Source organism: Pollicipes pollicipes, unplaced genomic scaffold (assembly GCF_011947565.3).
Source record: "Pollicipes pollicipes isolate AB1234 unplaced genomic scaffold, Ppol_2.1 Scaffold_6686;HRSCAF=7923_pilon_pilon_pilon, whole genome shotgun sequence".
Classification (NCBI taxonomy): Eukaryota; Metazoa; Arthropoda; class Thecostraca; order Pollicipedomorpha; family Pollicipedidae; genus Pollicipes; species Pollicipes pollicipes.
In genome coordinates, this window is record NW_023596921.1 from 13,626,492 (window position 1) to 13,697,813 (window position 71,322).

At 49.7% G+C, this 71,322-nt stretch overlaps 4 protein-coding genes across 4 annotated transcripts in view; all 4 read left to right on the forward strand.

Moving 5' to 3' along the window:
- The window catches only part of LOC119107944 (uncharacterized), a 4,974-nt gene extending 3,587 nt beyond the window's left edge, over positions 1–1,387 (forward strand). Inside the window, exon 3 of the mRNA XM_037231537.1 lies at positions 1,250–1,387. Within this exon, the coding sequence (XP_037087432.1) occupies positions 1,250–1,387 (138 nt within the window). The remainder of the gene's footprint in view (positions 1–1,249) is intronic.
- A 7,721-nt stretch (positions 1,388–9,108) lies between these two features.
- Positions 9,109–25,729, forward strand: LOC119107945 (uncharacterized). Its single transcript, XM_037231538.1, has 5 exons — positions 9,109–9,129; positions 11,953–12,078; positions 21,965–22,091; positions 24,326–24,494; positions 25,531–25,729. Exons 1-5 carry the CDS (start codon positions 9,109–9,111, stop codon positions 25,727–25,729), a joined length of 642 nt encoding a protein of 213 aa, XP_037087433.1.
- Positions 25,730–27,835: 2,106 nt separating this feature from the next.
- Positions 27,836–39,164, forward strand: LOC119108693 (uncharacterized). The gene is made up of 5 exons (XM_037232319.1): positions 27,836–27,954; positions 33,404–33,519; positions 33,921–34,011; positions 37,173–37,350; positions 38,497–39,164. The coding sequence occupies exons 1-5, from the start codon at positions 27,837–27,839 to the stop codon at positions 38,729–38,731; spliced, it is 738 nt and encodes a 245-aa protein (XP_037088214.1). The 5' UTR covers position 27,836; the 3' UTR covers positions 38,732–39,164.
- Positions 39,165–62,311: 23,147 nt separating this feature from the next.
- On the forward strand, positions 62,312–68,660 carry LOC119108505 (amino acid transporter AVT3C). Its single transcript, XM_037232078.1, has 6 exons — positions 62,312–62,333; positions 62,865–63,109; positions 63,627–63,742; positions 64,106–64,196; positions 67,228–67,429; positions 68,436–68,660. The coding sequence occupies exons 2-6, from the start codon at positions 62,875–62,877 to the stop codon at positions 68,581–68,583; spliced, it is 792 nt and encodes a 263-aa protein (XP_037087973.1). The 5' UTR covers positions 62,312–62,333; positions 62,865–62,874; the 3' UTR covers positions 68,584–68,660.
- The last annotated feature ends 2,662 nt before the right edge of the window (positions 68,661–71,322 follow it).

Sequence of the window (71,322 nt, forward strand, 5' to 3'; positions counted from 1 at the left end):
AAGCGTCTGGCAGAAATTGCTTCCAACTTCTGCGTTCCGTTAGAACGGTCTCACCACTGCCAAGTGCGTGATCGTACGTTAGTCATACGGCTGTACGTTACAAAACGAGATCCAGACAGGCGACCAGAGGCTAGTGACATGTGGTGACAAAACATGGCGCATACGTATGCAGTGGGCGCATTCTGCAATAATATTGTCTTTTTGTGTACATTCTTGGACGTTGACGACATGCACGCAATTTTTACAATTGTAGCAGCACCATATACCCAGGCATACAAATGTTACGTTTGTCTCCATATAATATCGACATTATAACGTGGGGCACATTCCGTATGTAAAAATGCATGAGTGTCATGTGCTATGTTCATCATTACATCTAATTTAGGGCATTGTTTATTTGTCAGCACATCTCACCGTTCACTTTGCAGATGGCCAGAAAATTCACGTGATGCATTATCGTAAAGTTATTTGCCGGTAACGGTCGCACACACACTTTTCAATTAGCTATATTATACAATTACTATATACAATTATGATAGCTATACAATTAGTTAAGCTATATTCAGCGCAATTACCTCCTGTGCATAGTCGCCAGGGTACACTTCGGTGGACTGCTCTTGGATATGCTAAGTCCTTGACTGTCGCCGTCTAGTCATTAGCCTGGAGATCCAGCTGAGTACATGTAGCTGGGTTGCCCCATCAACTGCGCCGTGCTTCATTCAGTGCCTGGTACAGCACAGGTGGATCTAGCCTGGGCGCCGACGGTGGAATGCGCTAAGCCCGCTTATTGGTGTCAAGGGCATTTCACCAGATTCCGAAGCCCGAAGCCTTTCCGACGTGTTTTGTCTGAGAAGGACGTATCGCATGCAGTTCAGACCATCTATGAGCTGTTAATCAGGTCTTAATGGGCCGATTTAGGTAGCTTACGACGGCAAATAAGCATAGAGAAGGGGATCCGGGAGGGAGGGGGAGGAGGGGATTTAAGTTTGAATCGCCCTTACGGTGCTGCACAACAGGTCTAAGCAGTGTTTTTGACAAGTCATCCTTCGCATGTTATCATGCAGAAAAGTAAGAAGAGGAAGCGAAGGGAGAGAGGAGTGGGGAGGGCACTGAAGGAGATAAATGCTTGCTTCCTTGGCACGGCTTCACGCACCGTTGGATGTGAAGATAAGTTGCAATTCACTGGTCCACAAGAGGAGTGAGGGCTCGGCGCCGGATGGGGGCTTTAATTCTGCGTGCCCATCTGCAGGGTTTCCTGGACTGTTGCTCCAAGCAGGACTTCCCCGGCATGGAGACGCTGGAGGCCAACAAGCAGGACAGCGAGGAGCTGTCGCAACAGCTGAAGTGCTGCAGCAGAAGATCCAGACCATCTACAAGAACTACCTGATGGGCACGAGCGTGGGCCTCAGCATGCTCGGCTCGTAGACCGGCCCTGTGACCCGGCGTGCCGAGAGCTCGCCAGACCCGGGCTAGGGCCGGTGGAAATCCGGCCAGATCGAGTGGTCGCCGGCCCGCCCCGGAGACGGCCCGTCCGGGGCGTGACGTCACTGGGGCTGCACGCGCGCGGCGCCGGGACACGGAGGCGGAGAGCCTCGCCGCCCGGCCGCCAAGGCTGCTGGCCGTCGCGCCGTTCGCTGAGGGTGTGCGTCCCGAGGAATCGCGCCGACCACGGGGTCGCCCTGACCTTGGAAATGCCCGAGGTGTAAGGAGGGCAAGCTCGCCTCCAGCTAGACAGCGAATGGGCTGGTACTCACACCGCATCGCTGGGCTCTGTGTAGCGTCAGCTAACTATCAGTATTTATAACTTTTTGCAGGTGGCAAATGTGCACTACACAGGCAGTGGAGGTGTGTTCATTGTCCGCGTTGTACATAATGTACATATCTAGACATGCCAGTTAGATCGGCTGGGAGACAAGTGTGCAGATAGAGACGTGACGCTCGTTTCGAACGAGCCGCATTGCGGCACGTGGATGTGCTTATTGCAATGTCTATGCCAACAAAGAAAATATATTAATACATGTTGCTTTGTGTGTTGCGTGCTTCCCATTGCATTCTGGTCCACGGGCACAACAAGGCGTGCCTCATTTGCTACACATGTGCAAGAAGTTTGCGGTTGGGTTTTCTAGGCCCGGACAAACACCGCAGTGTTATGCTGAGCGTCCACCTCATCCTAAGGAAGCCGCAGTAGGCAGCTTCGACTTGGATTATTAATAGATGCCGGCGGTTGTGGTCTCTGACGCGAGCGCTCACGCGGTAGTCACGCCGGGTCTCGAAATTCCTCTAACGACAGACGGATTTGAACCTGCATGCCATTGCCCCCAGATCGTCAGCAGCTGGCAAATGAATCGGTCACCGCTGGTCTGCTGACGGGTCGCGGTTGTTGGTAGTTTAAGTTAGCTGATATGGCAAACCCGACAATGATAGGCGTCAGATTCACATCAATTCACATGACGTCTCGGAGCATCCGCTCGCGTGGCTATTGTCGCTCCAGTGAGCTTTGACTCTCAGCGTCGTGTTAACAACCACTGACAAGCAGTCGGGACACTTCCGGGGACCACCCCACGTGTCGTCACTCGTAGAGCTAGCACCCTAACTGTAAACATATGCCGTACACCTCACCCGTCCAGTGACGTCAGACGCCAAGCACCGCCAACATTTCACACCCGTGCCAAGAGAATGTCGTAAGAGCACGTGACCGACGTCGACACGACTGATGACGTCTGTTTTGTGCGTGCTCCGCCCTTCAAACCATTTTAAAATTCTAGGGTAAGAAGATCGAATCAAGCAACAAGAAATTAGAGAGCAGGCCGTACCTACCTTCGGTTAAATCTTGTACTTCTTGTAGGCGGAAACTTATCGGTCATTTCGGGATGCATCTGCAGTACAAAATTAAATGAAATGAAACTAAATTTTGTGGCGTTGTGTAGGAAGAAATGACTGCTTCAATCTCATTTACGGTCATAGCCAGACTTCTTATCTCTCCATAACGACACATCAACGTCAATACTAAAAGCGTTGAAGAGGAGGCTGAGGAAAAGTTCTGTGGGCCCCTTCCCCTCACGTATGGGTTTCGGCACCAAATAGTTCCAACCCAAACCGAAGCAACTAGGAAACAAAGTTCCGCCTTTATTTAGACCCTAGCATTGCTAGCATTTCATGCAAGGTCCAGCCACTGATGTTAATCCTTAAGTGTTGCAGGAAAATAAGTAATTTAAAAAACACCGTTTGCCCTTTTCCTGCCACCAACCCGATTTTATTGAACCACCGCCACTGCTGAATGAATAATGCTCATTTTCTCCTCAAACCGCATGAAACGCTTTCGTATAGCTCTTTCATTGTCCCCCGAGCTACAGCTACCCACAGAAAAGGACTGATAGAAATAGGACGGCATGATCAGCGCGAACGCGTTTCCTAAATTATTGTCAGTAAACCGCTAAGTTCGCACAGAACAAGTAGTTTTGAGCATTATCAAGATCCTACAAATGATGTTGATCCTTACATCATCCGTTCTCCAAGATGAACAAAAGGATTTGCCACTGTAGTCAGTGCCATCGGCCGCCTCCTGCCATGGGTGTCTCTGTTGGCGGCAACCGTCCTCAGCCAATGGTTACTGGGGAGTTTGTAGGGGCGTGGATAGAGGTAAGTACATCGCCCAGGAGATGGGCCATCCGAAAAGCCTCAGCGTATGTGGCGTGAAGCTCTGATGTGAAAGCTGGAAGGCTGTCTGCCGCCTGTAGCATGTACAGATGGGGCGTGGGTAGACACCAGGGAACTCTGGGATGTTAGACAGCCAAACCGTGTGCAGACGCGGGCCATCCGCATACACGGGGCGTGCTGACGCAGACAGACATGCAGCGGAGTCAAGTCGGTGCGCTCGATTCTCATCTGTGGCTTCACGATTATTCTAGAAATTTAGACGATGCAATCTGCAAAGGTATAAAATGACTTGACTGAATGATTTTCTAAGCAAAATGATAGTCGATCGCATGGCTCATTCTTGTGAAACAGAGAGCCCCTAAGCCTGTTTCACAACGCTGTCTGACTTATTGATGAAACAATCATCTACCAGACAGAGAGAGCCAGACAGTTGACAGAAGCGGTCAGTTAGTTATTGAGTTTTAAGGGCTCGTCAATTGCATTGATTTTTTGCGAGACAGAGAAGGTCCTTCTTCACATACCGGAAAATGTCAGTTTTATGTTGAGTTATCAGCCGTCACGGTGCTGACAAACGACATTATAGTCAAATATGATCCACGCTTTAAACATCCAACGTTTCAAGGTGTGCTTACGGTCACAAGCGGATAAAAAACATGAACAGCGGAAACAACTCAGCAGTCATAATGCAAAAATCAGTGAATAAAAGCCCTGATGCATATAGGAAGCTTTCATATGAGAAAGATTCTATGACCCAGTCAAATATGTTGCTTTCAATGCAACATGCTAGTAATTGTAAATCACGGCTAAAAAATTATTTTTGAAATCCGTTATGCGTTCTTTTAGAGAATGTTCAACTTAACAGCTGTCTCCTTAGTTGACCTTCTTCTGACTTCAGACTTCTTCGGAGGCGATATTCACTCGTGCTTCTGGCGAATGCAGTTGCGAAAGCAAATAATGTTCAAAAATTTGTTTATTTAGTCAGCTGGAGAAGCGAGCTAAAACCTACAAATAGCGGAGTCAATCTTGCAGGAAATCGTTAAGTATTAGATCTGGCTACTTTAGCCAACCAGTGACCTTTTCGGGCCCGCTGACCTTAACACCTGTCAAAATGGAACAGAACACTGTACTTTGTTGCAGTACAAACGGCGCTTCCGTAGTCGAATAAACACTGTCTCGCCTTTGGGGTCCAATTCGATGGGGGACCTACGCCTGGAAACCATGGGCGTACGCAGCGTGAGGGGAAGCATGGGGGCGTGCTTCTCTGGTCAAATGTGGGACCCCGCTCGTGAGCGGTAGCCATGACAAAAATAGCGCCTGCAGGGCGACAGCTTCCATATTTTTTACAGCCCTCCAAAGAGTACCACCAGGGCCCCAGCAAAATAGTGATGAAAAATTTGTCAATGCCCAACGAGTGCTCCTGTCATTCTGTCCTGTTGAGATTGGATCTCCTGTCGCGATAACTCCGCTTTCGCGTACTCCTGCTGGAACAAAGTCATGGAAGTATTTGCATAGGCCATTGCCCCTAATTGGACATTGAAGAGTAATATGTCTATTTGATAACACCGGTGGCTTGATGAGTGCCGCACAGTCTATGCACGACTATATCACGTTTGAAGACCGATGGCTGGAAATGGTAAACTTCGTCTCTTCTACCTCTTCTACCTTCGCAAAATTTTCTCCACAAGTCTGTCAAAATCATAACTGAGCCCACCGACGTGGGATACAGCGGGGCTTCATTTCGCTGGCGCCCTGTTAATATCGAAACTGTCGTATCTTCTATACCTTCCTCCGTCCTTTAACACTACACATGGGCTTGTCAATCCCATGGCGCTGACTCTTGCCCAGCTGTTGTGAAGAAACGCTTTTACGGAATATGAGGAGCATGTCGGTTGAATAAAGGTTCCAGCCGAACACTCGTGGCTCGTTAAATTTATTATTTTATATCCAAACCTCATAAATTGTCTAAATCATCACAGGCACAAGCATACACATGACATATTTTTACCCAGTCCCTTTTCTAACACTTGCGTCCCAGTTCACTACCAATATTCTGTGACATTATGTCTTAAACTTGTGCTCTCCGTCCCGAATTACGAGCGTGACTTGAACATGACCTCTGTGTCATCAGTCAGACTTAAATATATGAACAAGAGCTAGGTCTTTCACCCCGGGTATGCCGTACACTCAGGGGCGTAATTCGCTTCAAACTGATTGGGGGGTTGGGTATAAATTTGAGCGGTGAAAAATGATGAAACCTGCTCCTAAAGTCCGTCAGTAAACGGAGTTTACGCCGGATTTGGTCCATTTTGTTCCCAAATTTGGGGGCTTGTACAGCTGTGTATTTTCGAGGGGAGGGGGAGAGGCTGAAATACCACCCTCTCCACTTAATAGGAGACTGCACCTCTGTTTAAAGTCACTGCGAGTGATCCATAGTTATACTCACGGCACCGCGGGGGTGTTAACCGACCGCAGCCATCTGTCAGCGTTTACAGCTCCCTCGTTACGTGTCCCGACATAGGATTCAGAGACATTCGGGCGGCAAACAATGACGCTGGTGTGTTCAACCACGCACTTTGTTGACATTTCTCTCGTGCTTGATGACATCACGAGGCCTGTAAGATACCAAAAATCCTAAAAATCGGCTAACGGCTATAGGGCTATGCAGCAGTGAACATGACGGTGTTGAAGCTTGCCAGGCAGTGAAAGACTCGGCTCTTCACATTTTTTTCTGCGCTCCAAGAAGGATCTTTTGGCCTACTTGCTCACTCAAAACAAGACAAACGCTTGAAGGAAGCGCATACAGTAACATTATTGCAAACAACGTTGACACATGATGTTTTAGAAACGGCAATGGTGACAGCTACTCCGAACCCTAAGCGTAGCAACACATTAAAAAGTCTCAGGCCTCAGTACCCCCTGGGTTCAGGGTCGGGTCTCTGCCAGGACCAGTCAGCCAAGCAATGCCACACAGGCGCTCAGGGCACGCCAATTCCAAGAAACCTCTCCCCCTGTTAGCCTCTTTACATGTGGCCCAATTCACGCGCCCGCTGAATGCCGGTCGTTTCCGGTGAGCTGGGCGGAGCTGGGTGGGACGAGGACGAGGGGGCTGGGTGGGACCAGGACGAGGGAGTTGGGTGGGATCAGGACGAGGGGGCTGGATGGGACCAGGACGAAGAGCTGGTTGGGACCAGGACGAGGAAGCTGGGTGGGACCAGGACGAGGAGAGCTGGTTGGGACCAGGACGAGGGAGCTGGTGGGACCAGGGCGGAGAGACTGGTTAGGACCAAGACGAGGGAGCTGGGTGGGACCAGGACGAGGACTGGAGCTGGTGGGACCAGACGAGGGAGCTGGGTGGGACCAGACGAGGGAGCGGATGGGACCAGGACGAGAGGAGCTGGGTGGGACCAGGACGAGGGATCTGGGTGGGACCAGGACGAGGACTGGAGCTGGGTGGAGACCAGGACGAGGGAGCTGGTGGGGACCAGGACGAGACTGGAGCTGAGGTGATGCGAGCTAACCGGCTTACTACTCGTTGGTTGACCCGATGTCGTCCTTGGGCCCAACCTTTGTGCATTGCGCAGCACAAAGTGCATTCTGGGTAAATAGCTCCAGGGCATACGGGGGGCGGTAGCACCGTCATCTCAGCCCACTGGTGCAGGCGACACCAGGGCTGCGGTTCATAGCCTGGCTGAGCGCTCAAACTTGCCACTTTTTCTTGCCACTGATACACGTTGTGAGTACTGAGTCCGCGTAACTAGCACCGTCACGGTGCGAGTGGACCAAAATCGCATCGCCTCGCTTCACGGAAGGTGTTTATTTTTCCAGTGGGTAACCCGCCAGAACATTCAGGTGCCGGAAAACCGGAGAAGGTCTTGCATCATCGCGACGATGTACAGCACCCTGCCACTAAATAGCTAGTCAGAAACCGCCCAACCTTCAACACTGCCACTGAGCTGCACCAGAGGTGTTGGGATGTCGCGTAAGCACGAGGCGCGTTTCCTGTTCAGTCTATGGCGCAACCGCGAGTTTTCCCGTCTAACAAGATGGACGAAGGGAATGCTGGGCCCAATGCGGGAGGCCATCACATCGTATTACAGACCGCATGTTTACATTTAGTGGCGGGCAGATGGACTTGGTGGAGGCTGTTGGAGAATAGATGAATCTTCGAAATCACGACATTGGAACGACAGTTACGCGAGGCCACTTGTCGTCTATTGACAGGGTAGTACAGGGCAGTGATTCGTATTGCTCTCCACGACGGACTATAATTTTTGGCATGCTATCTGGGAAAGACCTCAGGAGCTTCAAAAACTGTAAAATGTTTTTTGACCCACTGGCGTGTGTGTCGTTCTGCTTCATGTGAAACCGCGTTGGCATTCAGTGTCGCACCAGATCCTCCATGTCCTGAAGCTCGACTCTTGGATTTTCCATTGACATGTATGTGCACGGCAAACCTGCGCCGAGCGTGAGCTACCAGCAAGGTCTAAGACATGCTATTGCGTGTGTGGAAAATCACTCAGGCACTTAGGGGTTCGTATAAGCTTTGATAGTTGGCAATGGACTGGATGACCAGGCGTATTTCTGTTGATTTATCCAAGGCATAAAAATGGGTTAAATTTCCGACAACAGTGCGAGGCCACAACCGACCTTTCATGATCCACCATATCAGAACACAGGCACAACAGCAACACGATATTAAAACGCATATTTTAGATGTTAAAATTGCCATTTCTGAATGCGACTTAAACCAAACTAAAGGCATCGAAATAGAACGCAGCAGAAATAGCCGCGGTCAGCCACGTGTGGGGATCTAACCTTATTCTGCGTAGTTTCGCGACCCGATTTCGCGGCTCGCTGCGTCGGGCGAAGCCCATATAGGATCGGCTGGTCAGAGCTTGAGGTCAGCAGCTGCAGCTGCCGTCCTCCCGGCGACGTCACCGCTGCGTCGGGCGAAGTCCATGTAGGATCGGGTGGTCAGAGCTGAGGTCAGCAGCTGCAGCCGCCGTCCTCCCGGCGACCGTCACCGCTGCGTCGGGCGAAAGCCCATGTAGGATCGGGTGGTCAGAGCTGAGGTCAGCAGCTGCAGCCGCCGTCCTCCCGGCGACGTCACCGCTGCGTCGGGCGAAGCCCATGTAGGATCGGCTGGTCAGAGCTGAGGTCAGCAGCTGCAGCCGCCGTCCTCCCGGCGACGTCACCGCTGCGTCGGGCGAAGCCCATGTAGGATCGGCTGGTCAGAGCTGAGGTCAGCAGCTGCAGCTGCCGCCATCCCGGCGACGTCACCGCTGGCAGGACTGCACTGATCTAAGGAGGTCAGCTCATGCACTGCTCCTGCAGCCGCCTTCCGGAGCGTTCCCATGAACGACTGCTGCTCATTTGTCACTCCTCGAGCTCCCCGAACAACTGTCGCAGCTTAGGCTCGTTTACACGCATCTGGCGAATGAACCGGTTAACATGCTTCTCGTGCCCCTCCCGGTAAGCTCAACTGATAGAACACGGGATCGCAATCAGAAGACCCTGCTGCGACGTGGCCATGCTCACTAGCAAATAAACGGAACGGACATGGATGAATGACTGCTAACAACTCACACTACTAGCAACTGGCAGCTAACATAACACATAACTGATCTGATATAAACGTCCTGTTCATGGAGGAGAATGAATGAGGCCTTTATAAGCCATTCTTGCTGATTTCATCCTGCAGCAAAGCGCAACGCGCTAAGATTATCCTTATCACAGCCCCCGGCCGCTTGGCAACCCCTTCTTGCCGCTCGACAACAGCACCATCGCCAGTGCATAACGAATAGTGACAAATTTGATTGGCTGGCGCAGGTTGAGCTTTTTGTCGATTTCATGTCATCGGGCACGAAGCTATAACCGGCTCAACCGGTGGGCGCGACACGAATACAGCTCGGGGATTAGCTATATAATCCGGTGGTGCTTAAGTATGGCGACAAAGGTGGGGAAGAATGCAAATGTACAGGAGAGGACTCACGTAGACGGTCAGAAGAGAAGACAGTATCGACGTTTGAAATATCCCTTCTAACCGTTTAGCAAAGACGGAGACTGATACATAACGGTAGACTGAGTTCGCTATAAAAGGCAGCTGGCGACTGCCAATTGGTCATATAGTGTGAAACGCGAGTGGTGTGCAAGACCGTCGTGAAACAGACATCCGACCCTCGTCTTCAGTAACAGGAGCTCTCAACGCGAGGGACAAGCCGAGACCGCTCGACCATCCAGTTTGAGGTTGCGTAGTAGCAGGAGCACATTAAAGAGGGAGGAGAAGGCAGAGGGACATCGGGTGCACGTGCTCCAATATCAGTTTATATATGAATTTGCATACAAGTTATTGTCGATGGTAAACGATCTGGTTAGACTCCTAAAATAAATAAACACAAATTGCGTCCACATCTGTTATGAAAGAGCCTTTGCACGCCTATGGCCTGAAAAATAAATATTCAGTAAACATTTTGCGCTGTACACTAGTCCTATTGGAGAATTATTCATAGTCTCGATGTAGAAAGCTAAGTTGTCCAAAAGCTTATTTTTGTTTTAACACACGCTTGGATGGGATGGGGAGGTCAGTTGATCCCCAAAGGTTTTTACGAAATGGTTTCCGACCGCACCAAATTTGGCATAGCCTTAGGTAAATGAATAGCAGATCGTTTGGTAGCACAAATTTAGATGCACCTTGTAAGGTTGCTGACCTGCGGCAGGCCAAAGTCAGGCCATGGATTCAGCGAAGACAATTTCTAGGGAGCCGTTCTATCTAAGGTAACGGGATATTGTGTGCGTGATGGCCACAGGATGTTGTGTGGGTGATGGCCATGGAGTGCGATACGAATGGTTGTGCACGACAATTGGCTGAGTGAGGTGACCAGTGCATCTAATCCCGTAACACACGTTTGATCTTTTAACACACTTTTGACACGTGACACGTAACACACTTTTGATCTTTATTTCTCAATTTGTCACAAATATTTGCACCACCCTGTCTCTTCTAGGCAAGCTTCTACAGCGGACGTGAGCGGTTTTAAATGTCCCCTCCCCTCTCCCTCCTCGCAGCGGGAGGCTCGCCAGAGCACCTCCACCTAACCAAGAGGGTTCTCTGCACGGTAAGCCTCGGTAGTGGACGTTTTCCACATGGTCGCAGGCTGCAGCGCCTCGCCACCAGTCACCGCTCTCCCTGCAGTTTTACCCCACCACTCAGCCCTCTCCCTGCAGTGTTGTTCCACCACTCAGCCCTCTCCCTGCAGCGCTGCCCCACAACTCAGCCCTCTCCCTGCAGTGTTGCCCCACCACTCAGCCCTCTCCCTGCAGTGTTGCCCCACCACTCAGTCCTCTCTCTGCAGTGTTGCCCCACCACTCGACGCTCTTCCTGCAGTGCTGCCCCACCACTCATCGCTCTCCCTGCGGTGTTGCCCAAGCACTCATCGCTTTCCCTATTTCTCTAAAATAGTCATTTCTTACTGATATATTGTCCCCGGTTGTTATATTGTCCGCATAGTTGTCCCCGGGATACGTGCCCCATTCCTTACCAAATTTGGCGCCTGTATAAATACGTAGATGAATAAATTTGATGTAAAATTCTAGGTAGGCACGTAAAACAAAAGATTAAAAAGGTGCGCTGTTGTTTTACGACACGCAAAATATTGGACGAATCTGTATGCGTCAAACCCGATTTTCAACACGAAAAGGTGTTGTTTGCCCCCCCCCCCTAACCACTGTAAACCCTGTTTACGGCCCTGGCGCTATCTGCAGCTATCGGTACTTCCTATTGGAAAACACGTTGTCGATCATGTCTGGAAAATACCCATCGCTGTTGGTGTGGACTGTTCGAAAATAACGACAATGCTGTGGCAAGACGGGTGAACGCCTTGCCCAACAGGGGCAAGTGAAGAAATGCCAGAGATCAATGAACACCACGTGCAAAAAGTGTTCGGAGGGTGATTTATGAGGCTTGTCAAGCTCAGAAAAATGCGGGTCACTCGCCGATCGGATGCGAATGCTGCTCACTGCGAGCAAGACAGGTTCAATCAACCACTGCACATTGCAAGATGCAAGTGCAGCAATCCAGCAAATTGCACATGCCCGAGGAGTGACTAACTCCGACCAATCCCTATTCTAAAAGATGGACTTCCTTCACCACCGAGGAACACGTCGATGAGGAGGCTTAACGCAGCCGACCGTCTGGAGGCAAGTGGCCGTCGGAACGAACAAGTCATGATCGGTCAGCTAGCAAACGATCGTCGCACCGCTTCTCGATGGCTGCACCGCGTCTGCCGTCGTCTCCAGGAGCCGAGCCCCACGGAGAAATGGCAGCGCACTGTTCCGCTGACGGTGCTAGCAGCCTCGACCAAGGTCTTCCTGTTGACGGCGCTTGGATTCGCCGACAGACGCGGGCCCAGCGGCCAAGGCGTGGTGAGTGCCACGCCAGGCCACTGCCGCTGTTGCTGGCGGATTTCAAGACGAGTGTCGGCGAGCTTACAGCAGGCAATAGCAAGGATATATCTGACCACAAAAAAGTGGCGACAGGCCGACCAGAGATCGGGATGTGATGGCTGGGACAGTGCAGGTGCCTGAAATCTCGTCAGCGACCTGCTTTTCAGCTGTCAAAAAGATGTTTCATCCAGGAAAGTACGGAAACAATCCGATAAAAGGGTCTCAGCCACCTCAAGCAAAACGTAGAGCGGCTCGGTAATGGGCCACTGCTCGCCAGGACATGGATCTGCGCCAAACTGGACACCGACAGGACAGGTCGTCCCGACTTTCTAGTCGAAACAACACTTTTTCGCCTGTGATAAAAGCTGCCCATAGAAGGAGTCCTCGCACGTCACCGGTTTTATGTATCATTCGAGGCAGGTACTTGAGGTTCGACCCGCATTTCACTTGCGTAACATCCACCTGTTTCAGCGTGGTGGTACCTGCATGAATGCGACCTAACGCGCTGGGTGCCCTAACACTCGATCTCACCACGGACAGTAGACAAAAATAACTTCCAACGACATGAGAATTGCACTACAAGTAGGGTAAAATCCTCTCCGGACAATCACCTCCCTAGGGGACCGGATCATTCCAGCTCAAAGACTACGGGCTTCTATGATAGATGTGGTTTGGTTGAAATCAGAGCTCTTTGGTCAGCAAGCAGGAAGCTTTTACATAACACTAAAGGAAATGTTCCACATTTGAAGATGCTGAAGCAGCTGCCAGATATCCTGAAATCAACTCACTTATAACTATTTATGTATCTTCAAGTAGAAAAACTGCTCTAGACACTATTTTTTTAATGTGTATTTGCACTTGAACTTTCTCCATTTAGTGAACATATTCCTCAATACGTCATTGTTTGATCACGTCCTGGAACGTTTGTATGACGCTGAGATACCGCCGAACTAGCCTCGCAAAATTGTCACTTGTAGTGCCTCCAACTCGTAGAGATATGGCAGCACCGGCTGGAAGTGTTCGTTGAGGCAAATGTTATAAGCTCATGCTTTGGCCCTTTCACGTGGTGTTCTCGCACATTTGTTCGTGAGCTTGAAGGAGTTGTTTCACATTTGAAGATATTGAAGGAAGGATCAGATATGATGAAATAAGCTCACTTATAGCTATTGGTATGCCTTTAAGTAGAAAAGATTGCTCCAAAAAACATAATTTGTTTGTTTAGTAAATATGGTCTTCAATGCGGCATTACTTGATAACGTCATTGTGCCTTGCGCAACATTGATTGAGAGGCAATTGACGGCGATTTTATCTGGAGGTCATGCACACGAGCACCATATATGAAGGAATCGACAATTCTTTTTTCTTGGCGTTGCTCCCTGCATGACCGATGGAATGCGTGATTTGGATCGCGTAATTATGGCGTCATTGATAACTGGGTGACCTTGAAATAGTCTCCGCCGAAATAGTCTGCACATCTCTGTGGGCGCGTAGCTCAGAAATTCGACCCGGGTGTCCCACCGGAGCCGACGATCAAGGGCCCGGTTGGAGGGCACAACGGCCGAAGCGCTGGCTATAAGTTACATAAAACATTGCGGCTCGTAGGTTCGTGACCTGAACTATCAGTCAGATGGCCTCTCGCACCGTTCAGGACCCTGAAACAACGCGGGTGTCGAAGATTTGCATTGGCCCGGGCCCCTGAGACATTGTCGTGTGTTCGCTAGTGGCCCCGAGTCTTTCACGATGTTTAAAGAGGTCCCAAGAGAGACGGAAGGGCCGTTCGGGACCAGGGTCGGAAGGCTCCGGGGCCCGAAGGGCTGGTCGTCGGTCGTGTTAAGAACATCCCCCACCCGTAAGGTCGCAACCTCAGATGCCAATCAGAGGGTCTCTGGCTTCAATTGGGGCCACTGGGACATTGTGACCTCTATATCGGCCAGAGACGACCAACACTGAACAGTCGCTGCGTGTCGGTTTGAGCACGGGGGGTTGATTTCCCAAGTACTGACGAGGCCGGGCCCGCGATTTGCATTAGTCGGGGTCACTGAAACTATGAGCGTGTTGGTGAGAGCCCACAGTACCTAACATAGGGTCCTGTGCCGGCAAGTGGCTCGAGTCGCCAGGAGATGTGTTTGAGTCACCGTATTAAACCATTTTTCCGATGGTGGGCCCCGAGAAGAATATTTAAAAGTCACCTTGGCATATATCACGTCGCAATAATGTCATTCAAATCCTGCCATTTCACAGGCCATGCGGCGATCAAGGCCAAGGTTGTCGAAGCGTTAAAAACTTAAAAATCAATTGTTCGAGCCACCTGGCGTTCGTGAGTGCGATTTCCAGATAAAACAGCGTCAGTTGTCTCTCAACCAATGTTGTGCAAGGCACGACGACGTAACCAAACCATAGCACATTAACGGGCATATTTTCTAAACAGAGATATTTGCTGTTTAGAGTCGTCTTTTTCACTTAAAAAGGATACCAGTAGTTTTAAGTGAGCTTGCTCCATAATATATGATGATGGCTTTAACGCGCGCCGGGTAGCCGGTTGGATACCCTTCGCTCGGGTGGGAGGCAATTTGACCCACTGAGATCTTAAAATTAAGAGAGCCAGAGACACTAAACTCACAGGGTGTATTGGCCTGCACGTGAATGAACTTTGGTCAAAGTTTGAGTTTCCTAGGTCATGACCTTCGGGTCAAATAAGGTGAAAAAGCCAAATTCCAGACTGGTGTCCAAAGTGCCTCCAGATCCTAGACACCTGTTCTTAGAAAAAAATGTGCTCATTTAAGTTGCATGACCTTGTTTGACCTTTCGAAGGTCATGGTGACCAAAATCATACAAGAGTGCTGTGAGTTTTGCATCTGAAAAAGTGAAAACAAAGGTCACGCTTTGCAGCATGTCCCTAAAAACTAAACCTTGACTTGTGTCATTTCAGGTCAATGACCTATTATGACTTTTAGGGAATCCATGTAGGATGTATAATGCGGTTCCTATTAAAAATAAATACGAAATGAACACCAGAAACTACTCCATACAGCAAGCCCTAGAGTAACGAAGCAGGCTGGTTTTGTCCTTAGCCCAACCTTCATGCCTGATCTTTGGTCAATGAATTTTGTTTTCTCATTCGGCTGTTATGTTTCCTAAGAAATTATGTCAGAGATCTGTGACTTCATCCAACACTCCTGCATCAGAATGAACGATTCCCTAAAAACTGATGCTGCTGAATCCATCGCCTTACTTTCACCTACCGTTGGTCAGCGACCTTACAAACTGCATCTATATTTTTGATACCATATCACCTGCTATCCAGTTGTCTACAACAATGCAAAATTTGGCTGCGCCGCGCCATCCGGAAACTACTCCGGAAAAGCCGTCTGGAGGAGAAGTCAAATTGACCCCACCCGAGGGTGTGTAAATATCTTCAAATTTTAAGCATTCCATTAAATTGGCGCCTGCACGCTGGAGCTGATGACGGATTACCGCAACGCTCAGCGCCTGTCTAGGCGCAATGCACTGAGGGTAACTGTTTTATAACGAATTCAGTTCATCAAAGTCTAGAATCTGCTTTGCAACTTTTTGACCGGCGCTTCTTGCAACGTTGAAGCAAAAATATCTACTGCCAAGCCCACAGCGACAAAAATTTCCTTCAAATGCCTGACCAGCGCGACCCCACAAAATGCTGTGAACGTCCGATGGAAATTCCTACGAATGTTTAATGAGTGGTAGAAGCGTGGAACTGGGTGATGTAAGCATCAGCTGGAACGAACCGGGTCGGACCGCGTGAACCTATCCCCGCTCGGCCTTTGCACTGTTATTCTGTCCGGAGGAGTAGAAATTGTCCCTCACCGCTCGATATTTCTGAAAAATGTTTGACGTCAAAGCTTGGGCATGTCCTGAGGCAATCTTAGTGACGTCGTATACCCCGTGAGAACTATGCCATCAATACTGGACTGCAGGTGTGGATGGGGAATATAACGAACTAGGGAGGTCATAAGAAACGGGCTAATGGTGATGTGTATTATTGTATCCATTTCAAGTTTGACATATCCAAGATCATACGGCTTACTTGAAAAGTCTTCTGGACAAGGATTACAAGTCATGCACGATCGTGCATTGACGAAGCCGGGAATATCCATATGGTTTGGTGTCCATGTGAAGACATGTTTAATACTGAAGTGAACACTTTACATCAGTTCACACAGTCCATATATAGTCACTATACTCATGGACCGAGTGATAACACTCAACTTAACCAAGCACGTGTCTATGTTTCAGAGGCGTATCAATGCCCTGAACATGGAGGGACAAACCAGGGGTGTTAAAGGTGTATTTTTTGTCGCCGACTGAATTTCTGGATGCAAAATTGCCACCAGCAGCGTAATGCGATACCATATGACACGAAATGGTAATGAATTCCATGCCACCAAATCCATCCCCAGCAGCGTCTCAGGAATCATTCTATCAGCGAGAGCACTTTTCATAACCGCAATTTTCAATAAGATGCACACGACCAAAACACTCAATTATACGACGACCTTCAAATACTGTCAGGATAAGTGAGGCTGCTAGCAAAGAAGACACACCTGCCCTAGGCTATGGGATAGCCCAATCACTACAGCAGCTTTCTCCTACTTACGGGACTGCCGGGGCCTCACGTTTGAACTCCGTCTACCGCCGGATTTGCTTTCTTCGACCGCGAAAAAGCAACAAAGGATCTCAATAGTCGGGACACCAGCACACATGGCAGCATTCGAGCCGCTGGCAAGCAACACTGGGGATGACGTCCAATATGCGGGCCTCCTCGAGACCATGTCCCCTTATCAAAATCATGCGTGCGCTTCGAGCCCCATCTCAGCCGTCATCAAACTGTCCACCATACCCTAGGCATGCTCCAAGCCTGACGCGACAGTGTTGCCTGTAAGGCGCCTTTCGCCGTGCCCCAACGAGTAAGTTACACTGAAATTTGTCAATAACCTCACATCAGGCTGTTAGTTCTTTCTGAGCAACATACTCGCCCTGATCGGAGGGGAGGTGGGGCCATGTGGCGCTCCCTCTCCCCCTTAAGGTTTTCTGGGGATGCCAGTCCGGCATATTGTGGATTCGCGCCCAAATCTTTGTCATCCCCTGGGGCATGTAATGCGCGCATGCTGACGCCAAAAACGTGTCCCTAGTCATCCTGGTCTCGAAGAAGCGATGCATTTTACGAGGACTGCAAGACGATCCAAGACCGGCCGGGGGCGGCACGCGGCAAGCGTCGATTCTGCGGACCGCGCGCGGAGGGCGAGCTGTTGCATTTGCGAAACCCTACATCATGAATACAGGCTCGAAACAGATAAAATTGCATGTCACTGTACTCATATTTGAACAAGAAACACGCTTCTCTAAGTTTTGTGTTTCTACACTGTGTAGGCTTGTGTATACGAGCGTACAAAGCGAAAATACCTTGATTTTCAGAAAATTTGGCCTTAAACTTGGTCTAGTGTGATCGGTTAGCAGAATGAGATTTGTTACCAATCGCGAGGCTTCGTTAAAGACAGTTCACTGTTGTTTTTTGCGAGTCTCTGCCTTACTTAGTTTGCAAACGGCATGGGATCGCCTCCCGCCCCATCAGTCCGCGTTATGAAAACCAGCGAATTAGGGTAGGGGTTAAAATTATTGGCTACCATCCTTTTTTACTTAGCTTAAATAGGTTGGTGAAAATTCCGTATTCTAGATCACAAAAATATTAGCTGTAACAGCAGCATGACACACATTCTTACTTACAACCAGGCATTGCTAGAAATTCACTTAACAAACCAAATTGCCCTTTGCATGCTAAGAAGCATACACATTTAAGGTTGCCTGTGTTGATTGCCATGCATAATGTAGGAATGTCAATTGAAATGAATTTCTGGGGCCCTACCCAACTAGCATGTTTGGTTGGGCCGCCTCAATGTGGGTTCCTTCCCTCCTCCCAGCACTTCTGGCTCAAAGAATACAACAATATATTAGAAATTCAAACCATAGCACAAGGCCACCTTCACGGGACTTAATGCATTGAGCATGACCCATCGGCTGCTACCCTCCTCAAAAATGCATAAAAATTGACACTCTTGTCATTATGCTATGGTCACATAAACTATGTCTATTCATATCATAAAAAGAGGCTGCATATAATGTGGGCCATCTGCCTTCACAATCCGTTCCTAACGTGCACAGTATTTATGCTAGGGGTTTCATCAGGGCAATTTTCCATTCGATATTAGCAAAACAGTGATAAAATGTACCACATTTGCACCCATGCAAGTGTCATGCTCAGAAGTGCAAAGAAAATATGTATGTGAATGAGCACTGTAGAATAAATCCCTTCCTATCAGCTAGATGCTATCATCAGCAAATAGCAAACATTGTCTTCAAAGACAACCAAACGTCAATCTTTCCCTAAACTAATAATACACTTGAACCAAAATACCACAAAACATCCTGTTATTTCATTAAATCTCCTGGAAAAGGGAGAGATGGCAATGAAACCTGTATGCCCCTCTACCTCCCTCCTCAATACCTATTCCTCACTTGCATATATATATATATATATATATATATATATATATATATATATATATACATATCCAGCAATTAATATTCATAGAAGCAAAAGGCTGAACCGTGAATGAATAGGCTAATAAAATGTTATCAAAACATTAATGAATTAATTGCAATTCAGGCGGGGTAGAGGTTTTCAAGATAGATCGGGGAAATAGTGAAAAACTATGCCAACTTCCTCCAAAATATGGATCTTTCGCAGTTTGGCACACTTTTTACAAATTTAGGGGGAGGGCTGGAACACTGAACTGAAAAGGAAACTAGCTACATCCTTCATATGTAGATACATGTGAATGGTAACCATTCTCAATCAGGTCAAGAGCAAAAATGGTATAAATTGGCACTTCAAAACCCTTATCACCTTCTCTCAGCCCTTCTTTGAGGAGTGCCATCAGACTTCAGACATCGACCCACCGTCCTTTTTAAATGTGGCAGCTTGTGACAGTTGCAGTGAGCCGACAGCTCCTATAGTATCTGAAAAGGCGGTCTGGATAATCACAAGCCAACTTCTACCTTGATCGGATCATGTCAAAACTTACCCTAAACTGTCAATGCCTCCATTCACTGAGGACAAGATGCTGAATCGCGGCACCGCCAACGGAGTAAGCAAAGCCCGACAGTCAAACCCTAGGCAGGTCTTCATGACTGCAATGGGAATGCCGCTTGAAAAGTCGCAGTGCATTAAAGGTCACCACCCACCTCATATCAATCGCATCACAACGGTTGAAACATGCTTTTGCGGTTAGATGGATCCTCATATGTAAATATGTTTCAGTATGTTATACTGTCTGGTTTGGGACACTGAGAGTCGGCTGGTAAAAACAGCGAGTCGGCCGACCGGCCGGGGGTAGGAAATACACTGATTTGTTGCCGATCTGTCACCGAGTCGGGCAACCAACTAAAAGTCGTGGGATAATTTTGTCGCCGGATCGGGATGAAACCTTAAAAGATGCCATGGTGCCGTAAAGTACGTGTGGCGAAATGCACTACCATGAAGGCGTAATATCTATGCATGGAGACGTCATGTTGGGTTTTGCGGTGTGTGCTTATTATTAGCTGTGTGCTGTATTATGTGTGTTGTATTAGTAACCGTCACCGAAATTTTCCGTCAAAAACATGTTGGAACCAAGCTTCGCGTGCATATATACATTTTTGTCTCCGACACCAATTCGGCAGGTTTTACCACCCCTGGGACAAACCATCTAAAAATGTGTCTCTGAATCCGCAGTTGGCATTCGAATGTTTGCAATGCTGTACCAAGATGACTTTACTGTTTAAACAGTATGTGTATCATGGTTCAGAGTGGCTCACAGGAGGAGACCTGAGATGCACCGTATTTGGTTTCATGGAAGGAAGTAAATGTGCCGCCCCAAAAACAGTCCTGCAGCTCCTTGAAGTGTATGGATAGGAATAAATAATACACTGCCGGAAGCACAATTAAAATAAGGCAACTTACCGAGTTTCAAAGACCATTCCCACGCGAATACTGTGCAAAAAAAGTTCATGGGGGGGGGCTGTGGGAATTGTCTCCCGGACGGAAATATGCTTTTTGTAGAATTTGACGGAAAGTACCAGAGAGTGCAATACCTTGCAATGCTGTTACTTTTAAAAAGTATCCCCTGAATATGATGTTATGGCTATAAAGCATTCCACGACATACGTGTCACTGTTATTAAACAGGATCTTTCAGCAAGAGACTTTCAAACGCACACTGGGGTTTAGAAAACGGTTCGTTCTGGAACACCGCACTGTAAAATGCGTACCCCTACGTTTGCTAATGCAGGAGGCCCGGCCCGGAGGACAGACCCGGAGTATTTAAAGTCGCGACGGTCAGAATATATTCCAGCCATTGCAATGGTCCGCGTCTGGCTGTTCTCTATGTCTGTCGTTTGTCGCTGACAACAATGTGTTTTTAGCGTTGGCGGCAAAGCTTTTACAGCAAATAGAACAACTGAAACGAGAATGTCAAGTTGTTCGACATAACTATTGTTTCCAAAAGCCTTTGAAAGCGATTCGTGAAATTCAGCAGACTTTTATCAACCATCTCATTCATGCCTCACGAACGTCTTTTAACTTCATGCCTTGTGTTATCTTCACGGCTGCCATATCGTCGTAAGTTAGGGGCTTTATGCAGCACGTCAAAACAATAATCTTAAGCGATCAAAAATCTATGTAAAATCCTCCATCTTGCTGAAATGGGATGACGACGTTCTCAACAATGTCACTGACTGTGTCTTCAGGATGAGAAATGCTATTGCTTCCAGTGCCTTCAGTCTTCGTGGTACGTTATTTAAAATGCAGGAATCAATGTTCTCACTCTTCAAACCAGAAGAAACCCGTTGTGATTAACACGAGATTCGTCAACATATTCCATTGCACACGAGACAATTGCAGGCAACGATGAGACAAATTGTAGGCAAACAAAATGCTCATTTCTTGCATTTTGTTGTAAAAAAACTAGTCTCTCAGATTTCTTGAAGCCTCATTGGAATGAAATATCGCAGCATTGTTGTGCCAAATTGCCTACATCTTGTCTTGCGTTCAAATATGACGTGAGAGTGGCTCTCAGTTGTGCTCAAGACTCAGCCCAGCAGCTTAGACGGCAATTAGCTTTTTAAATCAAATCGATAGCAGCCAACGACCGAACCAGTTAGACGCGCAGAGGAACCGGATATCTCCGCATCCCACAGAGGGCAACAGCCTGCGAGACATTTGAAACGGCCATGCGTCATGAGTTTGACAACCATCAACGACCTCACAACTAACCATGCATCAGATGACTTTATTCCAAAGCCAGGTCGGTGAGACACATTTCCTCCGTCATTTTTTACATAGAAGAGAGAAGAGAGAGAGAAGGAGAGAGAGAGAGAGAGAGAGAGAGAGAGAGAGAGAGAGAGAGAGAGAGAGAGAGAGAGAGAGAGAGAGAGAGAGAGAGAGAGAGAGAGAGAGAGAGAGAGAGAGAGAGAGAGAGAGAGAGAGAGAGAGAGAGAGAGAGAGAGAGAGAGAGAGAGAGAGAGAGAGAGAGAGAGAGAGAGAGAGAGAGAGAGAGAGAGAGAGAGAGAGAGAGAGAGAGAGAGACGTGGGGGGGGGGGGGGGAGAATTGCATTAAGAGCGAGGAAGTAGTAAGAGCGGGAGGGAAGAGTGTGTGCAATGAGAGCACTTTGACCCGCAAATATCCTCTGCACCAGGGGCACCACCCATCCCTCCTCGTGTCCCAGATATGCCGCCGCCCAGCGCCGGTCCGACCGGCCCGGCCCCGCCGCTGGGGGCATCCCGCTCTGGCTCGCAGCCCGGCCCAGCGTTGGAGGAGCAACACCTGCGGGACGGCTACGGTGCCTTGACGGCCACCGTGTTCCTCTCCTCCGTTTCGGTCGGCGCCAACCTGCTCAACGTGCCGCAGGGCATGGCCCATCTTGGTGAGTCGGGTCACGGGGCGGCACGACCCGGCGTGCTCGGGAGGCGCGGCGGCGAGCGTCGGGCCCGGGCGGCAGGCGCCTGGCAGAGCGCCGTCGGTCGATCAGGAAGCTTAGGGCGCAGCGTTGTTCACTGTCGCTCCATATCCCAGCCCTCCCCGCACGTGAGCAGACATGGGTTGTTTTTAAATGTGGGCAAAGGCGTTGCCCATTCGCGACTGTTTTTCCCCATGCAATTTTAGGACCCATATGGTCATTAACGCGGCAATCTTTCACACGGGTTGCAGCGGGACAACCGATCGGGCATGTAGACCTACCCAATCTCGGTTGTAGGTCAAGCATCGCCAAGCCTTGAACAACGAAGCCCCTCTGCAGAGTACTTCAATTTGCAACTACTGTTCCTAATCCGTGTAATCTTAAACTGCGCTCACAATCTCGAAAATGCGATAAAAATCACGACAGGTTTGCGTTGCTCGTCGGAGGCAGCACCGCCTTGTAAATCGCACCAGAAGTAAAAAAAAATCGTCAAAATTCACATATTGATGTTGACGTAATTAAGGCAGGCGTGTAATGCATTGTTATTGTGAAACGAAACGGATACTTTGATAATACCAGCGATGTATTAGTGTATAAAATGCTGCTGGAGGCGACCTCATTGTGACTGATCCCGAAGCTTTTGTTCGGTACAGCCAACCCGGCGTCAGCGCTGAAGCTCTGCTGTCTTGCCTCTCTTCCGATAATTGTTGTGTATGCTCTTGCATGGGTTTGTTGCCCGGGAGAGGGTGGTGCGAACCGGTTGGGAGCGGATCTCCACCACCTGAGCTGCACAGTCGGCATGCGGGTCTGCGGGTCACACATCACGTTGCGTCCACCGAAATACAATCCCTTGAGGTTGTCTGAGTACCAGCTCAGTCGCAGCTTTCCTCGTAGAATTCATTTCGCTTGCATACAAAAGTTATGTGGTGTTCAATCAGACAAAGGATGACGGAACAACATTTACGCATTAAACACCATAGTTACCGTTACCTGTGGTCTTGGCACGTTTCTCTGCTCGGTTGGATGCCTCCCTTGCCTTAGACGTTGTCTCACAGGAGGCAACAGATGCCTCGCTTTTTCAAATTGCTTGACACAACATCGAATGTTTGGGACTTTTTTTGGCCCACCCTTTGTTAATTTGGCAATAAACAAACGCAGGTACACCCGGAAATTCTCCAGCAGTGGCTGCGTTTTGCCAATTAATGCTTCCTACGAAGCTAGGGCGAAACCGCCAGACCATGGTTGCGAGATGGAAGATATTTCAGTCCCACTCTTTCCTTATCACCCTTTATGCCTGATGCTAATACTGAGCGTTATCGGCCGTCCCAGATCGCCAGCGACGGTGCCGCTGCTGCAGAGATCGGCTGACAGGCATTTACCACCTGCCGATGTTGTGGTTGCATTTAGCGGGCTTATCGCGATTTGTAATGTCGCGCCAATGACATAGATGATCTAGGGAATGCGCCGCATCTAGGAAATTAGAGAAGTTAACAAAGAATTTGTGCATGTTCCGGTGAACCACATTTAAGCCAGGCAGGAGTACACAGTGCTTCTTATGCTGAGTATGGGTTTTAGGTTCATAGGTCATGAATTTGCTATCCTATGGTGTTTTCTCATTGGCCCTGTTTTGACGCGATGGAAATGCAATTCACAAATGCCCTCCAGCTAACGCATTCTGCTTGCTACTGCCCCCCCCCCCTTCCCCTCCCCCTCCCCCTCCTCCTCTTGGTGTTGTCAATATCCTGCCAGTTCGTGGAATCCCCATCGCTGTGCAGTTCCTCATGCCAGCCCACTACTGACGCACTGTTTATATCCACTGCGCCGTGTTGTTATCGTCCAATGCCCGTGCCGTCTATTTCCTCAGCCCGTGCTGTCCGTGTTTACTGCCCGTGCTGTGCATGTTCACTGCCCGTACTGTTCATGTTCTTTATCCATGCTGTGCACACCACGCCTCGCGTGCTGAGCGACATCGCTCGCCGCCGCCCGCCGCATCCGCCAATGCCTGACACATGCCGCCAGCTGTTATCATGTTCTGTCTGTGTTCTGCCGAGCGACGCCACCGGCATGACGCCAGCTGCCGTCCTGCTGTGTCTGTGTCTTGCCCAGCGGTGTCGTTAGCCGACACCAGCTGCCGTCCTGCTGTGTCCATGTTCTGCTGGGCGGTGCCGCCGACCTGACACCGGCGACCGGCTGGGCCCCAGGCTGGCTGGCGGTGCCTTTTGTGCTGGTACTGTCCCTGCAAAGCTGCTTCACCTCCCACCTGCTGGCCTGCTGCTGGACCATGGTGGAGGCGCTGGACCCGGCGCTCAGCGGACCCGTGCACCAGCCGTACCCGCTGATCGCCGACCGCGTTCTTGGAACCTGGGCGAGGTCGGTCAGGCAGCTAGAGAAGGGCCGGCCTGGGCAAGGTCGGTCGGGCTGCTAGAGAAGGGCCAGCCTGGGCAAGGTCAGTCTGGATGCTAGAGAAGGGTCAGCCTGGGCAAGGTTAGTCGGGCTGCTAGAGAAGGGCCGGCCTGGGCAAGGTCAGTCGGGCTGCTAGAGAAGGGCCAGCCTGGGCAAGGTCAGTCGGGCTGCCAGAGGAGGGCCAGCCTGGGCAAGGTCAGTCGGACTGCCAGAGAAGGGCCGGCCTGGGCAAGGTCAGTCGAGCTGCTAGAGAAGGGCCAGCCTGGGCAAGGTCGGTCAAGTTGCTAGAGAAGGGCCAGCCTGGGCAAGGTCAGTCGGGCTGCCAGAGGAGGGCCAGCCTGGGCAAGGTCAGTCGGACTGCCAGAGAAGGGCCGGCCTGGGCAAGGTCAGTCGGGCTGCTAGAGAAGGGCCAGCCTGGGCAAGGTCGGTCAACTTGCTAGAGAAGGGCCAGCCTGGGCAAGGTCAGTCGGGCTGCTCGAGAAGAATCTTTGGTCACTGGAGCCCGACAACCTTGAGTCAGATCAGCTAATTCATCAGAGTGGGATGACCCAGAGCCACCAGAATCCGGTGGCACCGGGTCAGGTCAGCTGGGTCAGCAGGGGACGGGCGTCTCGGGCCAGTTTGGATGGGTCACCAAACCACTGGGACCCTGCTCGTGTCCTGGTGAGAGCGGCTTGTCAGAGGATTGAAGCCTGGCATTTGAAACGTGCATAGAGACGAGCAGAATGCTAGATGAGTGGTTGGCAAGACAAATGCCTGCTGAGACTGGTTTTGCATCAAATCGTTAATCTAAACATGGGGATATCGTTAATCTAAATGGGGCGATGTTAGTTGGTCACCCGCCCACTGGCTGCCAATTCGATGCCTGAGCCTGTAATGCACGGAGCCGGGTGCCGTGAGGTCAAGTAACAATGAAACGGTGATGTTGTACACTCTTGGCATTGATAATTATCATCATACTCCGTTCAGGCGCGTGACACCGTTGATGGTGGCGATGTTGCAGACACATGACTTCACTGACGGTGATGGCCGTCGACACGCTGACATCCGTCATGCTGCTCGTGCTGGCCTCGGACCTGGTGGCCACCATCATCACCTACGCCTTCCCCCGCGCCGAGCCGACCATCTGCTTGATGATCATCTTATTGGCGACCTTCCTCTGCCCCTTTACCTGGTTCCAGTCGCCGAAAAACTTCTGGTAAGTCATAACTTGTAACGTGAGGAGGTTTTGCAATCACGCGTTCAATGTGAATGTTGGAGGTTGTGGGACTTCTTTAGCGATTGGGCTGCTCTTCGACAAAACTCGTTGTTAAAATGTTATGTCCAATCATTAATGAATTGGCATTTCAAGCACTCTACAGGACACTTATTCTTGTCTCTAATGTTGTAGGTGATCGGTAGACGATTTCTGAAATTCCGATCAGAACTATTTTTGTCCGCGTTCACAATCTACTTCGTTCTGTTGCATACTCTGTTGAAACTATATAAAGCTCTGCTCCGTCCAGCCAAGTCCTGCTGCAGACTTGTTTCCTGTCTCCACCTGGAGGCTCAGGTCGGCTCTACGGTGCCAAGCATCCAGTGACTTAGTGACAACTTTGCAAACGTGTTTTTGTTGAGGCAACAAGGAAGCTGACGATCTGCTAGTTTGGATGTATATGTGCATTGGCCTTGAGTAGTGCATGACCTGATCATGCTTTTCGTGTAATAGCGTGCCAACGCTAGCAGGTTTTTGTGCTCTTTTTCGTCCTTTACACGGATATCATCCAGCAGGCAAGCTACAGTGCATCCGCATTGCGGAAATGAGATGCATCGCAGTGACAGCGCTATGGCCTATTCGCAAAGCGGTAAACGTGAGCAAACCCGGAAGCCCTGTGTGGTGTTCCGAGTGAGCGAGGTTGTGTAGCAACTGCACATTTCCAAATAATGCAAGGCACAATACATAAATCTGGTAATCGCACCAGTAATCGATTTATTTTTGTTGCCGGTAGAGATACCTCACTTTCAACTAGTTTTCAACGCAAGCGTCAACATTGCGTAAACTTAGTACCCTCTTTAATGGTTTTTTAGTTTCGGACTTTTCTTTTTACGCGCTTCGGAGGCGCGTGTGATTCCACCGTGTAAGCCGCACATCTTCCGTCATGCTATTTTTCTGAAGGAGCCATAATTCAGACCGCTAGCGCCGCTGCGCTAGCAGTCTGGGCATACTTTCTTCTTTCATCTCCTGTGTGGTCATGTTGGACAGCCTTTTAGAAAAGAACAGCCCTAGGGATTTTGCTTGCTCGTCTGAATGCCCACAACACCTCCTATTGTCCGGTATTTGTGGGCAATTTGCGGTGGCTTATCGATTGCGGCTCTTTCTTTGTCTGAATACTTAAGATGAATTAAGAAAACTTTTAGGCGTTTGATATGGTTTACATTTCGAGTTGCAAGCCGGCTTGGGCTTCAGTCTGTACATTTTGCGTTATGTTTTGCACGCTGCACTTTTTGCCATAACACCATATACTTTGGACGTGTGTCTTACGGGCTTAAAAACGCATGCATCGACCGACCACCAGATTGATGTGCGTGAAGGCTTTAGACCCTTTTTGTTGCAAGCATGAACAAATACTTTTGGTTATATTTTGGATACAACTCTTTGAATATAACTAAGATCGTTATGAGGTGGACTAGATATCCTCTGCTCATCTTAGTAGAAATGCAGCCGACCTTTATGGCATACTGTGCCTGTTTCTTCTCGATGTCGTTTGATTATAACTGGAGTTTGAATCCCTAAATGCACCCGTAATTCCATTGCAGCCGGTCGGCCGATCATCACAGCGGTGTGTGGCCCGGCAAGGCAAAGCTATGTACTTATCGGGCATGCCGTGCCACTTGACCGCAAGCGCTGCTGGCTATTGAACTTGCTGACATAGTGATTTGTGATATTAACCGCTGAGAATGCAAAATTTCCAACTATTGCCCCAGCTTGGTATGATCGAACTGACAGCGAACGCGGGGCACAGACAGTGATAAGCATGTTACAACTGCGCGGAATCCTACGCTTGCCTGTGACGAATGCATGCGCTGGATATCAGGCATACTGCATTGGGCACAATGTTTTGTATCCAGCGCATGTTAACGGCGAAAGCCACAGAGTCGCAGAACCGAAGAAAGAGCACCCGGCACCACTCTTCACTCTGCAGGATGGTGGGCGTGGTCGGACTGGCCACCTCTCTGTCAGCCTGGCTGCTGCTGCTGATGAAGATGTGCGCCGACTTCTGCCAGCGTACGCAGCCGCCGCCGCGGGGGCCGCCCACGCCGCTGCGTATGATGGTCGGCATGAGCAGCTTGTGCAGCAGCTTCATCTCGGCTGGCGTGCAGCCCACCATCCAGGCCGACATGCGGGACCGCACCGCCTTCTCCGGCACGCTCACTGCCGTCTGGATAGGTGCGAGCCTGGAGCGGAGAGGGGGAGGGACGGCGCGCGGTGCTCGGGGGCGGGCATGGTCACGGATGGGCGATTTCGCTCCGTGCTGCTGTGAGTGAGGTCTCAGGCCTAGAGTCTAACTTAAGCTGGGGCGATATTTCCAAATTGAGCGGCCTGATCATCGTGCTTTCTAGAAGCCATTGGCTTTGCAGCCAGTGGTGACAGGTCCAAGTCATTTCCAGTAACTAAAATTCTAGTTCTGTAAAAGTTGTGCTTTAGGAACTGTTGAGCATTTGCATCTCAACTATTTCTACAAGAGGGTTTCCTGGAGCCTACGCAGAGTCGGCGCAACAAGGAAGGGACCAAAAGCATAGTTTTGCCGTTAACATTTTTGGAGGCCCTTTTTGACCTGGCAAAGGCTTTGTAACTCACGTGAATGACCCAGATTCAGGTCAAGGAGACGCCTTAACTGCGCTAGCAGTACTAAATCCGGTTCAAAAGACTTTTTCTACAGTAAGAGGCCCGTTTTTTAAAATCATGAGACCGCCTTTATGAACTTGGTGGCGCACGCTCTGGATAAGAAGACTCACATTCGTGCTAAGGAAACCCTTGACTGGGTCGGGAGACCGCTGTCACAAAATAGGAGGCCCATTATAACTAAGGAGTCCCTGTTTTGAATTGTGAGGTCTCTTTGCAAATTAGACGGCCCCTTTATGAACCAGGGGATTCCCATAATGAACTAGGAGGTTTTCGTTATGAACTTGGAGACCCCGTTGTTAACCATGGGGTTTCCATCATGAACTACGAAACTCCCGTTGTCAATTAGGAGGCCACATTGTGAAATAAGACACTCGCATTGTTAAATAGGAGCCCCCTCATATGATCAAGTTGGCCAATGTTATGAACTAGGAGGCGGCTGGCTGGACTGACATGCATGTACACGTGTATGTATATGGGTATATATGTATATATATATATATATATATATATATATATATATATATATATGCAAACCAAGACACCCCTTTCCCAGAACACGGGCCCTTTTCACGCATCACTTTTCAGAAGAACGCATTTCTGGATAAAATGTCCTATTTTCTGGCAACGAAGCCCTTCTCTGCATTTGGTAGCCATGTATGTGAGTTGGAAAGATCCTATTTTGGATCATGCATCATGCATGCCCTTCTATGCATCAGGAAGTCTTTTTCTAGCACAGGAAGCCATATTTTGCGACTTATTCTGGGATTTGAATGTTGATTGCTCTTTATGTGGATATTGCTACTTGCAACAATGTTTTAAGGGAGTACGTTTGCCCTGTGCCCCTTTCCACACCTTGAATGCAACGTTGCCCAGGAGGGCCCCCCCCCCCTCCCCCCTCCCCGGGGAGAAGGCTCCGTTTTGTCCTGGAGGCCCCCTGAAAATGCTCCCTTCCCAACTCAAAATCCGTGACGGCGCCACTGACAGCATATTGCCGAAAAGGCTACTACTCATAATTCAATTAAGCGAAAAAAGCTTTCAAATGCAGAAAAAGTTTAATGACACAAGAACAAGATCGAGTCCAGGGCCAGCAGATTCCGGCGGAGAAATATCAGACAAGACTATTGGAAAATGCATGGGTTCGATTCGTACCAATCGTCCACGCTCTCGTGCGCAAACAATGCTCCTACCCGCTTCAGGGTGTTTCTAAGGATTCACGTCAGATTTCAGCCAATCTGAAATGTGTCTGACCGAAAGTTGTGCCAGGAATCAAACGGTGAGTGGCATTCATCCCTTTTTTCTGAGCCGATCTTAACTATGTGACGCTGGGACATAAACAGAGAAAGTTGGAGGCATGTAAACTTCATACGCTCGCAGCCCATCTTGTTGTGCACGGTTAACATCTTAAAATAGTCGTACAAAAAATCCAGAAGCATTTCCGTGCTTTCAATCGCTAGTCTAAGTTACCGAAACCATACATCATTGCAAATTCATACGCGTCCTATCATATGTACATGAATGTCGTGGACTAAAATTCACGGGCTTGGCTGGATTCATAACAGGTCTTTTTCAAATAATGACACTTCGTGGATTGGTGCGGACAACCTGCATCTCTGACCCCCCTTGTTAAATTATCACGAAAAGTTGACTTTCCGACGCGTTGATACATTGGCAGCCATTCGCATCGGTCGCTGAAAGTGTCTGGCCGTATCAGGTTACTTTGTAGCGTTGTATACGTGACAAAGTCTGACCACTTTGCATCACGTATCGTCTTGCTCGCTTCACACCACTAGGAATGCCTTGCTACTTAATTCAATCCTCTCATGAGCACAATTTAGGCTGAGCCATTGTCGTGCTTCTAAATCAATGTGGAGCCTTAAAAGATTGGAATCACGGCTTGGAATGCTGGGATTTGGCGTGATCATCGTGTGTAACGGCCGATAAGCCGGCATTTGCAGCATCTGACAAAAGGCTGCTGGCTCAGACCGGTTTGGCAATGATGGACTGCGGAACAGGACTATTACCTGGTGTCTGCACTGAGCGCAGTGATAAGATTGGGCTCCAAGTTGACAGGAGGAAGCAAACGTGATCTGTGTTTGCTGCAGACACACGACCCCCTGAACCGGACATAAATACATATTGTTATGCGCAGTCGCTAACGTTGTGTGGAGGGAAGCCGGTGTGAAATCTTATGCCGTAGGTCGCTGATCAGAACTGGCTGGAGCGCGAAGTCATATAACTTCCACGCGAATTGGAAACAATGGACGCAAGTGACATGGCATGTGTGTGTGGAACATCATATCTCTTTGAACAGACACGACCCCCAATGATGAGCACCCCTCCCCCAATAACACGTCAACTGTGCCAATAAGACACTGGAGGTGGGGCCGAAAAATGCTTACATTCCCTTTCCCTTCTACATATGGGCTTCACCTGCATTTCAGTACTTTTACGAAGCTCACCACTGATGACACTTATTAAAATGTTCGCGGTGCTAAGCGAAAGTGGCGTGATCCGTGCAGCTCTGAAACTTCTTAAGCCATGCTTTCCTGGCTAATATGTGAATTTATGGTAAGATATGGATCTGGTTCGCTGGAATGTGTATGAAGAAAATATTGACTCATCCTTACGGTGGCAAAAATTGCATCTTTTACCACATGTGTTCGCTAAAGGAGTACGAAATATGCTATTTGGACTTGTGTTAACAATGTCATATTGTGTCGCACCGATATTTGAGCGCTGCAAGTTTAGCAGCCGGACGTCTTAAATATGATGTATCTCAGGCTGGCAAATTTGTTGATGCTATTGCCTTTAAAAATTATTTGGACTACATAGGGCTACTGCTTTCTGTGCCTAACGAGCAAAAAAATCATTTTGACAATATTGGGTTCGTGTACGAAATCTGTCATGCAGGCCTGAACCCAATCAAGAATGTTGGGCGGCCCTCGCCGTGCTGCTGTGATGAAGATACATTGTCACTTTACTGTCCTAAAAGCCCTTTACTTACGCCAGTGCTAAATTAAACGTCACGGCAGGTAACGCTTAGCACGACCATGTACTGGCAACGATACCCAACCATCAACTCTTCGTACCCACGAGCAAGCAAGACATCATAAATTGGCGAGTGCTGACGCTCGTAGCATATATAGGGCTTTTGGCAACAGCGTGGGATCCTTCTGAGCTCATGGACAAAGCCCAAGACCAATGAAGAGGGCCACAAGTGATGAAGAGCACCCGGCCTATTACCATGCAATGCCCCCGTTAACATAGGCCCTCCGAGAAAATGGGAAAACCCAAGACCAATGAGGATTGCACCCTGAGCGATAGACGGTGCCGCGACAGGTCACCCCCCCCCCCCCTCCCACTGTCAACAGCGAAGGGCCTTCAGAAGAAACAAGAAGTACCCAAGACCAATGTGGTGGTCCCCTGAACGACCAAGAGTGCCAGAGGTTCACGTATGGGTCTGTCTGTCAGAGCGCTGGGCCCTTCGAACAAACAGAACTAATCCAAAAACGGTGTATCGAGCCCCTGAACCACTGAGCTCCTGGGCCCTTGGGCGACCGAGAGCGCCCGGGCGGGAAAACAGCATAGGCCCCCAACAGAAAAGTAGGGTTCTCGAAGAGTTCTGGACCAATGCAGAGGGTCCCTGAGCGTTGCGAGCGTCTCGTCGGGTTTGCTTACAGGTCTCTGGTGTCATCGCAAGGCCGGCACGTGGGAAAAGCCCTTGAGCAATGATAAAGGGAGTGCTCCACATTCGTATGGGATTTTAAACTGGAATAGCCGTCTCGAAGATCGTGCGCCACAGTTCACAGCCCTGCCCTTCTCAAAACCTAAGCCCTTCCAGTTTCTGAGCTACATGCCCGCGAAGATGTGCAAGGTTTGTCAGGGACACTATTTCAGGGTTACCCAGTCATACGTGAAGCCATAAAGACGTCCTTCAAATCTTGCCGTTTAATTGGCCATGCGACGATCAAGGCCAAGAAATTTAGAATTGTGGAGTCGCTCATATCTGGCATTCGTGAGCACGATTTCCAGCCATAACGCCCGTCAATTGGCTCCCATTCAATGTTGTGCAAGGTACGATGACGTAATCATTCAACGACGCACTGAGGAGCAGTTTTACTAAACAGAGCAACTGTTGTCTGGAGTAGCCTTTTCCACTTAAAAAGCGTACAACTAATTATAGGTGAGCTTGTTTCATCCCATCTGATGCTTGTTTTTAATTTCTTCAAATGGGGAACATTCCCCTCGAGAGCCGGCAGTCTCGGCGAGCCTGGACTGCTGCCTGTTCATTTCTCACGGTCAGCTGCTGGCCGGCACGCTCCTCACGTGCCACGTCTGATCAGCATCGCTGCCGAAACCTGCGAGTGGCACGCGAGCCGCTGTCCTCGGGCCCGTCTCCGACCGTGGGAGTGTGCCGGCGGTGCTCGACACGGGTGGGATGTGCCGCCGACACCGTTAGCTACCGCCGGCCTGCTGATGAGGCTCGAGCGCCGGATTAGCATGCGGTACGGTGGGGCGCGCCCCGCCGTCGGCGGTCCAGGGAATACGCCACCTGTCTGGCCCGGCGGCCCGCCCATCAGACGGACCCAGGCTGCCGATCCACGCGGCGTTGGACGGCGCGGGATTCCGAGAAGGTCGCCGTCTGTTCGGTCGCGAGGCGAAAATGAAAGCCGTCGAGGTGTTAATGGTCTACGGAGGTCAATGCCATCCTCTAAAATAACAGCTTTGGCGTTTGGTACCTTTGGGTGTTTGAGTGATGTCATGGGTGATAAACATCTCGGTCTTTGAGTGCAACTGTCAGCAATACTGTATTGAATAATCGATTTGGAGTGGGTAGAACCTAAAATTCAGGCGTAAAACGTAACGCACGCTCGCGCATTAAGATTAATTTAAAAACGCGCAATGTATATGTCTGCTCGTGATTTTATGCTTGTGCACATACAAAATAGTAACACAACTGGTAATGACAAAGTGTGTTGACGCTTTGCAGTGACCACCGTAATGGTGCTGTCTTTTGGTGTGACCAGCTACATCCTGATCGGAAGTGATGCCAAGTCGAACGTTGTACACAACCTGGAGCCCGGCAGGCTTCTGCTTGCCATACAGGTCGGTGCATATGCAGTGCAACCATAGTACAGCGCGTATCGCTTCATTCAGGTGTTATTACGGGCACGTGGCTAGGAATTTCCGCTAAGCGTCTCCACAGACTTGAGAGCATCGCATTACATAACAAGGATGACATGGTTGTGCGGTTTCCTCATTCCTGGCATGTCTCTACTGCCGGTCTGAAGCGCATACGAAGCATAACAGCTTCATGATACTTGCTGAACACCTTCTCAAGGTGAGCAGACGCCTGAGTGTGATTAGAGTTATCACCACGTGCACGGCCGAGGTTAGCGGCGTCTGATTCTGTGGTGATGGCTGGTAAATAAAGACCGCACGCCGTTCGATTATTTAATATTTTCGTTGGCGCCGCCGGATGTTATAGCATGTTCTCCCCTCCACAGATACTTATGCTCACGCATGTTCTCACCAGCTTTGTCCTGTACATCAATCCCCTGTATCAAGAGCTTGAAGAAAAACTCAGCATACCCGAAGGCAAGTTGGTTGTTCCCCGAAAATGGCCATTGCAATTTGCCTTTTACTAGGACAACGCACACCAGGACATTGCAGCAGGTCCTGAAGCACGCGACCAGTGAGACTGAACACATGTAGCTCACAGATCATGTGTCTAGCAGTGCACCGTGGTCGAATATCATTGATTCGCCAGATGCTCCATGCGCATGCGCGAGACGACTGCACGTCGGCCGTCAAAGCTGGTCCGATCTTTTCCACCGCAATCGGAGGCTTAGTCCGCGGAGAGATCGGCGATGTAATGCTCCGCCTTTGCAAGGTGGATATAATTAGAAATGTAATTGATTCATGTAGCAGTGGTTGTAGAATAATCCTCCCCAAACAGAAAACCACGGAGCGGTATAACACTCCCACCCAGTCAGCAGTGGCGCAGGCAGGGGGCACAGGGGACACGTGGCTGCCCCCAGGTTCTGAGAGACCCTTCAGGCCACCGGAGACCGACGATGAAGGGACCCATTTTAGCGCTCGAGGGGCCGGCGACAGGCCGGCGAAGGTCGCATTAATTGTCCACGGCGCGCTGGGCCGGGCACTCCATTGCCAGCCAGAGGGCCGTTTGCGCCGGCCGTCATCGTTTTTAAACCTTTTCAACCTACTCCATTTAACATTAATTAATGAGAACCCTTACTTTCCGATTGCCAGGCGCCCTTAACTAGAATACCAGGGGATACATCATCGTCCCCGGTCAAGCCCTGAAGAACCATTCCGTCCCAGCGCGGTATGCCTGCCGGCTGCCATTCTAGCGACACGCGGTAGGGTTCCTTGTTCGATCCGGGGGCCCTAATAATGATCACACATCACGTTGTTCCCCTGCCTGACATGGAAAGCCTCGTGACTCGAGCAGTTGGACCCATATCGGCACAGAAATCCTCATTGAGGCAGCAACATCCTGATCGCCGTGGGTGGTCCAGTAGTTGACACGGATTTCAGTTCTGCTTAACCGCCAATAGCTGCAATTGGAATGATGGGCCCTGACTGGCACAGGTCTCTTCCATGATCTCATCATCATCATCATCATCAATATAAGTTCTCAGGTTTTCTTTCATTGACAGAGGGCTCCAGTCAACGCAAGATGCGCGCTGACATTTGGGGTCCTGTCCACGTCCCTGTTCAGCAAATATTTCCCTGACCGACTCGAGGTCCCTTGTTGACACCGGACACTGTGTCAGGTACTGCGGGCTCCTGGTCGACGCAGCATTATTGCAGCAGCTTCGACCAATGCAGGTCGCGGACCGCGGTCATGTTCCTGTTTGGGATATGGTTCCCCGGGGTTCAAACCGGCACGGCTCTCAGGGGTCCCCGATCGGTGCAAAGGCCCCGCAGATTGTCATCTAAGTGCTCGTCTCCGCAGCCCGCGGCCTCTGAAGAAAACTCCGCCCATCTCTTTTTGCCCTCAGACCCTCCAATCGGGCCCTTGATCATTGGCACCGGTGGGCCCTCCAGGCTCTCTTCAGGCCTCCTCGAACACTGCTTCTGGCCAAATCGGGCTGCTTGCCAACAAGGTTAGGCACTGTGGCCCCTGACAGACGCTGGGATCCCAACCAATATAAATCGCTGGTTCCGGCTTTGTCCCTGCTTGGAAAATTGGCCCTCAAGCCCATACCGACACGTAGCCGACTGTTCGGTACTGGTGGTGTCTGGACGACACATGGGTTTTTGTCGTGTTTGCCTGAGAACCTTACACGTGTTTGTCTGAGAACGTGCATTCTTTTGCAGAGTCGACGAGTGTAACAAATAACATCAAAAAGTGTTTAGCCTGCGCGCTCGCAGTCTCAGGAGCAGGAATAGTGATGGCCGGGTTTGCAGTTTCCGTAGAACCGAAAACGTAAAACCGAGTCAAACTGCGAGCAACACCAGGCGGCGGGCGCAGTGCACGCGAGAAAGACTGTCGTGAAATAATGCTTCTGAAAGTCGTTCAATGTGGACCGTGCCGCTCAAAGTTTAGACTGGGTCGTATCCCTTTTTGCCATTTTGATGTTGTTCTTTAGACAGATCATTCGTCGCAGCCCTATGACGAATCAAGATTCACCTTTACTCTTCCTGCTCCACCATCAGATTGTCGTGCTCCCATTCGTCACCGCTTAGTTTTAACCACGGGACCGACGATTGTTCTGGCTGATCGATTCCGACTGAATGTTGAACAGATCCAGGCAAACATGGGTTGCCCATGTCAACACAAATTTTTGACCCATTTTGATGCATAATCTACCTTCACGTCCTCAATATCTATGTAGAACCCAGGTCAAAATGTCGGCAAAGCTTTTGAGTTTTGTCGATTTAGAAAAAAATACAATGAAACACTGCAAAATGAAGCGATTTACGCGCTGAAGCCGTTTACCTCTGGTTTCTTTAGTTGATTGGTTTCAAAATTCAAACAGATCAATGGGATGAAACAAAGAAAAGTCGTGCCCCCCCCCCCCCATTAACATATGGGCCATATTCGGCGATTTCATATTGGAGATGGAGGGGGGGGGGGTCTCATTCGAAGACCCTTTCTTAAACATGTGCCTCCCTCGCCAAGGCTCTGGCTGCGCCTCTGTCAGTCACACAGCGCCGGTCACGCAGCGCGCTGAGTGCCTGGGCGTGACTGGCTACTCGTGATCGGCTGTACGGGGATGTCATGTCATCAAGCCAGCCCCAATACGGACATGCAACGCTGCCGTCCTAAGGACGGAAACCTAAAAAGGTGGATGGACACACCGGGAAAAACAAATGTTTGGTTATTACTCACGAGACTGGACGCCACTTGTTATACAAATCATCCACAGAATGTGCCCCACCACGTACATCTCTGCAAAGTGCGCTCACGTCACCAAAACTAGGACATTCGGTTTTCGCAAAATTAGATTGCGCGGACAGCGATAAGAAGGCGGCATTATTATCAAACATCTGCTTACGAGAGTTGGCTTCTTTTTAAAACACAGATCATGATGGTGCGCATCGGCGTTCACGTCAGCGAGGGTCGAGACCGCGTCACACGACCTCGGCTCACACTCATGGCGAGTGGGCCAAACCGGGACCGGGCTCGCCGAGCGTCACGTCCGCTCACCGCAAGCGTGTTTCGCCACACGCGCGGACCAGCAGCCGGCCGCCGCTCCCTCTCAGCGGCGGCGTGCCTCTGCGCGCAGGCAGCTGGCGGCAGTACTCGTTCCGAGCGCTCTGCATGGGACTGCTGGTGCTGGTGAGCGAGGCGCTGCCCGACTTCGGCCACGTGCTCGACATCATCTCGGTGCTGGCCATCACTATCACGCTGGTGCTGCCGCCTCTGCTGTACCTGCGGCTCGCCGGCCTGCCGCGTGTGGACCTGTGAGCGCAAACGGACAGACTGTGCTGCCACCTGTGTGGTGGGCGGAGCACCAAACTGCTCTTATCTGCCGGATTTGCTGTCATGTTCTGTTAACACGCGCCCGGGCTGCATACCCTTCGCTCGGGTGGGGTCAATTTGACCCCTGAGATCTCAGGAACTAAGAGAACTGGAGACACCAAGTTCACAGGGTGGGTTGGCCCATATGTGAAGCCACTTAGGGCAAAGTTTGAGGTTCCTAGGTCACGACCTTCGGGTTAAATAAGGTCAAGCAAGGTCAAACTCCAGGCTGGTCTCCAAAGCACCCCCAGAACCTAGAAACCTGTTCTAAGCAAAAGGTCTCACGATCCTTTAAAATCAGTGGTCCTTCTTATATTTCGAAGGTCATAATGACCAAAACCATAGCCGCTGTTTTGAGTTTTGCTTTTCAATAAGCGACAGACATTACGTAAGGCAGTATATTCCTGAAAAAACAAAATGTTGACCTGGGTCACTTTAGGCCAGTAACCCATTCTGACCTTCGGTAAGTCCATGGAAGATGTATAACGCGGTTCCTTTTATCAATAAATTCAAACTAGGCACCAGAAACTACGCTAACGAGCAAACTCTAGAGTAACAAAACGGGTTGGTTTTGACCTTGGTCTGGCCTTCATACCTGATCCTAGGTCAGTGGACTTTGGTCATCCAATTGTTATGTTGCCTAAGAAAGTATCTCAGAGATGTATAGCTAGAATAACAAAACGGGTTGGTTTTGACCTTGGTCTGGCCTTCATACCAGATCCTAGGTCAGTGGACTTTGGTCATCCAATTGTTATGTTGCCTAAGAAATTATCTCAGAGATGTATAGCTTCGTCTAACACTCCGCTGTTGCATCAGATCGAATGATTCCCTAGAAATTGACTACGCTAAATCCATGACCTGAATTTGACTTGCCGTACGCTACCGGCCTTACAAGAAACATCTGCATTTTTATGCTAGCATTTTGATTATGTGTACTTGTCGATCTGGACAAGTGAATTGCGGACATTTACTCATGTGCTCATAAATGCATTACAGGTTCATGGCTAGGATTAGTACGTACGGCGCCCCCCCCCCCCCCCCCCTACCCGAATGCGCGCATGCCCACGACTGCGTTTTCTTCCTTTCAGAAAGCTGCGAGCCCTGGAGAAAGCATTCCTGGTGTTCCTGGTGGTGACAGGCCTGGTGTGCGCACTTGTTGCCGGTTTCGGTACAACTTCATTCGTGTTTGTCGAGCAGCAGCAGGGATCCTGTTTCCAACCACGCCATCTATCGGCTTCAAATATAACTGGAACCACTACACCAGCCAGCAGAGCTATCATCTTCAAGCAAATACTAACCTTTAAGCCCGCGACTATTGCTTAGAAAAGCCGACGCTTTCGTCTCTCGGCGACCTTACAAGCCCATTTTATTTCAAAGAAACTGAGATGCGAAGAAACCTTTCAAAGAAGGATGCTTGAAATGAGTTGCGCTGCACGTACGCCAAAAAACAGCAATACATTCCAAGGACGCTACGTTCTGCAAAGCACGCTTGATTTCGGTGCAACCATTCATGATTTTGACCCCCTAGGTGATGGAAAAACATCACTTGTATCAACCAGGCCCTTCTCTTTGCTGACTCTGCAGTCATTCTAAGCGACGTATGCTGACCTTATAGTCCATTGATGCTGTGTACGAATCACAGAGCAGTCATGCAGTCTCGCCTGGCTGACATGGACAAGTCAGCTGTCAAGTGGCCAAATGACGTCATTCTGGGTCAGAGGTCGTGTCGTAGTATTGTATGTAAAAACGCCACAGCAGGTAACAGATATGTCACGTTTTAGAACCGGTTGGGGGGGGGGGGAGGGCGCAGTCGAAGAGGTTAACCCAATCTCCACAAAACCTGATTTTTGCCAGATTTTGGTCAGTGAATTAGCGTCCTAGGTGTTGCATAAAACTATCTTTTTAAAAATGCTTTGTTGGCTCGGAATTGTTTTCCTCTGGAGGAATGGGTTCCCATTTCAAGTAATGTGAACTGCCTTTTTGTAAAAATCCTAGAATTCGATGCAATCCACAGAGAAAGACGTCTTAATCAATTGTAATAAGGAATCGCTGGCGACCACCGCGCCGTAACTGATCATTTTGTATGACCACCACAGCCACGATTATACGATAAATACACGGTACACTGTACAAATACACATGCCACTATTGGGAAAACACGCGCTAACCTTTAGCTGAGATACCCTGCGCTTTTCAAAGCTGCTGCATGTTGCAGCCAAATGTTCTTAATCCCAATCCGGGCGATGTCATCGGAAAATCTTATGAAACATTTGTAGACCGGCTTACCACATGAAGGAGTCGGCATGACAAAAAAATAGGTGCCTAAAAGATAATATTTGGTGCAAAATTGACATGATGCTAATGGCGATGCTTTACGTGCTTACTACCATATAGTATAGCAATAGTTAAAATAATCGTTCTGTATTTACTTGGCACAATACTCCCTCTTTGGTGATGTGCATTGGGGGACTCAAATCGGCATTGAGAGGGTGGGGCTCAGCCCCCCCCCCCCCAAGAGTATATAAGCGACGCCCCTGATTCGCGGTTCCGTGTGGCAGATTAGAGCCAAGGGTACCAATGAACTGGATCAACGCGTCTCGAGTGGTGCGATCAAGGTGCACGCAACAAGCTCTCCTTAGCTAGAACTCTCAACCCAAAGCCATCCATGGAATATATTCAAAATAAATAAAACAAAAGTCGACTTTAGTTGTGAAATTTCCATTGGATGAGCAGCAAAATGACTTAGCGTTCGCATGCGCACATGAAACTGATCGGTGTTCTCTAGTGGAAGTACCTTGCTTACATCCTTTTTGACACCGAGCAATAAAATGCGATATGCTGTGAGATGTACGGCATGCATTTTGTTTATAAAACTGGTGACATATCTGATGGTCTTACAGATCGGTAACGCATTTTTAGCGGTCGAACATTAAAGACAGCAGCAAGGGTGAAGTTTCCTGTCCTGGCGGAAGCTCAGGCCGTCAACTTTGAGAAGGAAGTGGGCCAAAGCCGATGAGAAACACTTTTTGTATATTTTTGGGATATCTTTGGTTGGGTTGGCATCTTTTGGGGCCGGCTGTGACTTTTTTCTCAGTACTCAGGCACCAACTAATGTTGTAAAACTGCGCCCCTGGATGGGAGCTAGATACGCAACTTTCTCCAAGATAAATAATATCGTGGAACCATCAAAACGTCCAAGACTGCAGCGTCCGGTGTTCATATCACTCAAGATCGCGACGTCCAGTGTTCATAACTCTGGACATTTCAATACGCATCCAAAATATCATCCCACAGTCCAGCCCACCTCACTCACTCAGTGATCCAGCCCGCAAAAACCCGGCTCAAGATCTCCATTGGGAGCCCTTAGACAGACTCTTCTCGGTGGTTTTACCGGCCGCACGACGCCATGGAAGTTCGATATCGACCAAAATCGTGCGTAAGTTCCCTACTAAAAAAACAAAAATGTTTTCGTACTGATGACAGACTTTAGACTATAGTCGCCACCCCAGTTACAGACACGTCCGCCAAAACAGGAACGCAAGTCCACCTCTCAGCAAGTTTGGTTTCCATGTGACCTGACGGATGCCTTCAGTCTTGGCTAAGAGTCACACAATGGGACAATGCAGAGTAACTACGATGCCGAACGCAAGCCCGGCCCGCAGGGACGCATCCTCCGGGCGCATGGATCACAATGAAATCTGAAGCCTACTATTCCCATTCAAGGCTTACAGGCCCCGTGTTAAAACTTATGGACATAAGAAATGGAGCTCGACCTTACAATGAGGCATCAACGACCCCTTTAACCAGGAATGAGTAAAGACTCATTCATGCAGGAAATGTAAACTCACTCATGCAGATTCATTCATTTCCGAATGCAAATACTCATTCCACCACACCCACAGTGGGCCTAGCAGTGCAGCTTCCGTTCGTGTCCCTCAATAAATGCTAGCCCGTACGGACAGAACATGTTCACCCGCATCCAGGCCCCGGCTCTCCACGAGCGCTTGCCGTCTGCAGTAGACGGAAGACTGCACCTGAACCATCCGTGCATCCGCACAGGCAGGTGGCCGACTTCAGGCGCACTGTCAGGGCAGCCGACAGACGTGGGTACACACCGCGGCGCGAACAGATGGCCCACCCGGACCAGGAGCAGCACAACTTCCCAGCCGGGCAGCGCAGGGTTTTAGTGGGCCAGCGGGTCTGTTGGCTACCGCGCTCTTGGCGGACATGACTATGAGTTCGAGATCCTGACTTCGAGTCCAGGTCCACACACTGGTGTCTTTTGCTACAGTTCGAGTTTCAAGTTAGCCGTTGTCACTCTACACGAGCCGGAGGCCGAGTTCGAGTTTAATCTTTTTCACGGCCCATTTATAACCAAGTCGGGGTTCGATTCCATGTAGATTTTGTTGGAGTCTACCTGTTGCGCTTCGCAACGCGTGTGACATCATTAGCCGCATGACTGATGTCAACTTAAACGGCACCTCCTGGCGTATATCGCTGTCAGAGGCTGCCTTGGGGCGAGGCTGTGCATAATGTCTCGGGGCCCGTGAGTTTAATCGAGAAAAAATCTGACACCAACCGATAGCCGTGGCCAGCGTGTGATCCAGGAATGAATCTTTCGCACGTGTTCCGTAGCTATAACAAGATAATATGCAAACTGCCTTAAAACAAGCAAAAATTCGGTACCCTTTTGGACAGAGTTCAAGACCTCCAACCCACGTGATCGGGCGTAGTCAGACAAACCCGGACATGAACGTGACGAAGGGCCTATTGCTGGAAAGATTAAAAACATGCGCAAAAAATATCAACACGAGGCACGCCGTGCTGTTCAATCAACAGGGTATTTGTTAAAACTGGAGCGTAAAACTTGAGCAGCCTAGGCGTATTCGGTACAACCTTCTACTTGAATATATATATATATATATATATATATATATGTTTGTATTACATGTAATATATATATATATATATATATATATACACATCTACACACACACATATATATATATATATATATATATACATATACACAAATGCATACAGAATCTAGAATGCAGAAAGTTGCAAAGTGCTGGAAGTAAGCGCTGCAGCAGAGCCACTGTTGTAGTAGCGCGGGAGAACGGGATCGGAGGACGAAGCAGAACAAGGCGCCACCGATCAAGGACGGTCCACTTCGAGAAGTCCGAACCCATCCGACCCGTCCGACCCCCGGGGCGGGACGGGAGAGGGTGGAGTTCTGTACCGCTCCTGAGTTGTCTCTTCTGACCCGAGCTGTCCCTGTGTGCTGGGACAGGACAGGAGCCCCGTGCCGTGCCTACCGCCACGTAGGGTGTGCCAATATCCCAGGGCATTACGTCATCGCTAGCGGATCGCACTTGCTGATTAGCCCCCGTCTGATTTATGCCCACGAAAGCGCGCACACAGATGCAGGGCAGGTTATAGATACTTGGAAGTAGCAGTGCGCCGTTATTGATTGGTGGGGTGCTCTTCACAGATCCATTAAACCGGTCATCGCACCTGTGCCGGTTTATTGATTCACCTGCAGCTGCATCTGTGCAGGCTCCCACCGTCAAAAGGTCGGCTCAGATAGTTTTCGGGGTCGCCAAAAATTTCAAAACAAAACCGCAACCGATGACATGGTCAGGAAAATCGCCAAGTCAAAGTTTTGCGTTAAAGTACAGTCTAAAAGCCATGGAAATTCAATACAGCGAAAGCTTTCAGCAGTTCTTCAGAGCAAAAGCCTCTTATACACAATTACAAACGAGAGTTTCCTAAACTACTAGGTTTTCATTGTGGTCATGGCTCTGGAGCCTTCTGGAAATGCTTGCGCAAAGTAAAGTCGTAGCTCTTAGTGCACGCTCGGATGAGGAGAGGGCCAGTTTGGGTCCCCGAAAGTTTTTCCAAAACTTTTTTTGAACGGTGCAGCGAAGCCGCACCAAACTTTGTCTTTCTGTGGACAATTAAATAGCCAATATTTCCGTATATCAAGCTGGAAATGCCTCGCAACTTGATTGACCTAAGGCAGGTCAAAGTCAAGTGAAGGCTGTCGACGAAGGCAATTCATATATAATCGCTCAGTAGAATGTGACCGGGTAGAATTAAACGAAGCCATACATCTGAGACGGATTTTAGACGATGCGGCTACGAGCACTGGGTTTGAGCAATTTCACTGACCCTGGGCAGGTATGGAGGTCATATCAACATCACAGCTAGACCGATTTACTACTGGAATACTTGCGCGATGGAATAGCTCTTGGCGCTTCTTTCTAATTCATGGATCACAACGACGTCAGAATAGTTCTTATTTTGGCCACATGAAGACCAGGGAAGGTCACTGACCTAAAGTGAACTCATGGCCAGCCGAACGCGTGCTGCAATGTCGTAGTTACAGATGGCGCCGTGATGCAGTGGGCGCCGGCAGTAGTGACGTAAGGGCCACCGGCAGCAATAACGTCAGCACCGCCGGAAAGCAGTAACGTCAGGGCCGCCAGCATCAATGACATCAGGGCCGCCGGCAGCGGTGACGTCAGGGCCGCCGGCAGCAGTGACGTCAGGGCCGCCGGCAGCAATGACATCAGGGCTGCCGGCAGCAGTGACATCGGGCCGGCCGCAGCAATGACGTCAGGGCCGCCGCAGCAGTGACGTCAGGGCCGCCGGCAGCAATGACGTCAGGGCCGCCGGCAGCAGTGACGTCAGGGCCGCCGGCAGCAATGACGTCAGGGCCGCCGGCAGCAGTGACGTCAGGGCCGCCGGCAGCAGTGACGCCAGGGCTGCCGGCAGCAGTGACGTCAGGGCCGCCGGCAGCAGTGACGTCAGGGCCGCCGGCAGCAGTGACGCCAGGGCCGCCGGCAGCAGTGACGTCAGGGCCGCCGGCAGCAGTGACGTCAGGGCCGCCGGCAGCAGTGACGCCAGGGCTGCCGGCAGCAGTGACGTCAGGGCCGCCGGCAGCAGTGACGCCCCGATCGCCACACCGGGAGGCTGGGCGCTCGCACCGGTGCTCGGTATAAAACAGAGCCAGACATGCGACTGCCTGATGTATGGCCGGCGGTCCGACGAAGATCTGACACTGTGGCAGTCGGAGGACTGAAACGGCCATGGATTCTCCGGCACCCCAGTGCTGTCTTGTTGCACCTCAGCTGTCTGCTGGCTCGCGAAAGCCAACCTGTCGTCGCACATACATTGACGGTCTGTGAACGAGGCCGCTCTGGCATTGAGGCGCGTGGCACTGAATGTCTATTTATGCTATGCTAAGTTTTTGTGCCTTGTGTTTTTTACCTGGCGATGCAACCGATGTAAGCTGATGCAAGCGGATAACGCGAGGGAGATTAAAATAGAAATATAATAAGGTATGTATATATGTATTATATATATATATATATATATATATATATATATATATATATATATATACATCTCTCTTCTCTCTCTCTCTCTCTCTCTCTCTACTCTCCTCTTCTCTCTATCTCGCTCTTCTCTCTCTCAGCTCTCTCTCGTCTCTCTCTCTCTCTCTCTCTCTCTCTCTCTCTCCTCTCTCTCCCTCTCTCTCTCTCTCTCTCTCTCTTCTCTCTCTCTCTCTCTCTTCTCTCTCTCTCTCTCTCTCTTCTCTTCTCTCTCTCTCTCTCTCTCTCTGTCATGGCTGCTTAGGCGTAGGAACCTTTCGAAAAGTGGGGGCCAAGCTCAGAGCGTACTTCAGAAACTTTTTTGAAAGTAAACCCGATGGCCGGATTGGGGAGTGGGGGGGGGGGGGGGCAGAGATGGTGGTTGTTATCGCTCTTTATTCAGATGCAATGGCTGCTATGCTAGATATACACCTAGAGCTGTTTCTGACTGGTGCACAATCTTGCCTATTCGACTCATTGCCATTCGGCAAATAAGGCTATCCCAACTTCCCACGATTAGTCGTTCAATTCAACATTGTCTTTCTTGGGAAGGCGAAATTGCACGAGCGGGTAGGCATGTTGGGCCATTAAGCAGGGGCATGCCCCCACAGGGTAGATGCCAAAATACGACCTGGGTATAGGTTGGTGAGAATTTTGAAAGTGAATCGATGGCTCATAGTGCGACAAATTTTCATGCGCCTTCATTTCGCTGGCTGCTTTTCAAGAGATAAGACTTGCTGCAGCATTTAAGGCGGAAACAAATTCGGAAGCTTCAAACTGCCAAAACAATGTGACAAAGGCCATACAATTGGAGATTCTCCTTTAAAAACCAAGCCATAGAATGGAGGCCCTTCGGTTACACATTCCTTATCTGGGCCCTGTTCCCGTCCGCCGTGGGCGGCCACTGTCCTGACCTGCTGTCTCTCGCCTGATTGACCGCAAAGTGATCATATGGTTGCTTTGTTGCATATTTCTGGATCAGCATCACTACCAATTGGTTTGTACAACACATGTTGGACACCTGCAACAGTGCCTTTCCGAATTATCTTCCCTTACACCACACCACCGCAGAAAAAGGCCTCCGGGAAGCTGCCTGCCTTAGGTATGAATTGGTCCAACGGACATTTGTTTGCCCATCACTCAACGCAGACGACTTAATCTGCTTTGCTGTGTAGACAGGGACGTAGTCAGAGCCTTGCCAAGGGGAACACAGGGTTAAAAAGCCCTTTTTATGGTGACCCCCCCAAAAAAAAAATCTCCGGATGTAGCTTGCTTGTTAACAAGGCACATGGTTTTCTTCATTTCATGGTTAGTTTTACCTTGTAACCAGAACAGAAGCCAGAAGCTACCGTGAGTTCAGTTTTGTTTGCATTGTCAAGTCAATAACCTGCAGAAATCCGACGTTGAATGACCGCGTGAATTAAATCACCGGCAACCTTAATTTACAATGGTTAGTGAAGTTCAGAAGTTCAGAAGCCGAGTTCAGAAGCTTTGTCAGAATGTTCTGGGTTCTACAGACATTAAGGACATCGCAAAAGTAGATTATAGATTGATACGTTGGATAAAAATGGATAGAATAGAAATTGGAAGATGAAAATTCGACTGTAGATTGAGTGGTCAACCATGTGTATTAACATGGCCAAGCCATGTTTGTCTGGAGATGTTCAATATTCGTTCAGAATTGATTAGTCATGCAAGTTATGTAACGTGGCTTTTTAACATGCGCGCTCGCAAATCTTAGCAACAAACGCCTCGACACCAGGCGTTTCAGTCTCCATAGTCCGCGGAACGTCAGCCCACTGGCTTATTTTAAGCCGCGGCCCACCAGTGGGCAAACATGATAACGCCTCTAAAGTAATCATTTCTATAGACTTAAATTAATTAGTTGTACAAGTTACGTAAAGTGGTTTTGAGCATTCGCATTCGCAAATCTTAGTGAAAAACCCCGACGCCAGGTGTTGCAATCTCCATAAGCCGCGCAACGTCGGCCCAGCAGCTAATGTTGAGCCGTGATCAACGGGTGGACGGAACTGATGACCCTTCTGAAAGTAGTAATTTTGAACGCTTCAGGACATCAAATCTTACATTTAGAAGGCTGTCTGGGCGCATATTTCACGTGTGAGACTTTAAGGCTGCTGATAAAAACGGATTGGCCCTTAAAGCACCGCGAAGTGGCGCTGTAATCTTGTGATAGAACTGGAAGCAAATATAGAATCTGTATTCTTGTGTTTCTGTAGCCATAAATCTGTCCAGAAGACAGATTAACACGGCGCCCGCCGTCTGGCGACGCTTGCAGTGGCCGACGCCGTTCGGTTTTACGGAAGCTGCAACCCAGGCCATCGTTGTCCCTGCTCTGGAAGTTGCAGGCGGGCATGTTCTTTTGGTGCAATTTGTTTCACTGATCAATTCTGAAAAAGATAAACATTCTCAGGCAAACATGGGACGACCATGTTGGTTTCGATTTATTTTGACCCCCTCTTTTCGACAGTAATGAGGCTGCCACTCTACTAAATATTAATGAGACCCTTTAATCCCTTCCGGGCAAGGGGCACAAGGGTAGAACACCAAGAGCACATTACTGTCTCCGGTCAAGGGCTGAAGGGCCATCCCGTCCCATCGCGGAACTTCTTCTGGTTGTCATTCTGGTGACACAGAGCGGGATCTCCTGGTCGATCCGGAGATCATTAGAAGACTATATCGTATCACATTGTCCCCCTCCCTGACACGGGAGGCCTTCTGACCCGCGCATGTGGCCCCGGATCAGCACAGGCACCCTCATTGACACAACAACATTCCTGATCGCCGCAGATGGTCCGATAATTGTCACATAGACTTCAGTCGCACTTTTCTGTGTTCTTCAGAGATAATGAGAACTCTCTGAACATAGATTGTAGATGAAATGGGGTCCCAAATGTATCCAAGTGTTCTTCAGAGATATTGAGGACTCTCTGGACATAGATTGTAGATGAAATGGGGTCCCAAATTTATAGCCACATGCTAATCCATGCTCGTCTTGAAATTTTCAAGGTTCAGTCAGAATTGATTACTGAAAAATCTATGTAATATAGTTTTGAACATGCGCACTCGCAAGTCACAGCAACAACAGCCCCGGCGCCCGGCGTTGCAGTCTCCGTAGGCCTCGAGGTGTCGGCCCTGGGCTGTGCACTTGGCGATGGCCAATGAACAAATGAAAAAAAACATGACGCATTTTGAGAAAGATGGCTAGCAAACTAGGTAAATCGGCATGTGTGTTTAGTTAAGTGTAAAAGTAAGATAAGCCCAACTTTAAGCTGAAAAGTGGGGGCAGTGAACATTGTTGCCCCCCCCCCCTTGAAAAGTGGGGGACAGTCAATACTGTAGCCCCGCCTGGAAAGGTGGGGCCATGGTTCCCCTGACCACCTGTACCCAGTAAATATATATGCACATAAACGGTAGATCGGCATGTATGTTTAATGTAGTGCAAAAGTAAGCTAAACACAACCTGAATATGAAAAGTATGGGGAGTTGCCCTCAACACTGCTGCCCCCCCCCCCCCCAACCTTGAGAAAGCGGGCCATGGCCCCCCTGGCCCCCCGTACCCAATTTAAAAGTCCACCGTTCAGTGGATGGTATCGCACTGGGGTAAAAGCCCGGATATTTGTTTGTGAATAGTTACCTTTGCTGGCTGGAGAAGCATATCCTCGAGAACACATGCATCCTGCAGGTAGGTCGATGACATGTTTGTTGATGTCAGAGACGAGGCCCACCTTTACCAACTACGCGCCTCTATGCAGCGGCAATAGTTAGTGCGATTCACCACCTACCTCAGTGTCGACAACCAATTACTATTTCTTGACATGGATGTCGGTGTCAACAGCGGATCTTTTGTGACGAAGGTGCACCGTAAGCCTACCAATGCTGGTAAATATGTGGACGCGGCTAGCAAATGGCCACAGTGTTACCGCAAGGCCATCATCCGTTCGTTTGTACGACGCATTCTAACATTTTGCTCCAGGTGGTGCAGCACGCACCACAAACTTGAACAGTGCAAGCAATTCACACACACACACACACACACACACACACACACACACACACACACACACACACACACACACACACACACACACACACACACACACACACACACACACACACACACACACACAACACACACCACACACACACACACACACACACACACACACACACACACACACACACACACACACACACACACACACACACACACACACACACACAACACACACACACACACACACCACACACACACACACACACACACACACCACAACACACACACACACACACACACACCACACACACACACACACACACACACACACACACACACACACACACACACACACACATATATATATATATATGTGTGTGTGTGTGTGTGTGTGTGTGTGTGTGTGGTGTGTGTGTGTGTGTGTGTGTGTGTGTGTGTGTGTGTTTGGTGGTGAAAAACCTTCCAACATTCGCAGGCGAACTAAATATATTTTGAAGTTTGCATGATAAAGCATGGCAAAGTACCTTAAGAAGCCGACGTGCTCCATGATACCAAACAATGGCAAAAACATTAGGCCCCTACGGCATACTAGTTGGTGCCAAATAACATAATATTAATAGAGATGCGTGCCACCTAGCATACTGATAACATTCATTGCAAGCTGCTTCGGCCAGCAATGATTCTCACGACCATTAAGATACCTAATATTCTTGATGTTTTATGCTGCTTGGCATGTGAAGTGATTCTTGGCTGAAAAATCTCGCTCGCAAAAGCTTCCATTTTTGTCTCCGATCATGTCATGTAAATCGACAACTTTTTCACCCCTAGCCGTGGGAGCACCATATTTTTTCAATAGGCGAGGACCTAAAACTGGAAAATTATTGGTGCATAACGTGTAAAATAGCGCTGATAAAGCGCTCAAGCGCAAATTCACAAGCAACGCCATGTGTGAAAATCGGCTGAGTGTCTTACAGTGCGCAATAACAGCAAGATGTTAACAATCTGCACCATTCGGCAAACCAGAATCTGCCTTTGAAGTTCACTTCAAGAAGGCGCCAACCAGTCAGTTCTCCGAAAACGGCTGCATGTTAAGTTATTACAAACATCCGCACACCTCAACATATTATGCAGAGCCTCTGCACATCGCGGCTGTCGATGACACCCGCTGTCCGTCACACCGTTGTGCTCCCGGCAGACTACAACTCACACGCTGCACCGATCCCATCCAGGTCCTTCACACGCCACACCGATATCATCTGAGCGTTACCATATTTCATCGATGGCAGTCAGGCGTCGCAGTGCGTGTCTCTCTGACTGGAGTGCGTGACCAGCAATCCGGCCAGCCCTGCCCCTCTCCCTATCCCAGCTGGTGACGTGTCCCGGACCCCACATATACGTGCCCCCTCTCCCTACACCAGCTGGTGACGTGCCCCGGACCCCCACACTCATGTGCCCCTCCCCCTACCCCGGCTGGTGATGTGCCTCGGACCCCCACACTCATGTGCCCCCTCTCCCTACTCCAACTGGTGACGTGCCCCGGACCCCCACACTCATGCAACCGATTAGCCGTCCACGACTGTGCAAAAGTCCTTGCTACCCTGCGGGACAGTAGGGCACGACACATCCCACATCACATACCCCACCGCAGGTCCAGTGGGTGCTCCAAACGCGAGCCGCGTGTTTCGTGAACCTCAGGCAGGAGCGTCACAGACTTCCACCGCCGGTGGCTGAGGGCATCGCGCATGAGAGAAGCCACACTCACCAGCTCACATGACCGCGAAATGAAGAACGGTCGCAAGCTAAGCTTTGTCGCTCATCCGTGACGTCAACAACACTCATAATCGACGCGGAGAGGCTTAGTTTTATTGATATAACACTGATGTGACGCGGAAAGGTGGAGCCATTAACATTGGAGCTCGTGATTCAGATTGACAGTACATGAGAAGCATCAAATAACTATGAATTTTGAGAATCATCTTAATACTCTAAATATATATAAAAGAATAACCTAAAAAATAAAGATTCGAATCGTGCAAATCCGGATTCCAATTTCAAAAAACGCACGTCATTCAGAAATATATCATAGAAACATGCAGTTGAATATGCCAAATAATAGAGAGGCTCTCATCTTGTTCCGATACATTATATACAACACCTTTTCATGCACAGGTTTTGCATCGGGCACAGCTGAAATCCAGCTGAAAACCCGTCCCATTGAAATTACGTTCCATTAGTACCAGATTCCCATGTAAAGCTTTAAGCCTTCCCAAATTTACTGGAATATGATCCGAATTTCGAGTCCGAAGCTGGATTCACGAATCCTAAGGTTTGCATGGTAAGATACTTCGAATCCTCAGTTCCATGAATTTAGTGTCTCGTCATGATGGCTTATTCGACAAAAGCAACGCTATACTAATATTTGTCTCCTCCGTTCGATGCCTGGCACACTGTATGTCTCTAGCCAGCCGTTTTCATGATGTAACTGCAGTGAACTAGAACACGCTAACAAATTATTGATTAGATAGCTTGAGTTTGCATTGCGAATTCTCAAGCTGGCATCTATACGGTGCTGTCTTGCCTGTGTGTAACGAATTTTCTGCGTGCACGCTAACTGCAATTTTACAAGTTTAGTGCTATGGTGTTTAGATGATGATAGTGCATATTAAAGCAATATGCATTTTAGTATGGCTGAGATTTAGCTTTACGTTAACACAGACTATAACAACATCACCTAAAACTTAACTGCACGTCACGGTTTGCGTTTATGCCACCAAATGCTCCCGAGAATTCGCCATTCACCATTCTACTACAAAACATTGTACCCTGGTCCGTGCTTGCTCAGCAGAGCTGGTCACGTTTACAATCACGCTGTGAACTTGGCAGTGGGCTGTAAAGCACAGCCAACATCGTTCAGGAATTGCAGTAACCACGCCAGTAAAGAGAACCGCATGAAGCACGGAGAAGACCACAAGACCGCATGAACCAGTTGGCGGCGGGTTTCACCGGCCACGATACCGGATCGCCGCCCTTGCGACGCGCAATGGCGGCTCGAGGCCAGTGGCCCGGCCGGCCGTGCGAGGCCGGCGCGCCTGGCTAACCGCTGCCGCCGCGCCCACCCGACCGCGGCCGCCGCTGCTGACCTGTCTGCCGTGCGCCGCCAGCGCCGTCTGCCGGCAAAACCCGGCATCTCTGCCGGCAAGCAGCGCGGCCGGCGCGTAGGGAGGGGGCGGCACCAGCTGTGCTTGCCGGCTGAGGCCGGGTTGCGGCGGCGGCCGGCAGCCACTACGCAGATAACTGCGCAAGGGCGAGGTGGGGTCACGTGCGGCGTGACAGATATTAGTTCACGCTCGGTGCTGCCGGCGTTACAAATCCCGCCTCGTGGTGGTCCGTCGCTGCGGGTAGTGGTGCTTGCCGGACAGTTGGTTTGTGGGAGCGGACGCTGTTCTTCAAAGCTGGCGTTCACCGTGGGCTCCGAGTCTGCGGCCGGGAAGAGCCGCGAGGACTCGCGCCTGGTGGTGGAGAGGCCGGTCAAGTACAAAGCCTGCGATGAGGGCATCCCGGTGCAGTTTGAGGAGGGCGCCGAGGCGCCGCCGCCGCCCGACGAGCTGACGCGCGGCACCATGACGCAGCTGGACGCGACGCTCTTCATCGTGGGCGAGCTGGCGGGCGCCGGCCTGCTGGCCCTCAGCGAGGCACTCGCCAACACAGGTGAGAGTGCGCGGCACGCAGCTAAGCACGGGGCCACCGGGCAGGTGAGCAGGCCCGACCTGGGTCAGAACCCGTCAAGGTGGTGTCACGGCATCGCCGCTACAGGTGAACGCAGGGAACGAGTGATGCTCATCTGCGACGATCGCGCGTGACGTGGAGGAGTCAGCGTTGTACACCCACAGTATGTCTGCATGGCCTTGCTCGGTCCATTCCCTTGCATTGTCACGAAACCGCCACGATGAAAAGTCTTCAGACCCGTGTGAGCGACGGTCCCTTGAAGTGACCGGGTTATACCAATTCCGATATCGTGTCCCATATCGATGATATTGAAGTTCACTTTCCCATATGTCGTTACTTACGAAAATCTTCGAACGGCCCGGTATATGTGAAATGAATTGATGACGGTGATCCATGTCAGATTTTCACATCACAACGCATCGACTCAATAAGGAACCACCCTATCCCCAGCCCTTACCCCGGGGTGAAAACGAACATTCATCACGCCTTGGCAGTCAAACCTCAAAAATAGAAGGGCACAGCATCGAAAGCGTGGTGTTCGGAAATTTTCGGAGAATATTCCGTGGGTGTCCGGCGTTTCGAGCCAGACATTTCGCACTAAGGATTTTTTAAAGATTTGATCTGAACCCTTTTTGAATAGATGGATTTCAGGGATCAGATATCACGCTAAGCAGTGCTTGTTGTGTGAGCCCTGACACCTACCACCAATCGCGCAATTCCATGTCAACGGCAGAGTTTGGTGCATGATTTGGTAAAAATATGTACCAAATTTACCGTTACCATTTACAATTTCGTCTGGCATAATTTGGTAAAAAGGATCAGATACTCAAAACGTGTTAGATGACTTAACAGATATTCAGTATGCGTAAGTGAAAGTTCGGTAGTCTGCGCACATCTTTTCCAAACATAACGAGTCTCGGGCAGTAAGGCAATCTCCCCAAATGTGGTGAGAGTTTCAAGGTTCCGACGCTTCCGCCTGGTTCGTTTCATCTACCACATGAACACACCTTGCACTTGCATTGCAGACAGTCGTATGAGGAGGCGAAAGAACGAGATGGCCTGACTGTAATACAGATAACCAGAGCTTCTTTCACTTCACGTTTTGTTTTGCTGTTTTGCCGTCTTGCCAGCCCCCCCCCCCCCCCCCACTGTTCCCGCTGGCGTTGCCCAATGCTGTTCCAGCTGGTATTCACTGGGGCTGACTGTAGTGCAGTGTGCGTACGGACTTCAGACTCCGGGCGCACGGGCAGACTTCAGCCGCACAGTGAAAACCCTTCAACTGGACTTTAGTCTAGTGCCAACTCGCGCGACCCTATCAGCCGCCCAGCTCGGTGCCGGGAGAGACGTTTTCTATGCTCGGCACCTTTTTCTCGTGTGTTTCGCTTGCGAGACGACAGATCAGCGCTTTGGTACTGGCGTCGCAGCGTCAAACGCTGCCTAACGCTCTGCCGACGTCCATTCGAAATAGCAGCGCGTTAGCGTTATTACAAGTGATGAAATGACAACGCACATTTTCAGTCCATGTTGACCTATTTGGACCGCTGACGATTGATAAGCAGCCAGCCATGAGCCATAAGCAAGCCTCGTTTTGTTCTTTGCCTTTGCCTAATAACCATGTTCGATAAACTGCCGGAAACCGGTCACAACGCGTAGGGCAGCGCGCGCCTGGTAGCTGGAAACCCGCAGTGGGGCTGGCTCGTGGCCCGCGCTCTGGACACGCTATCTATCGCACGACGACCTGGCCGGCTTTAGCACGCGGAACGGTTTCTCAGACGGTTACGGCTCCCGGTCTGGAGTGATCTGGTTCCATCCGGACCCCGCTTGATCCGCGATGAAGCCATGGTAGTAGCCCCCATTCCTTCGCTTGTTGCTAGCCGGAGTGGGCCTGCCGCAAGGTCGAATGGACGGCCTCCAGTTGGTAACACTGAACTCGCAAGTTCGCTGACACTCCGGTGATTAACAGAACGCATTGTATATACAGCGCTGTTTAGTCAGTGCAGGGACCCGAGAAAGCAGCGTTACGTCACGCGGCACGTGACGGCGGCACGCCTCGATCTGCTCGCGGAGGCTGCGTGACCCCACCCCCGAATGCTGCTGGGTCTGGCCGAGTGGCGCTCCGTGATGGCACCTTCGAGAAACCTTGTAATCATGTTTGTTTGTGGAATTATCGTCGAGTTTTCATTCACAGCACAGTGGCTATCGAACCTCAAAACAAAACAGTGATTGACAGAAGTCCACAACCTGGCAGAGTTGTTGGTCGCGCTCACCCAATTGACACATATAGAATGAACAATTCCGGAGACACACGTACTCAGGCATGCGGGCCAGCACCCGTCTCTTCAGGGTGAGTGCAAAACTTGGCCGTCACTGTGCCAGGAGGTCCTGTGAGCTCAGGCTGCTGCGCATAAAGCGCGGTCCATCGAGCCGAGGGGTGTCGTTCCCAGCTTCGGCGCAGGGCCGTGGCATGGCCGACCGTTTGTTGTGCCTGGTGTCATGCTGGCCTGCCGTGTTTTGCTGTTTATGTTGAGTGGCTGTAAGAGCAACAGCAACGGCAGCTGGCTAGCGATAGCCTTGTGAGCCGGGCACAAGGTCCAAAGTGGGTGGCCTCCCGGACTGACATTTGTTACGGTTTGCTCCGTAGATTCGAGACATGATGCAGTTTTCTGACCCGAGCTACAAGTTTCAAAGCACATTGGTTTTCGTTGATTCTTTGGGCATGTTGCCGTATTTCAGGTGTAGTATGGGACGTGCGATATAACTATGGTCTGCGCAAAGATGGTGGTGGTGCACTTCGGCACGACGTGGCGTATATGCGAAAGGCCGACGGAGTGCTATTGGTGTGATGGCTAACGACACCCATGATTAACATGAGTCTTAGGTTTTGCGCACCCGTAGGACACCCGTTGACTCGTAGGACATACGCGCCAAAGTGCATGTGCAAGGAAATCAGGGAATTTTCCATTATTGCGGTCAGCAGTGATAAGTTTGTGTTTTGGCGGTTAGCCAAGAATAGTTAGAGCATAGTTGCAAGACCTTGTGATGGCTCCTGTATTAGGCTGGGTTTCGGAACACCCGAACTGCACTGCTCCCAGATGTGTGTGACGCCCGGCCCCTGCTCCCTGTATTACACGGTTTTTGGAGCGGAAAATATGCATCACATTAATTTCATATCCTTAACAGAGGTCAGAAAAAAAAACACAAATTCATCGGGAAAAGGTACCCCACATGCATTCAACTCGGCTGCCACCGTACCATCCAGCCATATGATTGACCTCACTGACCCCTGTGTCCTCAGGCGTAGTCGGCATCCTGCTGATTTTGCTGTGCGCATGCGCGGCGGCCTACACGGGCAACCTGCTGGGGCGCACCTGGGTGTTCCTGGAGGGCCAGCACGCCGACCTGACCTCGGGCCGGATACGGCAGCCCTACGCCGAGATGGGTCGCCGCACCTACGGCTCTTGGATGGGGTCAGTATTGCGGTGATACAACAGCCCTACGCCGGGATGGGACGCGGCACCTACGGCTCTTGGATGGGGTCATTATTGCGGCGATACGGCAGCCTTACGCCGAGATGGGTCGCCGCACCTACGGCTCTTGGATGGGGTCAGTATTGCGGTGATACGGCAGCCTTACGCCGAGATGGGTCGCCGCACCTACGGCTCTTGGATGGGGTCAGCATTGCGGCTTCTATTGCGCATAGATCGTCTCGTGCACGTCGTTGATGAGTCGCAGAGTACTGATCAGCCGATGCTCGCCCTCATTGACGTATGAAGGTACGCTTACAGCGTCAGTTACGGACTGATGTACCAATATGTGTGCCGATTCCTTAATTTTGTGCACCATACCATCACGTTCTTAAGAAAGGTTGCAAAGTGTATAGATGTGTGGTCTCGCTCGGGATTTTATCCTCGGTTTTCCTTAAGCGTGCTTACACTCACAGCTGCTTTCCCAAACATGTTGACCTATTTACTTGACAACTCAACAGCACATCTGCGCGTAACGTCGACCTTTGTCTGTTTATGTGCTCGCCGTGTGAGAGTGATATGAGTGTACAAACATGTGTAGCAAAGAAGCGATAAATGAATCGAAGGGACAAGGGTGCAGGATGTAAAAATTTGGAAAAGGTACGGAGCATGAGGTGCATATGTAATGGCTATGGTGCGTCCCACGGGGTGGGCGCCGTGCCCGGTAAGGTGCATGCCTACGGTGATATATATATATATATATATATATATATATATATATATATATATATACATATACATAGACTGATTGTCTTTTTGACTATGTATGGACATGATAGAGGGTAGATAATCTCTAACATAAAACATATGACTGACGCAGCTCAGGAGTTAACTGACGCAGGCTTATCAAGGTACTTGTTTTAGGAATAAACCAAGGTACGGTTCGCAGGTTCGATGGGGAAGATGATATGCTGTAATAAGGGACTATTGTCAGCTATGAACCCACGCATATGTGGCAATCTTTTTTCCATATGCCGGGGTATGTCATTGATATTAGCCCGAGCGTGCGGTAAAAGGTTTTCAGCTGTCTGTGACTGTAACGTCAAGTCAATGGGAGGAAGGCGTCGGCCTCTTGGGCACTTACATTTTGTCTGGATTTTTCGATGCAATTTGCGGGACGGAGGAAACCGCAATCAATGAGATGAATGATGTTCGTTTCCTTCGGACCGAATACCTCGCCAACTTACGATCGAGTGCGACCAACAATGCCAACAAAAATCTTTGAATCGGATACCTCGGAAAACATTGCTTTTCCATCCGGACAGTTGCGAACGGCGTATTTTTGAAATTAATACCACACTTTGGGCGATATATCTTGTTTATCGGCCCCGTGTGGTATTATAGAAGCGCAGCGTTATGGATACATGTTACGGCAGGACGTGAAGAGACATGAAGTTGCCAGGTTGTATATCACTTGCGTCACGGGACTTGGTCACGGGAAGTATTTACGTCATTCAGGCTCGTGAGATCCGCTTTTGCCACAACTGCAAAAATAACCTGTGAAGGTCAAATGGCAAGGCTACACAAGACGCATTATTAGGATGCATTGGCTTAGCAGAGAAAGACAGCAAAAAGGGTGTAAGAGTGATGCTTGTGATGTCGGCTTCCGTCACACTTGCAAAAATGACTTAAAATGTCAGAGGCCAATGTCACACAAAAAGCAGTATCCTGGCATTGACTTGTTTGCCAAAGAAATTCAACAAATTGGGTATAATAGTGATGCCCACGACGCCTAGTCCCGTGACATTTGCAGACCTGACATTCAATGTCAAATGTCAAGGTCCCGTAAATCGCGATACCCTGGCATGTATTCGTTAGACAAAGAAACGCAACACAAGCGGTGTCAGTGATGCTCAAGGTCATAATGTCCGCTTGTGTTACATCGTTAAAACATAGCTTTCGGGGTTCAAGGTCAAGGCCATGGCAAACACAGTACCTTACCATTCAAACGATTACCGGAGAAACCTCAATAAAAGGTTTCATATTGGTCGTCGTGATGTTCGCCTTCGTTGCGCTATCAAAGCAAAATGTTTAGGTCAAAGGTCAATGTCACATAAGGTGGGGTATCCTGAAATTTCTCCGTTCATGAATCAACGGTAATACAATTCTGTGTCATATTGATACTCGTGATTTCCGCCTTTGTCACGCTTGACAAATTAGCTCTCAGGGTAAAAGCTCAAGGTCGCACAAAATGCAGTACTCTGCTATCTATTCGTTACCAAATAAGTACAACAAACAGTGATACCACATGAACACTTCTGATGTCGCTTACGGCACATCTGCAAAAACCGGCGCATAAGTTCAAAGGTCGAGACCACAAAAATGTGATTCAAAATGTCATCGAAACAATCATCAAAATCATCCCAAAGGAAGTACCATAAACGGGGGAGCCGACCACGCCATGCTTCGAAGGGCTTTACCGCAGAAACCGAAAAATCCCGACGACGCCATTGTGCGCCCATGATGTCATATTACGAAGCCAGACACGCCACAAACTGCACTAGAAATTCTCAAAAAAAGTTTTGTTCGGGATCCTTAACGAACAAAAATGTCACTTCCATGTTCAGCTAGCTTTTGCATGTGCAACGAAAGCGCACTTCACGAAGACCAAGGAGAGATCCATTTTGTTGTGTTTCTTTCGAAAACGAACAAGTCCAGGGTGCCGCGTCTTGCGTGCCCTTTCATTTGACCTTGAATAATAGGTTGTGTAGATGTGACGAAAGAAGGCATCGTTAACATGACTATGATATCCATTTTGCTACATTTCTTTGGTAAACGAACATAAGAGAACCGCGTTTACGTGACCTTGATCATTTACCTCGAAAGTAAGCTTCTGAGGGTGTGACAGAAGTGAAGACCTCGAGAATCAATGTGATACCCATTTAGTGGGGTTTCTTTGATAAGCGGATATATGTCGGGTACTGCGTTTTGTGTCATCTTGACCTTTGATCTTGAGTGCTAGGTATTGCCAATGTGACAGATGTAGATATTGTGGGTATCACTCTAACACCGATTTGGTGGAGTTTCTTTGGTAAGCGAATGATTGGCAGTGCTTCGCGCTTTGTATGGCTTCGACCTTTGATTTTGAAAGGTATTTTCCCCGCTGTGACGAAAGTGGACACCATGAGTATCACTAATATATCCTTTTTGTTGAATTTATTTGATAAAGGAAAGAATGCCAGAGTACCTTATTGCTTACCTCTCTTTGACCTGTAGAGGTCAGGCAAAGTATTCCAGAGTATTTAATTTCTTACCTTTCGTTGACCTGTGGAAGTCAAACTACGAACTCTTGAGAAAGAGGATGCAGGTTTGTAAATAGCTTGATTGTGACTATAGAATATATCTAGCGAAAATCTGAACTTGACATTGGATATAAATCCGAATACGACGCTAATCTGACCAACATGCCAGTCATGCGGCAGTGCGCTTTTACGTGCTCGTGCGTCGCTTTAATTAAGCGCGGAAGTGCTGGTCGATTTCCTACACCTGAAACTACATGGGGTAGGTGAGCAGATGGTGAGGACCGAGCTGCGGGGAATCGGCAAGTGCGTGGGCTCATATCAAAACAGACTCACTTGTGGACGAACTTTATAATGGAAGGGAGAGAATTCCACGGAAGTTTCTCGAAAGCCACGTGGTATTTGTTTCGTGTGCATCCTCCTTGGCTTGGTTTGCGCTTGCTAGAGCTAAGTATTTGATGTAAATAGATTTGCTTGATTTTATAGCACTTATGGAAACAAGCGTCGACGTAGAACAGTAGTCATTTGTCATCTAACACATCCAAATCTTGCTTTCATCGATCCTTAAGTTTGTCACCATCAACGTTGTTGTAGGGTCTTGTCATCAAGAGATGGGGAAGTTCGCAAACTCGGTGGCTCGATCCAGCTAGTCCAAGGAACAGCTAATGTTCGTACAATTCACGTCCATGCAGTTTCAGTAGCAAGCAACGTCATTATTTCAGGGCCATATGGTAATGTTTTCAAGATGTATAAGTGGAAAGCGTTTGATGAGGCATGGTTTACAACTTGCTGAGACGTTGCAATATGCCTGAAATTTGATGCTGTATTCGCTGACCAGGAAACGCAAAGTTTTTACATTTTCAAAAAGTCGGTGCAGTACAGGTTGCCTACATCCGGACGACCAGGGATTGCAGTGACACCGCATCAGGACAACTTAAATGGGAAAAGAGGGAGCAACTGTGTCGTCGCGAGTATGCCTCACGGCGTGTAGCAAGTCGTACGCTTTGGATGGCACACGTTTTATCGGTGTGCTTTATGCGTCTCTAGGAATCGTCAGATGTCGTCAATCAGAAAACATATAGACTTGCAACTAATTGCGTGTTGTAGAAAAACGTAGCGCTTACGAACAACCTGGCCAGCTCAACGTAATCCGATCCGTATGAATGAGAAAAATCGACTAGGAAGAGTTTTTTTGTCGCCCTTTCAAGAATCGGTCTTTGCTGCTGGTAGTTAGAGCCTAATCTTAGAGAAACAGAGCGATGCAAGTCATGCTGTTAGTTAGTGCAATCCAGTGCGAGAAACTCACACACACACACACACACACACACACACGCACACACACACACACACACACACACACACACACACACACACACACACACACACACACACACACACACACACACCACACACACACGCACGCACGCACGCACGCACGCACGCACGCACGCACGCACGCACGCACGCACGCACGCACGCACGCACGCACGCACGCACGCACGCACGCACGCACGCACGCACGCACGCACGCACGCACGCACGCAGATTGTGATTGTGTCGTTTTTCGCAAGCCTTGCCACTAAATGCCTGTTATTCAAAATGTTTATTCTTCGCTGAAAAAACTAGGCCTGACTCTGCCTAGTGCATGTCAAGCCACGTGGCTGCACTACCGAAGTGCATTCAGTTACTCGACTAATTAGCTATAATCACTATATTTCATGTTCCGTTTGAAGGGTATTCGTTCTGGTAGCTTTGCCGCACTGACTTGGCACTACTTCTTATGATACGTATATATATATATATATATATATATATATATATATATATATATATATACATATATACGCATGCATATACATACATCATCATTACTTCTCGTGTCACTAACTTACGACGCACTAACTCCAAATAACAATTCATCTCAAGATTTCTAACAACTGTTAACATTCCAATATCTCTTTTTCTTACTGCTATCCCAGGTATGCGACCCGTGGTAAGCGAATATTACCCACGCGGCCCAGCACGCACACGGCCCGACTGCTGTCGACCCCAGGCGACTAGTCGCGGATCAGGGCAAATCGAATTTGGATATGATCTGTAGCATCATTATGAAATACTTGAGATTTACGTGGGAGCTGAACGCTATTGGCTGAACAGTATGTTAGCTTCCAACCCCAGACATGTCCAGTTAAAACCAGATCGGTTAGGGGAAGGGACTTCCAGCCAGTGAGGTCGACCTAACCTACCCCAAAGCCTGATTTCGTCACGGATTTCGGCCACCTGTACTTTTCTTATACTTTCTTCCTTATACCTTTATTCTACTTTTGCTCAAAGGCAAGTACTGAGTTTTTTACTAGTCCGCCCGCGGCGTGCTTCACTTGGTAATCATTTTTTGTTGTATGTTGTCACAAAAATGTTATCAAAGTTATTATCAAAATTAATTATCAAAATTATTATCAAAATTAATTATCAAAATTATTATCAAACTGATGGTGATCAAGTTATGAGATTATTACGTATTAAGTAATGAGAGGGTTAACTTGGACCCTCAAGATAATATTAAGTGATAGCTCTATGGGAATGGAAGCCTGACTCTCACCATTTGGTGTCCAAACCCCTGCCGAGCGAAACTCGCTGCTATACATGAGTGGCTCGCTGGCTACTAAATAACGGAATCGGCAAACCTACCGCCTGTTAAAGTAAGCAGGTAGCATCGCCGTACCAAAAGCTAAAAGCACGCGCCACATACTTGTTGGGTCCCTGCCGGAAGGTGGATGGTGGTTATGGTCATGACGATGATTATCATGATGACGCCAATGGCGTCATCTGGCGAGTGATCCTGACGTTTCCGCCGCTTTCAGGCGGGTGATCCTGACGCTGATGAACATCGCGCTGTTCGGCACGAGCGTGGTGCTGCTGCTGGTCTCAGCGGAGCTGATCGACCTGCTGGCCCTGCGCAGTCTGGGCATATGCAGCTGGGTGCTGGTGCTGACGGTTCTGCTGACGCCCTGTCACCTGGCTCGGCTCGCCCCAGCACCTCAGGTGGGCTCTGTTCCGTCCCTTAAACATCCGTCGTCAGAGACCATCCTCCTGCTCCCTCCAAAACATTACGTCAATCCCCTAACACACTCACACGCACACGCGCACGCACGCGCGCGCGCACGTCTCCCAAACGCTACCGCTGACTCCGTTGTTAATGTGTTCTGCCCATGGAAAACATTCTCTAGCACGAGGTCAGAGACCGCTGGTTCTACTTCCGCGCCCACCGTATCTGCGGGGCGGTGATTTGAGAATATATTGGATTAGATCCTCCAGCTGTTCTGCTCGTCGCCAGTTGTTCCCCACCAGGCCGCGAGCCGGCACTTCACTCCCGATTCACGATCAGCGTCAGCTGTTACGGTACCTGGTGTCCGTGTGTTAGCGTACGTCATGGTATCGGTGTGTGTCGTAAACCACTAGTGGTCACGTTGATGATATCCCAAAAGCCCGCACCGGTGTTCACAGTACTCCACAGTTTCGGTATTTCCTGTGAGCTCCAATGCCATCGGTACCATGCTGCCGTTTCGCCGGCAGAGCACCAGCCATGTTCGCGCTGGTGTCAGTGGTGCTGGGCGCCGCGTTGATGCTGGTGCAGATGATGGTGCTGCCGCCGGCGGTGGCGCCGGTGGTGCCACTGGCGCCGGTCAGCCTGTCGAGCTTCTGCCTGGGCCTCAGCACCATAGTGTTCAGCTTTACCGGCGTGTCCACCTTCCCCACCATCCAGCTGGACATGGCCGACCGGGCTCGCTTCAGTCGCGCCGCCGCCGCCGGTTTCGCAGGTCCGTGCGGCGACAGAGAGGTGTCAGAAGGAGGCATTCAGTGTGCGGGTGTGTGGGCAGTGCGCAGATTAATAGTACGAAGACGGGCGGCCAGGAGAGGGAATGTTGGCCCAAGTTAGATGATTTCTAGATTTGCTCCGCTGCTGTGGTCCCCATTGACGCCGTAGCATGCCATCGAAACACTTGGCTCGGCATAGCGAGTTTTCAGAGCAGGAGGCAAATTCAACCGCTAAAAGGTATGCGTGATCATGTCAGGATTAGTGATGAAGCCAAGGTTACGACACACTCGTACCCCCGTAATGTGCAAGGCACGTTTGCACGCCGGTAAAAGTTTGAACAACACATTCGTTGCGTGTTACGGCGAATCTTCCAGGTCTTAGTCTTTTCAACCATTTGTTAACCTTTACGGCCTCAGTGCTTTTCTGCTGTGACGACTTCCTTGGGCTGCCTTTTACATCTTGTTGGGTAATGTGATCTTCCGCCACGTGCACACCATCCGTATCGCATGGCCCAACAGGTCTCTGTATGGTGTACGTCCCGGTGGCGACCTTGGGCTACGTCATTTATGGAGATCAAGTGCGCGACAACATTACAGAGAACTTCACCGCTGGCCCCCTGCTCATCATCATCCAGGTGGGTTCACGTAACGACTGCGTGCCCGCTGGGACATGGATGACAGTGCGTGGTGGATTGGGAGGCCCTTGAGCTCATGTTGGTGGCATTTGTTCGTAAATATTGTATATTCGCTCTCACAGTCAATAACTATGGACTGCAGCAAAACTTCCAGAGCTATACGCACGATATCAGCCGTTTCTTGCGACGTGTCATGTGCTGTGTGGAAAATAAACGAGTTCTGTCATTTAGCAGCTCCGCTTCGACGTGTCGGCATGAAGCACAAAGCAATACCAAACTTGGGTGAGGTGAATGTCAACCCTGTTGCGTGCGGCTTGCGCTACCCGCATAGTGCTCGCTGACGGACAGCTTGCTGGTCCTCAGGTGCTTCTGACCGTCCACTTCTTGGGAGCGTTCGTCATGCTCATCAACCCGGTGTGCCAAAACGTAGAAGGAGCCTTCCAGATACAGAGCTGTGAGTGTGTGGGTTCCCAGCTGCCGTCGGTAGCAGCTTTAACCGGTAATGGGGTTTCGGATGTGTTTAGAACAAGAAGTATCAACGTGTCGTTGTATGCATACGTTAGTGCCTCACTGCGAATGGGTGGTATGTTTTCAACGTCTTGACCTTCCTGGAGTGCAGAAGACCTGAACTTTAGAATCCAGATTCAGATGATGTTATCCTGGCATGCTGTGCGATTCAAAATCAACGTATAAGGTCCGAGCTCCATGTTGAATGCGGCTCAGAAAGTGCGACATGTGATGAGCTGAAGCGAACTTAAATGATTGCTTGTTTGCAAAGGGGGTTGAATGCACCGAATAACTTTTCTAAGTTAGCCTACTAGAACGGAAATATTGTGTTTTCTAAACAGTAATTTGAAGCACCAACGAACGGTGAACACCTGAAATGTTGCCACTTTCACGTCATATCTTCGGCGTGAAGCTGTTTATTAAAATGCTACGGTAACGAGCATGACACCACAAAGTTCTCCCCCACGCATTAGGCCAGTGTTAAGACCAAAATAGAAGAAGGATCATCACAGTGTAACGAAAACAAGTCCTGAGAAAATAAAACATGCCATGCGAACCAGGTGAGCTTGCCGGCTCCATTCTACAAGTTTTATTCCTTTGTTTCTAGGCTTGATTCCTCTAATAACGCATAATAACGACCAACTATCGTCTCCGATCGGTATATTTCGTCATTGTCATTCCTTCGATTCGAACAAATCCGTAAGTGATATTGTTTAAGTTTTGCGCCTTATCAGGAAGCTCAGTGGCTCTCTTGTGGGGCTGGCGCGTTGAGATACCCAGCAAACATGACTTTTATTCCTGAGCGTTTCGAACAGCAGCCCGTGTTGTGCGTTCTTGCTCGGACCTTACTGGCGTTCGTTCGAACTACATGGGTAGAGACCTACAAAACTAGTCGATAGCAGCACTCTTCACACAGACCTCTCAGAAACTGCACTCACGGTACCGCGATACCGCCGGTGTATGCTCTCATGTAACGATGATTGCACGGAGAGCTATTTGGGTCTCATTCATGGCTCGGTGGTTATCTTTATGACTATCGTACGAGTCATTAAGGCACGTGCGTACTTTTTCGGTGCTTGCTTCAGCGGATCATTTTCAGGCTGTATGGTGCGCTAGGCTGACTCGGCAGCTGACTGTTAAGAAAAACTGCTCACAAGCGATGCGTAGTCACAAAATCTGAGGCGGTCCACCCCAGCTAAACGAGACTCCGTCGGGCGCTGAGCTGTTTCGACACGGCCTCAGCTGGGATGAATAGGCGGTCAAGACCCTGAGAATATTCAGGCGACCTGAGTGAACAGACCGGGGCTTTCATAGCTGTTAGTCATAATGTATGATAAGGGACAGCGCCGGGAAGACCGTTACCCTGTAACAACAGGTGGCGGCCCGCGAGCGTGTAACCCACTCTTGTGCTGCAGCGAGAGCGTGTAAATGATTTGCTGGTGGGGGTACGCAAAATGCGCGCTGTACGTGCAGCCTTGTTTGTGATGGCCACGGATCTTATGCACTATTCTCAGGAGGACTAGTGTGACTGCTCCCTGTGGGGTGTGTTGTGCTTCGCCGCGCCAGTGCGAGCACACAACTGCCGGCAACGTTCCTGCAACACAAACCGTGAATGAACAGCCCCATAAAATCTGGTGCCGTCCCCTGCGAGTGCATACAGCTCGTGCCGGGGATCGGCCACCTGTCCGTACTCCGTATCCTGGGGCGCGGCCCATGCGTCTGCCGATCACATGGACAAACAGCCTGACGGCTTCGCGTCACCTGCTCGTGCAGAGGCGTTACAGACGCCCCGATGCACCGCCCTGCCGTCTTCTGCAGGTGGCACGGACATGCTGGGGTCGGGGTCTGGGGACCGGGGGCACGTGTCGCTTGTTCAGGCGTTGTCACACGTGGACGTCTGCGGGCGCGATTTATGTCGCCTTGGGCTGACTGTGGGCGTATTAGGTGTTCTTGTCGTCTTACACAGGTGGCTTGGTTCATGCATGTGCTCAGTACCGTAGTTATTCGGACGGGTCCCTTTTGTTGCCGTTGGTTAACCTAGCACCGCAGATGGCCATTGGACCAGGGCAGGCGTGAAGAGGTCAAAGTTCACTTTGCAGCCGCAGGCGCTGATTACCCGCGCGTAAAGAGTGTCCCGTTTCAAAAACATGCTCTAGTGAAACCTCAGGACCAGTTACGTCTAATGATGACACTGGGTAGTGCCACTGCTGGACCGTCAAAACACAATAAGGATATTACTTTTGATAATTTTCGAGGCCAAATTACGCTGTCAACGCTTTGGAACAGCTTTGAGCTTCTTCCCCGCAGTCGCGAGGATTGTCATCAGGGCAACTGCAGTGGCACCTTTAATGGTGCGAATAAAGGGACATTTGTGATTCGCCCAGCGGGCGGCAAGGCCTGTTAGTGAGAAGTGCATTGGTTGAAATTCGAACCATTGCATTACTATGCACCATGCGGTGTTTTCACTCCCAAACTCAAGTTGCGCCTTGAGAAGAGCCACTGTGGTGGACGCTATAGTGGAGAAATAAAATTCATTGTAAACTTTTCGTTGAATTCACGTCATAATAACAGCTTCATGTTTGCATATATTTTTGTCTAAACAAATTGCTTTAAGCTTCCGTAACATTTATTACACGAACATATTGCCAAATTAGTGGGTAGCAAACATTACAGAACGCATACACTGTAAAATGCAAAGCAAATTAAATGCATCGCTTTTGTGGTGGTAAGCAGGGAGTCCAAATGAGATTTCTTTCGCAGGAGCGGCTACACTTTGTACATTGTACAGTAATGTCGGTTATGAAGCACAGGTTTGGAAGATAACGCTGTGTATCACTCATTTTAGCAGAGCACTGCTTCAGGCGCCGATAGAAGGCGATTGTTACCGTTGCGACATACAGCGCAGCAGATGACCCACCGCTTATTGCCGTTTCCAATATATTTCTGCTTTCCTTACGTTCATTTGCCTGCACCCGCAGCCGAAGGCCTGACGAAGTGGCGCGTGTTGGTGCGCTCGAGCCTGATGCTGCTGGCGCTGTTCGTGGCCGAAACTGTGCCCAGCTTCGGCAAGATAATGCATCTCATCGGCGGCACGTTCACGCTGATGCTGACCTTCATCCTCCCTTCGCTGCTGTACATTCGCATGCGCGGGGAGTACCACGGCACCAGCAAACACGGATAGTAAGTCACAACGGGACTAATGATTCAGCGCAAATAGCGGCACTGGGCGCGGTCACCACTAGCTGGACAGCGCAGGTGATCAGCTGGTCACTGATCCCGTGTCAGGTCTTGCAGAGCTCGGGCGCCTGGTGAATCACTGATCCCATGTCGGATCTGGCAGAGTTCGGGCGCCTGGTAACTCAGTGACGACATGTCATGTCTGGCGCAGCTCGGGCGCCTCGTGACTCACCGTGTCTGCTCGCGTATTCATAACGGACGCTTCGGCATGCAACGGCTTCAGCGGACGTTGCCATTTGCCAGGACCCAGACCTCTGTGTAAATGTGTAAGGTTATATTTGTGTCTAAAGTGTAAACAAATATTTCATATTAGTTTACACATGACGCATTGCAGTTGTTCACACATACCATACAACACATTACAATTGCTTACACATACCACATAAAACATTACAATATTACAATCGCCGGCGGGCGCGGAGCCAACATTATTCTCAAAGGCTGGGATCGAAGGTCATTTTATCCTAAACCCGTATCAAATGCCTGCGAAATCATCCAGTGTCAAATGTAAACGTTTTGGCCGGGAGGTGGGGTGAGGGGGGGGGGGACAACAGCCCCATTACCTCCCCCCTTTCCTTTTTGGGGGAAAGATAACGACCTAACAAGTGACCAGGCAATGATCAGACACGATGAGGGCAATGATCACACCTTACATGTGCTGTCTTGGCCACGTCCCTGATCGCCGGTGCTTCCCATATTTTTGTTTTTGACTGGGCTTAATGTGCGACGCATTTCACTGCTGAGGCCGTTGGGTTCGTCATACGTATATGTGTCGCAATTATCCGAGGTTTCATCACCAAAAGATCCATATCCTACACTACTGAGCATTGTATGTCTTGCAGTATTGCGAGCCACATTTACCGGTACAGTTCTGGGGCTTCTATTGGTGTGAGGCGTATTACGCGTTCAAACCGGCTTCAGCGCTAACTTCTCGCCGTGTCCGTTCCAGCAAAAAGTACCTCTTCAAGCGGTTCTACCTGGTGGTGGTGATTATACTATGCGTGGCGCTCTCAACCGTGGTCGTCTTCTACTCCGTGGACGAGATTGTGGCGCCGGGCACCTTCCAAACGCCGTGCTACCTCCGCTGGCTGATGTGACGAGGCGACTGTCGTTCGTCAGAGGTCGTTATCACGGTCCGCTGTCAGCGCCGGCTGACGTCAGCGCGGCCCGCTGTCAGCGCCGGCTGACGTCAGCGCGGCCCGCTGTCAGCGCCGGCTGGCGTCATCACAGCCCGCTGCCAGCGCCAGCTGGCCTGAGCTGACCCCAGCGGCGCTGATCGTCGTCCCAGGTGGTTCCCACGCCGCCTCAGGTGGTTCCCACGCGGCTTCAAGTGGTCCCTACACGGTCTCATGTGGTCCCCAGCGGCACGTTCGCGTGCTTGAGAGTCGACTCCCGAAGAGCGTGTTTCTGACGTTGACGACCGGCTGGAGCGCGGGGCGGCGCCTGCCCTGTGCTCAACGCAGAGAGGCGGGAGTGGAATTCCAGTCCACGACACTGATGATGGTTATGACCAAGAGTGCACACACGGAGGCGTTTTGTCCATCCCTGCTCGGCCAGGCCGGGTTCAGATGCAGTTAAGGTCAGTGGTCCATGATCAAATTTGACTTAGGAAATCCGTGATTCGTGATTTAAATTCATAATGAAAATTGAAAAAATTCCTTCGTAGCTAATCTAACCCGACTTTGATCCGCTCAAAATATGCAAAGCGTAGCGAAAGTTAAACATTTGGTTAAGAATCCATGCATCTTCAGCACAAATTTTGTATATACATATAGTCTGATTGGTAGCTGATATCATGCACATATGAAAGCTTTTTCCAGAGACGCTTTACGTCTTTGATTTGAAACTCACAATGTAGTGCAAATATAAATCCAGATATCCAAATTTATGCGCTGAAAATTCTTGTCAATCCAATCCACCCAATTCAGTTGATTGGATCACACTGTCAGATCCGCCGAGTTTCTCCGGCCTGTTCTCTGGCCATGCCGAGGATGTGGGCGTATATTCCCTTGCTGTGCGTAATCTCGTTCGGGCTGTGTGACGCATCTCAGTCCATCACTGAGGTCAGGAGCGCAAACGGAGCACGGCGTCGGGGCAGACGACTGGCGAGGCAGTGCCCCCGCGACGGCCGTTCGTGCATCACCCAACCCAGCATCAACCGCGGCGCCCCCCCCCCCCCCCCCCCGGCTCCCTCGCCCCTGGCTGGGCTCCCGTACTCGGCTGTCGGGACTGCGTATGTGTACCAAAAGGAGATTCCAGATTGATATATTGTATCGTCATGTGTTTGAGAAAAAAGCAGTCCATTATCCGCTTTCATTTGAATTTCAAAAGCCTGCTGAACCCTACATGTTCCACGGGAGGCTTGCTTCTTGTCTCACCAGGTTATGCACGGGCGACTTCACATATGCATTCCGTTACAGTTTGTCATCGTCTGTTAGCGGCTATTTCAAGTCTTTCAGCGCTTATGCGCATACCTGTTCTCCGTTTGGAGAAATAGTTCACAGCTATCTAGCCTGCCCTGAAAAGCGCATGAACTATACTGATCAGCATCACCACAAAACTTTAAATGCTCCAACAACAGACGGCATTCACACTTTTTGCCACCGGAATGCTCATTTTATTGATCGTATCCAAAAATAATTGGAACGGTGACAACGCTTGGCATCTGCAGGATCACTTAAGCTGCTACTTTGCATGTCCCCGTCTGGAAATCCCGCTGTTTTTCAGTTTTGGTAAGTTTTGGCCGGCTGAGCAGAAGTATGGCCACGCGTGTTGGGTGTTCCAAGCTCATGGACGGTCCGTCCCAAGGCGGGACTACGTACTCCGGGTGCGGTGGTATTCTGCAGCTTGTGATCTGTAACCCTCTGGGCTGCAATCTCGTGCGTGCTGTAATGGTGTCGGCTTTCAGGCTTTGACCGCATGACGAGAATAACACCCTCCGGTGTTCTTTGAGTTACACCATGGAGTTCTAGGACGGCCGGTTGAGCGTGAAATGATGTTTTGGCAGATATTTCCGTAGGCTAAAGGAAAAAGACAAGAGCGAGGATGTCTGACATGTGTGGGTCTCGATTGTGAAGGCTGCGCGTTACGTTTTTTCATGTCGTGAACATGAAAGGATCTTGTCATGGGGATGTAATGTGACTGACATCATTATGCCTAAGCGACTTGAGGTGTAGTGACGGACTTAGTGATGGATAGGTGTAGTCAACACTTTGGACCGCTCTGAAATGTAGCCACGACACGTACATCCTGGAATGAAGCAGCGCTAGATAATCTGTATCCGGACATTGTCGTCCCTGCTTTAGGGAATTTCGCGTGTACGCAAGGCGAGCACGTTCGCCTTGAATGTTTGCATACTTGTTCCCACTCGTATTCTAGTCACAGTTGAGTTGCTGGTGAAAACAGTCTTGTGATTCACACAGCTTTGTCATAGCTAGTTGTTGGTGAAAGCCTGCGAACTAGAGGATTTGGCGCAGTACCGTCCCTTGATGTTGATAGATAGAAGACAGGAAGGGTGTCAACGCAAGATCGGCGCCTCGATTTGACGAAAAGAGAAAAATTATTAGCGCCAACGGATTAGTAACGTCTCTTTGGCGTCCGGAATTCTAAATGTTTTTCACGACTTTTAACTATCCGCTTTCACAGATCCTGCTGAGCGGAAGTGTGGACTTAAGTATATAATCCATGTGTGCATGCATAGTGCACGGATTCCTGTTCCGGCGTGAGGGGGGGGGGAGAAAGATCCCGATCATAGCGAAAATGTGAACAGTACTGCCAAGTTGCGGTCCGTCAAAAATCCATTGCGTGTGCAATTTGAGCCGCGTTTCATCGGTCCG

What these genes read in the sequence shown, in the direction of transcription:
- LOC119108505 (XM_037232078.1), top strand. Translation starts at nt 62,875, where the DNA reads ATGTTCGCGCTGGTGTCAGTGGTGCTGGGCGCCGCGTTGATGCTGGTG. An exon ending in CCCTGCTCATCATCATCCAG is followed by an intron (nt 63,743 to 64,105) that starts GTGGGTTCACGT and finishes GCTGGTCCTCAG; the next exon opens with GTGCTTCTGACCGTCCACTT. An exon ending in GGCACCAGCAAACACGGATA is followed by an intron (nt 67,430 to 68,435) that starts GTAAGTCACAAC and finishes TGTCCGTTCCAG; the next exon opens with CAAAAAGTACCTCTTCAAGC.
- LOC119108693 (XM_037232319.1), top strand. Translation starts at nt 27,837, where the DNA reads ATGGTCGGCATGAGCAGCTTGTGCAGCAGCTTCATCTCGGCTGGCGTG. An exon ending in GGCTTCTGCTTGCCATACAG is followed by an intron (nt 33,520 to 33,920) that starts GTCGGTGCATAT and finishes TCCCCTCCACAG; the next exon opens with ATACTTATGCTCACGCATGT. An exon ending in AAAACTCAGCATACCCGAAG is followed by an intron (nt 34,012 to 37,172) that starts GCAAGTTGGTTG and finishes CTCTGCGCGCAG; the next exon opens with GCAGCTGGCGGCAGTACTCG.
- LOC119107945 (XM_037231538.1), top strand. Translation starts at nt 9,109, where the DNA reads ATGCTTCTCGTGCCCCTCCCG. An exon ending in TGCTTCTCGTGCCCCTCCCG is followed by an intron (nt 9,130 to 11,952) that starts GTAAGCTCAACT and finishes CGTCGTCTCCAG; the next exon opens with GAGCCGAGCCCCACGGAGAA. An exon ending in GCAGGGCATGGCCCATCTTG is followed by an intron (nt 22,092 to 24,325) that starts GTGAGTCGGGTC and finishes GCTGGGCCCCAG; the next exon opens with GCTGGCTGGCGGTGCCTTTT.